The sequence below is a fragment of the Triticum aestivum genome, chromosome 2B (genome assembly GCF_018294505.1).
Source record: "Triticum aestivum cultivar Chinese Spring chromosome 2B, IWGSC CS RefSeq v2.1, whole genome shotgun sequence".
Taxonomy (NCBI): domain Eukaryota; kingdom Viridiplantae; phylum Streptophyta; class Magnoliopsida; order Poales; family Poaceae; genus Triticum; species Triticum aestivum.
The window spans coordinates 705,580,404-705,652,492 of NC_057798.1; the positions used below are offsets into that span (position 1 = coordinate 705,580,404).

Genomic DNA, 72,089 nt, shown 5'->3' on the forward strand with positions numbered 1-72,089 from the left:
AATATGTATTCGTAAAATTTTAAGAAAAATGTTCATGCCTTTTGTAAAATATATTTGATTTAAAAAATCTACAATGTTAGAAAATGTTTTGTACTATACGAAAACATTTCAAACGTATTTTAGTATTTTTAAATTTTATTTGAAACAATTTCAAACATATATTTGAAAAAACTTATACATGTACACAATGTTTAAAACATGTATTTGAATTTTTTGAACTTTTATAAAGAAACTACACATGTGTTAAAAAAAGAGAGAAAAAAAATAAAGAAAACACAGTAGAAAAAAACGTATGAAAGATTCTTGTTTTTTTAGGCAAGCATGGATGGTTCTAAGGCCGGTCTGTGTCGATCTGTTGAACTTTTACAAAATCGGTTTTAATTGGCTAGTCCACTAAGACCTAACAGCCCCAAGTGCTAGAGGCGAGGCGAGGCTAGATCTTGCATTAAGCGGGATATTGGGTTGACGTTTATACAGAGCTTCTTTTTTTGAGCTAATGTTTATACAGAGCTAGTTTTTTTTTTCCTTTGAGGTGGAGTAGCAAAAGAGCCCGTGCGTTGCAACGGGTCCGATGGACCGCACTGTCTCCCTGGATTCGGCCCAGTGCCCCCTAAGCATTACAACGTACGCACAAAATTAGGGACAATTTCTGTTGAGGTCAGCCATAGGCTCAATTTCTGTTCCAGCTTCCTGCCAAGCAAATAAATCACCAATGCTTAATTCTTTTTCTTTTCTTATTATGATGTCATACATCAGGCTGTGTACAGTAGAGTTAAAATAGCAGTTATATACTGCACGAGAACAGCATAAAATTCAAATGATGGGAGAAAAACATCAGGGTGGTAATGAAATAGCTACATGTTTGTACCTTCAACAATTGTATCCCTTCCTCGTAACTGAGCCTCAAGATACTCTCTAGGTACTGCAGGAATAAACACAATGTGAGTCGCCATTTCAGCTACAAAACCCAAATATTGTAACATTACTGGAACCACCAAGCAATAAGAAGCAACAAATATTTTACCTTCACTGGTTCAAATGGATACTGCCTATTAATTGCCTCGAGTTCCATCTTCCAATTTTCATTCAAGTGTCTGAACAATTCTACAAATAATCCATCCACAATATCGCAAATCTGTTTAAAGAAACAAGTTCAGCCATTGTCGTGTTTGTAAATGAAGATTTCCGCAAAAAAAAAGTGTTTGTAAATGAAGAGCACTCTACCAAACCTGCTCACCTCAAAGTAGTGCCTCATAATCTCCATTTCAGCGTCCAAACCAACAAACTCACACAGATGCCTATGTGTGTTGGAATCTTCAGCTCTAAACACATCCCCAACCTCTAAGACATGACGGAACCCACCACAGATAGCCAGCTGCTTGTGCGGCTGAGGGGATTGTGCTAAACAAGCACAGTTTCCATTCTTATATTCAAGATTGAATACTGATGCTCCATCTTCACTTGACCCTGAAATCAGCTTTGGAGTGTGGATCCCAATATCTTTTGAGGACAAATATTCTCTGAATTTCTGTAGTATCCAACAATGGTAAATATTTACTAACCAGCACACAAAAAGAGCATCACATGCTGCAGAAATGCATAAAAAATAAATCCGTGCAGCCTTCATAAAACAGCTTTTGTAAAAGCATATGCATTGGCTTGACAAATACATATTCAACACCGAATGATAAAGTTAAAACTCAATCCAATCATTAGTGTAATCAGATTGCAGGCATAACATTAAGATCACTGGATCGATCAGTGTCTAGAAACAACTTAAAAGACCAGCACGGTGCTGAATAAAGGCTTTTTTTGCTGGTGCGAAATAATTACAGACTGGGGCTAAAGTTTTTTCTCTAGAACACGCACAAGGATGTGTATCATATATTATAGAAGAAGAGGCAAGAGCCTATCCACATCATTACGACCAAATGCAATGACAGTCCAGCACTAAGTGCTGCTATGGTGCCTGCTCATGCACACTCCACCTAAACGACCACCCAAAAGTATCACTGAAATCCCCACGCAGCAGCCCAGCCAATGCCACACTTTGGTCCAACGACTCAAAGGGGTCACCAGATCAGATACGTTTAATTCAGTGTCGAAGTAGAATATTTTATCTAAGCTACACAACATATTACTACATAACATGGTATGTTTAGTTCTGCAAACTCAATTCATGAATATATCACTAATAGAACACAAAGAGAATCAGCGCTGCATGAACTTGGATGAGAGAGGAGCACATGGAGTGGTGGCTCTTGCCGGCGGCGTTTAAAAAATCTACAATGTTAGAAAATGTTTTGTACTATACGAAAACATTTCAAACGTATTTTAGTATTTTTAAAATTTATTTGAAACAATTTCAAACATATATTTGAAAAAACTTATACATGTACACAATGTTTAAAACATGTATTTGAATTTTTTGAACTTGTATAAAGAAACTACACATGTGTTAAAAAAAAGAGAGAAAAAAATAAAGAAAACACAGTAGAAAAAAACGTATGAAAGATTCTTGTTTTTTTAGGCAAGCATGGATGGTTCTAAGGCCGGTCTGTGTCGATCTGTTGAACTTTTACAAAATCGGTTTTAATTGGCTAGTCCACTAAGACCTAACAGCCCCAAGTGCTAGAGGCGAGGCGAGGCTAGATCTTGCATTAAGCGGGATATTGGGTTGACGTTTATACAGAGCTTCTTTTTTTGAGCTAATGTTTATACAGAGCTAGTTTTTTTTCCTTTGAGGTGGATATACAGGGCTAGTCGGTACACAGTTGCTAACCCAGTCCAGGCATGTGCCACTTGGACGGGCTTCTCATGCGAATTGGCCGTGTTTTCGGCCCAGCCGGCGTTTGAAACTGCCCCGCCTGGTCGCCCCTACAGTGTGTCATCCGGAGAGCAGCAGGTATGCTGACATGCCGCCTCTTCGATTTCTGCAGACCGCACGTAGTTGGGTGAAGCTGTCATGCATTTTGGTTTCCTGTGGTGAACTTGACACTGAAGATGGATGGCTCAAAGCAAGCAAGATTCCACCAAAAAATCTGAACACGATTGCAATTTCGATCCATTGGAGAATCTGGAAGAAACGTAACGCTAGGAAGGAAGGATCTAGGACCAACTTCAGAGTAGCGCTGACTGATCATCATCAGAAAGGATGGATATTCAGGCACACTACTACAGTCTACAGTCTACACAACTCTCAGGAGCAGCTATACTGGAAGAGCAGATTCTTGGCTACAGTCTACAGTTTCCACATGGTTTACAAGCTCCACCCATTGGGCCTAACATTGATGAGTTGGGTCGAGTATCCACATTTGTTTACTGAACTTTGTCCGAAAAAAAATAAAAATTGTTTTCTGAACAGCTTCCAGCCTTTGCTCATCACCGAACTGAAACATTCCGTTCCTTTGCTCCTGGAACTGTAATGCTCAGCTCCTGGAACAAAACAATACCTGCTCCTCATCGAACTTAAACATTCCATTCCTTCACTCATCAGACCAGAATGACAACACACCTTCACTTGGTCCTACTCATATATTGCTTTACGCGAATGATTAACAATTCAGGAAAAAGATGCATTCCGAATACACAACTGTTACATTTACATAGCCGAGCGTGTCTCAGGGAGGATTCCACCTCCTCTCCATGGTTTCCTCCATTTACATTTACATTTATATCGCCTGTCTGTCGATCATCAGCGAATTTCCGCCATAAACTGATCCGGCACTGGGGAAGGGTTGCATTTTGCCTTGAGCATTTGCTTCCGCACAACGAAACAGGTCTCCAATCCTGTGTAAAAGACGGTCCACCCCTCACGCGTCGTCGCATTTATTCGTTTCGGCATATCCTTTAAGCGGTTGAGCAGCCCATCCAAATACTCATACTCGGTATTAAGAGCGAGATCTCTTAGAAGTTCCCACTCCTCCAGATCCTACAACATATACACACAAGATGTAAGTGATTAGTGAAGTGACACAAAACCAAATGATATGAACTATGTCAAGAAACAATATACCATCTTTAACACAAAACCAAATGATATGAACTATGTCGCAGCAGCCCATGGTGGATCTGTAGGAGTCAAACTCAATACTGTGGAAGGGATTTTTTTTTTAACTACTGAGGAAGGGCTCAGAAAAGGGGATCTCCTCCACCCTCTCCTATTTAACCTAGTGGTAGGTGTCTTAACTACAGTGCTTTACAAAGACGCTGGTCATGATCTTATTAGAGGGCCTAAGTGGACCATGACCTGTTTTTTGACCAAAGGCCAGAGCGCAGCTTTCATTCATGATCAGAAGTAGAATTCAGTAGACTTGAGGCCATAGGCCCAAGGAAACAGAAACAGCTAGGAAAGAAAACAAAGAAACCCAAAATAAGGGAGCGAGCAACCAGCGAACACAGCCTAACATACTACTCCGCACAGTCTAACCTGTTTTGATCGATGCACCGTCAGAACAAAATCAACAGAAGAATGCTTCTCGTCAAAACCTGTAACTACTTCGAACTTGGAACAGAAAATCATTATTCAGACACATCTCTACAGACTACAGTTGCTCGTTCGCATTAGATGGTCATTATATCTTGCTCTCATTACTTGTCAGAATGTGAAAATTGTCAACAAAATGAGGCGCCAATACAGTAAAGGGGCGATTTTCCTGTCCCACTAGAATAAGATTGGAAACAAAAACAGTTGTTTCACTCTTTCAACTTGTGACAGAAATCAATCTTCAGACATATATCTACAGCTCTCGGTTTTCTGTTCCCCGTTTCAAAGTCTACAATTGCAAAACAAATTTCACATATCTACAGTTCCATTGGTGTTCACCGTTCTAACACAAAACGACTGTAAGCATAACGGGTGGTGTCCGATTTATGCACGTTGAAAACATCGAACGGTTCTTGATTTGCACCATTGTAGTAAGATCGAACAGAAAGTATCATGCATTTGTACAGAAAGCACCATCCTAGTATGACGATCAATTACAGTAAATGTGAGTTATAGATTTGAAGGAAATTACTTACTTTACTAGCATTCTGGGATGCACGAAGGTGCACTCCCAATAAATTACTTACTTTAGGCGCAGTAAATGTATTATCCCTAGCAATGCATTAACAGCAGAACCTTTGGTGTGTAGACATGCATTTAGCTAGATTGATGAGACGGCTGAACTAAATTGCCAAACTTGCTCGGTTCTGTGTACTTGACAGTATTATGATCATGCGATGTTTGAATAGCAAAAAGAAAAGATCTGCATTTAGAGAGGAGTAAAAATTGGGCACACCTGTCCAGGTGCTGGACCTCCATCCGGAGTGAGCACAGGCTCTCTGTCGCCAATAAGCTCCGCGAGGGCGCGAGCTCGGCTGCCGGGTCCGGCCGCAACTCCCCGGCCGCGGCCACCGCAGACTCCCCGACCCCGACCCCGACCCCGACCCCGACTGCCGCTGCCGCCCCGACCACGGCTGCGCTCGCCGTCGTCGCAACCTTCGAGCGGGTCGAAGAAGGCCCGCCGCCTTGGCGGGGGCGGGGCGGGGAGGGTCGCACTGCGCTCGCCGTCGTCACCGTCTTCGGAACCTTCGAACGGGTCGAAGCAGGCCCGCCGCCTTGGTGGGGGCGAGGGAGGGGGGCTGAAGGAGGCTCTCTGGCCAGGTGCTGGACCTCCATCCGGGGTGAGCACATGCTCTCTGTCGCCCAGAAGCTCCGCGAGGGGGCGAGCTCGGCTGCCGGGTCCGGCCGCAACTCCCCGGCCGCGGCCACCGCAGACTCCCCGACCCCGACTGCCGCTGCCGCCCCGACCACGGCTACCGCTACCTCCAGCATCTCGTGGCTGGAGGAACGGCACGGGCTCGAAGGGCCCGGAGGCCCGCCGGGTTGGAGCGGGAGGGATGCGGGTGGTGGCCCTGTCATCGTTGTCGCCGTCTTCGTCGTCGACGACGCCGGTGAGATCAATGTAGGCCCGTCCCTTTCGCGAGGGCGGGGCGGGGAAAGAGGCGCTGCGCTCGCCGTCGTCGCAGTCTTCGCAACTTTCGAACGGGTTGAAGAAGGCCCGCCGCCTTGGCGGGGGCGGGGGCGGGGGCGGAGCGGGGAGGGTGCTGCTGCGCTCATCCTCGTCGCCGTCTTCGCCAACGTCGATCCGCTCGATGAAGGACCGCCGCTTTGGCGGGGGCGGAGCGAACGGCACGCTTCTGGCCGTGGCCAGGTTCTTGTGCTCGGGGAAGGAGAAGAGAACACCGCCGCGCAAGTTGTCGGCGGCGTCGAACGGGCCGCCGGACTGGTTCTTGCGCGGGGAAGGGGTGGGGAAAGCGCCGGTGAGCGCGTTGGCGGCGACGGAGGCGTCGAACGTGCCGCTTCGGGCCCGGTTCTTGGGCGGCTCCAGGGTCGGCGTGTGCGAGGACCGCCGCTTCTTCCAGGGCGGGGTGAGCAGGGGGCGACCCTCGAGGTCGCCGTTGCTGCGCGGTGGCGGCGCGAGGGGCGGGGCGCGGTGGTCGAAGTCCATGGCGCGGCGCGAGGGGAGGCGGGGAGGCGAGCTTGGAGGCGGTTTCAGGGAAGCTTTTGTCAGGGATTTTCTTTCTCGCGAATACGCCTTAGTAGAAAAGAGGCGGACTGTGGGCGAAAGAAAATTTAGTAATTAAATAAAAAGTCAAAAAAATAAAATATTTTTTAAATACGCTGTGCTTGTGAAAAGGTTCCGCAAAAGAAAAACTCCCCTTGACTACTTAAAAAAATCAGCCAAAATAGTGTGAATAGTGATCCTATAATGGCAAATAAATTTTGTTTTTTGCCATGAAATCAATGCTATTTTATTTTTCGTGAAAATTTATACACGCAAAACAAAGTCAAGTTTATTGTAAAACAACTTATGAACTATTTAGACTAAGGTGCGGAATGATGCTAGCTAGTCCATGGGCACATGTCATGACCTCCTCTTTGATAAAGCTTGATGACCCACAAGTATAGGGGATAAATCATAGTCCTTTCGATAAATAAGAGTGTCGAACCCAACGAGGAACAGAATAAATTGATAAGCAGTCTTCAACAAGTTATTCACTGCAAGTGTTGTAAGACAATTGTGACCGATAGTTTGATAGTAATATAATTTGTAGCAAGTAGCAAGTAACCAAAGTAGCAAGGTGTAACAAGGTGGCCCAATCCTTAATATTGCTAAGGATAAAACCGAAGGAATTTCTTATAGCGACTAAAGCATCCTTAATATTGCTAAGGATAAAACCGGAGGAATTTCTTATAATGACTAAAGCATTCTCGAGAGGGGAATACGGGCTTGTTTGTAGAAATATTTTTAGAGACTAGTCCCTGGACTTTAAACATTCGTATCTTTTAACCCGTAACTCCGATTAAGGTGATTCCAACGCTCACGTCTTCGTCTCGTCGAACTCTTTCCGCTTGTATCATTTTTATAATGTTTCCACACAGTGAAAATGACCATTTTGCCCTTGTCCGTAAACAGCCCCCTCCGAGAGAGAACTATTTCCGACATATTTTTCCGCGGTCGTTTCACACTTCTTCCTGGAGTATTTGTCGACCCCCGGGCAAGCCAACCTCTTATCATGAGCCTCGAACTTGCATGTTGACTTTGCTTGCACCTTGTGTGTGTGTGTGTGTAGTTGCAGTTGTTGCTTATCGTTTCATCTGCAGTTATTCCGTTATGCTTACCATGCATGCTTATGTTTTCATGCTATCTTTTGCCATGCTAGTTAGAATGTTGTTATTGATAATGCCATGTCACTACTCTACTTTATTTTCGTGACATCGTTATAAAATGCTATGATGACTGTAATGCACCGTTGGTATGCTAGTACTTAGTACTGCCATGTTCTTTATGTGATAGTTGTTCACTTGAGAAGCTCGATATTTTATCAAAGCATTTGTATGATGTATGCTCATTGTTGCATGCATGTTCGTGATGATGGAGAAGGAAATAAAATGACTTAATAATAACAAACCTCCTCCGTCATCGATGGGATCGAGTCATAGTGCCGCCAAATCGAACTTTTTCAGTGCAGCCACATTTGCTGGTATGGGACGGCCTGAATGCGATCTATTGTCGTGCCTCTGGTCGGTGCCTCCAACTAGGGAAGGTTATGGGCACTCGCTACCCTGATCAGGTAGGCAGACATAAGCCTTGTGTGCCCGTTGTTGAGTTTATGGTACCGGGTCCCCGTGTGGAATCGTTTATGTTTTGGCCACGACGGTGGTCGTTGTGTCTTTGGTAGACACCAGGCCACCCAGGACTAGCCCAGTGGGGAGTGAGTCGGAGTGGCCGGGAGAGTGTCATGACAGTAGGTCGGTTTCGTCGGAATGACGTTGGTCCACCCGAATGGGATGACGAGGCCGTGGGTTCCGTGGTGTGGGTACAATGCGCTACCTCTGCAGAGTGTATTTAATCTATCGATAGTCGCGTCCTCGGTCATGGGCACAAGTTCGTAGTAGGTCACTATGGGCTCTTGGTCGAAATGGAGGATAAACCTGAAATATTTAAGCTGATTAATGTGGTTGTGATCGCTGGAAGGATCACGGTTTAAAGACCAAGTGTTGGTCATGGTTGTGATCGCCGGAAGGATCACGATTTAAAGACCAAGTGTTGGTCGTGGTTGTGATCGCCGGAAGGATCACGATTTAAATACCAAGTGTTGGTCGTGGTTGTGATCGCCGGAAGGATCACGGTTTAATAACAAATATTGGTCGTGGTTGTGATCGCCGGAAAGATCACGAGATTGGTACGTTGGTGATTCAGTAGCGATTACCGTTGGTAAGGGAGTCCTAGGGACTTGGTGCACAAGTTTGGTTGCATTGCATAAGTAGTAAGTTTTTATTTGCATTTAAAGAACCATGGTAGAACATGAGATGATTGCATGAAGGTAGCATGTTATGTCTGCATTGGATATGATTGGTAGCTTATTTTCAGCATAGTTTCATGATGCCATGCCATGCTTTGATTGATATTTTAAATTATGCCATGATTGAGATGATATGCTATGTTTTGCTATTGACATGTTAGAAGCATGCTTTGATATGCCATGTTATTGCCATGTTAGTAGATGCTATGATGTTGTTCATGCTCAGTTGATCTATATCATGCCATGTCTAGTAATTGATATGAGATAGGTTGTTGCATACGCTTGGTTCTTGCTTTGTCATCTGTTTGTTTGGATGCTATGTATTTGGTTGTCTTGCAAGTACATTCAATGTACTGACCTGGCGTGTCATGCCAGTTTTGTAGGTCGTGCTCGAATTGTTCGCTTGCTCCGTCATGCTAGGCCGTAATCTTGCCAGTCCTGTGAGTTGTGAAGCCCAGCCAGAGTGATATGCTTCCAAGACTTCCGCCGCCATTTAAATAGACTTCCGCTGTAATGTAAATAGCCTTAGGGCTGTGCCAGAAGATTATATTCATCACTATGTAATCATTTACATATGTATTTGATGAATATTCTTGTACCTAGAATGCTGTATCATGGACCTGTCGTGCGTCAGGTGTTATCCTGGACTGATGTGCGAAGGCCCCCTGCTCCATGTGGATCGGGGTGCCACATGTTTTGAGGAAGGTATATGGTGGGTGTAATGCACCGGCGAAAGTTGCGTGGTACTAGAGAGGCTAGCAATGGTGGAAGGGTGAGAGTGTGTATAATCCATGGACCCAATATTAGTCATAAAGAACTCACATTCTTATTGCAAAAATTTATTAGACATCGAAACAAAGTACTACAAGCATGCTCCTAGGGGAAGGGTTGGTAGGAGTTAACCATCGTGCGATCCTGACCTCCACACAAAGGATGACAATCAAAAAATAAATCATGCTCCGACTTCATCACATAACGTTTCACCATACGTGCATGCTACAGGAATCACAAACTTTAACACAAGTATTTCCACCAATCCACAATTACTCACTAGCATGACTCTAATATCACCATCTTTATATCGCAAAACTATTGCAAGGAATCAGACATATCATATTCAGTGATCTACAAGTTTTTATGTAGGATTTTATGACTAACCATGTGAATGACCAATTCCTGTCATCCGCATAATTAAATAGATATAAGTGAAGCAAAAGAGTTTAATTCTTTCTACAAAAGATATGCCCATGCTCTAACAAATATAAGTGAAGCAAAAGAAATTTTGTTTTTTGCCCTGAAATCAATGTTGTTTTATTTTTCATGAAAATTTATACACGCAAAAGAAAGTCAAGTTTATTGTAAAACAACTTCTGAACTATTTAGACTAAGGTGCGGAATGATGCTAGCTAGTCCATGGGCACCTGTCGTGACCTCCTCTTTGATAAAGCTTGATGATCCACAAGTATAGGGGATAAATCGCAGTCCTTTCGATAAATAAGAGTGTCGAACCCAACGAGGAACTGAATAAATTGATAAGCAGTCTTCAACAAGTTATTCACTGCAAGTGTTGTAAGACAGTTGTGACAGATAGTTTGATAGTAATATAATTTGTAGCAAGTTGCAAGTAACCAAAGTAGCAAGGTGTAACAAGGTGGCACAATCCTTAATATTGCTAAGGATAAAACCGGAGGAATTTTTATAGTGACTAAAGCATTCTCGAGAACACAGAGTCATCTAGTTACTTTCAGCATGATTCATTGACTCGTGTTCATTGCTTTGATAAGTTGTTACACGGATGGAACGGAGATAAGGTATTGTTCTTACTTGAACAAACATCCTACTTTATGATTATCCCTTCTATGCAAGCATCCACAAATATAAGAGAAGAATTAAGATAAATCTAACCATAGCATTACACAAAAAGATCCAAAGCAACCCCTTGCGAAACAACTCATAAATTGGGGTCTAGGTTTCCTTCACTCCCGCAACCCATCAATTACATACTAATCCGACAACGCCTTCCCCTAGGCCCAAACATGGTGAAGTAGTGTGTAGTCGGCGTTCACATGACACCACTAGAGAAAGAACAACATAACATATCATTGAAACATTGAACTAAAACCAACTTCACATGATTATGTATTCCCCTGTCCTCAAGAACAAACGGAACTACTCACAAAGCATCATTATGTTCATGATGCAGAGGATATAAGTATATAATTAACAATTTGAATATATAATCTTACACCAAGTAAACCAACTAGCATCAAATACAAGGTTTAATCAACACTACTAGCACCCTAGGTATCAATCTAAGATTGGAGTCAAAGACTGAATACAAAATATGAACTAGGGTTTGGAGATGAGATGGTGCTGGCGAAGATGTTGATGTAGATGGGTCCTCCCACAATGAGAGCAGTGTTGGTGATGATGATGGCTTTGATTTCCCCCTCCGGAGGAAAGTTTCCCCAGCGAGGAGCAAAGTGCTCATGTCCAAGTTCCGCTTTGAGACGGCGGCGGCTCGTCCCGATAGTCTTCTCTTGAATTTTTCTAGACCAAAAGGCTTCATATAGCAGAAGATGGGCCACTTTGGGCCTCGATGGAGCCCACAAGCTTAGGTGACGCACCCAGGGGGTTAGGCCTCCCTGACTTGTGGCCCCACCGAGGGTCTTTTCTAGCACTTCTTTATTCCATATTTGTTTATTTCGAAATAATTGTCCATAATTTTTTAGGTCATTTGGAGCTCCAGAGAATAGCTATCTTTGATGTAGCCTTTTTAGGTCAGAATTCCAGCTGGCGGAGGGATCCCTCTTTTTGTGTATCTTGCATTTTAAGAGAGAAAAAACATTAGAATTGCATCAAAAAGTGGAATATAACTTCACAACAATAAAAATAACAGTAGAAAACATGATGCAAAATGGACGTATTAACTCCCCCAAGCTTAGGCTCCGCTTGCCCTCAAGCGAATACCGAACTAGATAATCATGACAACAGGTTTAGAGAGAGAGAGAGAGGTGTCGATAAAAGAAAATACAAACATAGTTGCATCATGCTTATGATTATTATTATTATTATTATTATTATAACAACAATTACTAATCATCAAACTTCTCATGATCAAGTAATAATCTATCCACAAGCTAAAGTAGAAACAATAAACTCTTTTGAAAACTAACAAACTATGTTCTTAGTCATCCAAGTCATTGTACTTTCTGGAAGGGTCTATCTAAGATTTTTATTAGCAAACTCCACATACTCAGCTATCATATAGTCTTCCATGGTTGCTGTCACTCAAAGCATATTTTTATAAAAAATTGTTTTCATCAGACATAGAGGAAAATGGGGATTTAATTTATCACCACCGAACTTACTTACCACAGGAAAATGTCAACAATAATAATTCATGACCACATATATTCAAACTGATATATAAGCATGGATCATCTGTGCGAATCATTATCCCGAATGAATGAAATTTCCTCCGTATATTATAATTACTGCAGGAATATCTCTTTGTAAAATTAGAATTCCTGCATACACTCAGGGGGAGTATATTTCATCCTCGAGAACAGTAACTCTTTATCACTCTCACCATGTTCTTTATCACATATATTTCTCTCTTCGATAATTATTTGTTTTGTCAACAATCGTTCAAAGGGGGGGAGATTATTGGTGCAATAATTTGCTCCCTTGTGTTGAAGATTGTTGACATAAACAGTAAGGGACTAATGTGTTTGCCAGTGCACACAGAGTAACAAGTCCCTGAAGTCATGGGGAGTTCTCTATAAACTTCAAAGAATATGCCTTGCGTAGCAGCGAGCATTATTCATGAAGCTTATGTTGTGAAGAGTGACCCCTAAAATTGTTGACGCAAAGCAGTTTGTTCGGTGGCTTCCGAAGGAAGTGACTGCGGCCGAAGGAAGTTGAAGACGAAGTGAAGAGGTAGCATTGTTTTGTTGTTCTTTTTTTTTCATTGAGTCATAGGACCACCGTACTATTAAGAGGGGTATAGTGATCAAAGCTTGGTTCTCTGATGCTAAACTCAATCATATGAAAGTTGTGAGAGAAATCTCTTTGTGTTACGAGCAAATACTTGCCAGCAAGAGACTGTGGTCTTCTTCGCTGCAAGAGATTTGGTTCGGACCGAAGAGTTAATATTCTTGTTCCCAAGTAATGTTACTATTGCTTCAAAAATCCGACTGTTGCAATCGTGTCGGTTGGCCATTGGCTAGACCGCGTGTCCTACATGGTCATTTCCCATCAAGGACAACTGCGACTATAAATAGCCACCCCGCACCGGCTTGGTCCAGTGGCTGCTCTGTTTGATTCTGATAAGATTGTTGAGCAACCCTCTCTCCAGAGTGATTGGAGTTCAAAATCCACCGAGAGAAAAACCCTAAAGCCAAAGAATTAGATAGTGGTTTAGCATCACTTGAGTCTAGGTCCAGTACGCTCCACCTATTACTCTTGAGAGATGCACACTCTTTAGACGGTTAGGTGTCATTTCCTACGGAGACCACGAGTGATTGTGGTTCTCGAAGAAGAAGCCTGTAAAGGTTCGGAGTTCACCTCAAGTATCTACCACGAGTAATCGACATTGGTGACTGATACGTCCATTCTGCATCATGTTTTTATGTTGATATTTATGGCATTATGGGCTATTATTGCACTTTATGATACAACTCTTATGCCTTTTATCTCTTATTTTGCAACATTCGCATAAAGAGGGAGAATGCCGGCAGCTAGAATTCTGGACCGGAAAGGAGCAAATCTAAGATCCCTATTCTGCCCAACTCCAAATGTCCTGAAACTTTACAGAGAATAATTTTGGAATATATAAAAAATATTGGGCAAAGAAATACCAGGAGGGGACCCACCAGGTGGCCACAAGCCTAGGGGAACACCCTACTCCCCTAGGCACGACCCCTGAGCTTGTGGTCCCCCTGGCCAGCCTCCGGTGCCAATCTTCTGCTATATGAAGGGTTTTGACCTAGAAAAAATAAAGGTAAGACTTTCAGGACGAAGCGCCGCCGTCTCGAGGTGAAACCTGGGCAGAAGCAATCTAGGGCTTCGGTGGAGCGATTCCGCCAGGGAAACTTCCCTATGGGAGGGGGAAATCGAAGCCATTGTCATCACCAACGATCCTCTCATCATGGGAGGACCAATCTTAGTCAACATATTCACTAGCACCATCTCATCTCAAACCCTAGTTCATCTCTTGTATTCAATCTTTTTCTCAAAACTTCAGATTGACACCTGTGGGTTGCTAGTAGTGTTGATTATTCCTTGTAGTTGATGCTAGTTGGTTTATTTGGTGGAAGATCATATGTTCATATCCTTAATGGTATTTAATACCCCTCTGATCTTGAACATGAACATGCTTTGTTAGTAGTTTCTTTTGTTCCTGAGGACATGGGAGAAGTCTTGTTATAAGTAATCATGTGAATTTTGTATTCGTTCGATATTTTGATGAGATGTATGTTGCCTTTTCTCTAGTGGTGTTATGTGAACGTCGACTACGTGACACTTCACCATGATTTGGGCGTAGGGGAAGGCATTGGGAAGTGGCAAGTAGATGATGGGTTGCTAGAGTGACAGAAGCTTAAACCCTAGTTTTTGCGTTGCTTCATAAGGGGCTGATTTAGATCGACATGCTTAATGTTATGGTTAGATTTATCTTAATTCTTCTTTCATAGTTATGGATGCTTGTGAGATGGTTTAATCATAAGTGGGAGGCTTTTCCAAGTAAGGGCAACATCCAAGCACTGGTCCACCTTGATAACCCACAAGTATAGGGGATCACAACAGTTTTCGGGGGTAGAGTATTCAACCCAAATTTATTGATTCGACACAACGAGAGCCAAAGAATATTCACAAGTATTAGTAGTTGAGTTGTCAATTCAACCACACCTGAAAGACTTAATATCTGCAGCAAGGTGATCAGTAGCAAAGTAGTATGGTAGTAACGGTAACAGTAGTAGCAGAAACAATTGCAATTTTGTAGTGATTGTAATAGCAGCAACAACGAAAGTAACTTAGCAACGATCTATATATGAAAAGCGTAGGCATTGGATTAGCAATGGATAATTGCATTGAATAATATTCATCATGTAGCAGTTATAACCTAGAGCGACACAGACCTAGCTCCAATCCATCAATGTAATGTAGGCATGTATTTCGTATATAGTCATACGTGCTTACACTACTGCAGGATGCTGCTAACGCGACACTATGATTAGAGACCCTTCAAGAAACTGTGTGCAATGCAATAATCAGAAATGGTGGTGTAAGAGAACCGTGTGCAAAACGTTTGCGATGACAGATGCATCAAACACGGTTCAGATTTTAGTTGCGTGTGTGATGCATGGCATACGGTTCAGTTCAATGAACTATTTGCGATGAGGACGAACAAAAGAAATGGGCAGCCAGATGAAGGCGTGTGCGATATACAACATACGGTTCACTCATATTAACTATTTGTGATGAGGTGGAACAACAGAAACAGACAGCTAGATAAAGGCGTATGCGATTGAGGGCATACGCTTCAGAAGGATTAACTGTTTGCGATTAGGCAACAGAACAGAAACGGTCAGCCAGATCAAAGGTGTGTGCGATTGATGGCATACACTTCACACGGATGAGCTGTTTGCGATTAGCCACAACAAACAGAAATAGTTAGACAGAACAATGTGTATGCACTAGACGGGCAGACATTCTAATTAAAAGAAGCGTGCGTGATGGTAATAACGAGCGCGCACAATTTTTGGAACAAGACGTGTGCTGGCATTGCCTATTGCGGTGCACCAAACGCCACGTACGCGGCCGAGAAAGCGTGCCCACGTTACGCCATCCGGGAATAGTGCCGCACTTAGAAATTATAGAACCGTCAATAAATTTTGAGCCTACGTCCCGTGACATTCTAAATTGCAAACATGTTCACACCAATCAAAACTAAACGGTTTCCCACTTAGGAGCGTATTAGTACTCGGTCATAAATACTATACTATGCCAAGATGAATGGACATTCCTTCCTCAACTCCTCATCCACAAAAGCAAACAAGTCATTCAACATCGTTCTCTTGCGTCTGCCATGGCCAGATTGAGTTCTCGGTTGAGAGATTACCACCACGGAGAGGCGAGCATGGAAGCGGAAGCACGAGAGATGTCCCGCTTAGCCGCAAAAGCAGCCGACATGTCCCGCCACGCCGTCGATGTAGCAGACTGGTCCGGTCGCGCCGCGGAAGCAGCATAGATGTCCTGCCGCGCCGCGAATGCAGTAGAGATGTCCTCCCGCGCCGCGGCGGCCTGGGAAAATCTCTCGCGGGCAGGCGAGGACTCTTATAGGCGCATGCATGCGATCGTCCATAGCCAGATGTATCAGATCTCCGGTTGGATGAAGCTGCAGGATGAGTTGAATGCCTCGTTTGAACAACTCCGGGCCGACCGCTACCTGCTGAGGGCGAAGATCGCCGGAAGGGCGGAGTAGACCGCTGTCTTGTTGAAGAGGACGGGCGTCATCATCAAGAAATTTATGGACGAGAATGTCATGCTCCGCATCGAGCGCGAAAGGCTAGTGGAGGAATCCGCGGTTGCTTCCGAGCAGCATATTAAGGACATGAAACAGATGAAAGAGATCATCACCGCTCGCAGCGAGAACTAGTCTCCACGACCTGCAGCGCATCAAGAAAGTAGAGATCAGCGAGCCAGATTGTTGTATGCGTCTTCCTTCTTCTTTTACCCTTGTGTATTTTGGGCGTAGCCGCATGTGGCTTTTTTAGTTATCTTTCTAGATATGTAAGACAATTATTATCCACCGTCATCGTCCTTATATTCATCATGCTTGCTATAAGTCGTAGTCGATGCTATATAGGTCCGTCGGATCTTACATCAAGATCCGTGCAAAAATTTCTTTTCGGATTTTCACTTTTCTCTCTTAAATCTCAGTCCAGTGAGACATAGCCACGCCGTGAAACAGGGGCTCGGGCACCATTAATGGAGACGTTGGGAGGGAGGTGCGTGGTGGATAGAGGTTAAAAAGGGCTCTCCTCCCAATGAGCATTTTGATCATTATGCCCAGTTTATATGTCTGTTTCGTGTCGATTTTGATCATTTCGTGATCTATATACTAGTTGGATGAATTTGTATGGATATAGGGTTCGGAATATGAGATACGCGAGTCTGAAGGCCCGGATTTAGGGGCTGCTCGGTCAGTATTTGTGGGCGTACCCGGGCGCGTCCGTGGGCGAGACCTCCTATACGCCGCCCGTGTGCGTCCAAACGTCGCGGCTTCGCTGAAGCGGTGCGCACACGGGCCGGCCCAATTATCACACGGTGAGCAAAAGGTCGGAAAAAAGTAAAAGCCCTCATGCGGTATCGATCTTCAGACCTCACGGTTGATTTTAGCGAGGCTAGCCAGCCGGACTAGCGACCTCGAACGACACAATCACAGCGCCACGCTAAAAGTAGAAAGGACAGCGGCAAATCCTCAAAAACAATCAACATCTTTACAATATACGTTGAACAAATTTTCAAATACGGTGAACCTTTTTGTAAAAATACACTGAACAAATTTAAAATATACAAATGAACATTTTATAGTATACATTGAACAATTTCTTAATATACGATGAACAAAATTTAAATACACAATGAACATTTTATAATATATGTTGAACAATTTAATAATATATAATGAACATTTCTGTAATACATGATGAACATTTTTATAATGCAAGGCGAACTATTTCAGAATATACGATGCACATTTTCTTAATACCATGCAGATTTTTGTAATACGCGGTGAACTTTTTATATAATACGCAATTAAGAGAAGAAGAACAGAAACACAAAATAAAAAAGAAAACATAAAAAGAAAGAAAAATGAAAGGAAAAAAGGAACTAAGAATAAAAAAACCGGAACAAAAGAGTGAAAACTCTGGAAGCCAAAAAAAAACGCGAAGAAACAAGGAAACAGCAGCGAAACCAAAATCCATACGTGGGCCGGCCCAAGTGGTGACTCTCTTCAGCGAAGGCTCGTCCTTTTGACGCCTGCGGGCGTCAAATAGGATCATTTACCAACTCCATGGGCATATATGCTCCGTGGGCATATAGGGTGTCGGATTTGCCAACTCCATGCTCTAAGTAACTTTTATATAGGATCATTTAGGATTATCGCCTTGAATTTGTTTTGAGAAATAGGTGTAAATCCACTTTTTTTTAGGCGACGCGGCAAACCACGGGCCCAAATCAATTCAGCTTGGGTCACTCCAATCCGAGCTCGATTGATTTCGACTCCCACTCGCCGTCATTGACCGGAGCCATTAAGCTTCGGCCTTTATATTGCCCAGACTCCTCGATCAGATTCTCCCCAATTTTGGCGGCGAGGTCGGTTAGTCGAGGCGAACCGCGGGAGATCGACGGCCGGCGAGGAAGTTTCGGCCAAGCGGCGCATCACCAGACGCATGGCGGCCAAGGCAGCTGTGACTGCCGGCGATGGGTGTGTGCTGAAGCGGTGCCAGCAGCAAGGTCAAGATCTGAAGGAGAAGAACGGAACCAAAAGGAAAGCAGAGGAGGCGCCGGAAGGCGAGGAATCTCCACTGAAGATCTGCTCCACCAAAAGGAAAACAGCCGTGATCGACTGCTCTGAGGTTGAGCAGGGAGCAACACCTACGGCGGCGGTGGCCAGGCGTGAGGAGGCTCCGGCGAGAAAGATGACGAGGCTGCCGCAGGAGGAGGTGGATTCCATCCTGACCGAGGAGATGGACGACGAGCGTCTCCCTCCTGAGTACAAGGCTCTGAAGCGCCACAACCCTTCATGCAAGGAGGCACTCAAAGCCTTCGATTTTTCAGACTTGCTTGACTTCTGACTTCAGCCTGTGATGATTGTAGATGGATTGCACTTTCTCCAGTATTATCATCCAGCGACTGTATTATGCAATCAATGTAATAAGAAGTCACTTTGTCGAGTATTCAGTTCTCTTCTTACATTGCCAAAAGGGTGTGTTTGTTTCAAATTCAGATGTGTATCAGGTTCCTGGCTAATGTTGTAAAGACCTGGATGTATCAGGTTCCTGAACCTTTGTATGACTCTGTTCAGCTTTGACACTCATGCTGACAATGAGTAATATTGAGTACTGATTCTTAAATAAAATAAACACTAACATTGCAATGGGTATTTGTTCTTTTAGAGATCAAGGGCAATTCTGAATATAGTTCACCTAGTGAAGAGACCTATCAGGTTCAATCATCTCTTACAAAAAATTTGTTCAGTTCAAAATCAGCAAACAAGGCAATGGCAAAATTACTGAATCATAGGAGTTGTTAGTAGTTTTGCCTTTATACTGCATATTAATCCGTTATTTTGGGTAATTAACTAAACTCCTGTAACTTTACTGAATCATCATAGAAGTTGTCTTTGCCAACCCGAGTATTGCTTTACAACAATTCGATGGCATGTGTATTTGTGTAGCGTTCTGCAGATTCATACAGCTCTGAATGCTCTTCCGTAACTGATTACTCAAAATGATTGTACATTGAAACTGAAGCCTTTGGAAACTGAAACAGAAACCTTACGTGAGAGCAGGCAGAGGCGCAGAGTCAACGGTTATGCTCTTGGACAATATTCTGCAGGTTAAACAACATTCATTAAGCACCCTTGTTTGGTGGTATTTTCTCTGTAGCATCCCACTGTATCTTCAGTAAGCCTGTCCAATTTCAGGAGCTTGTGGGGGACCAAATTCTGCATTAATATTGGATTTACATGCAGCAGGGATGAGGGATTTGTCAGATACTCCCTCCATTCCAAAATAGATGACCCAACTTTGTACTAACTTTCAGAGTAGTTATTACTTTATCATGCTTACTTGGAGCACTAAAATTCATTCAGTGTAAACAAAATTGTTTTGAAAACCACAACTCTTTCTTTTTTACGTAAGATACAAGGGTGTGCCATACATTGTACTCTCTTACCTCCATCTCTCTCAGGATTTACATCTTTACCCATGATACTAGAATGCTCTCTGCTCTGTCTACCTTCATCATTTCTCTAGCATGATGTTAGGTTTTGCTGCTAACATTTGACATCGCCGCTAATCAATTTGGATTCCATATCTTTTTCGAGGTACTCCACTTCTCATGCGGAGACAGTGGCCTATTGTTAACTTGTGTCTTCAAACAATTATTGTTTAGCAAGGACATGTTAACTAGTGTTTTTTTTGGATAAGAAGAGTTTTCAAGAAATTGTGGAGAGCTTTCTAGCTTGCAGTGCCTGGCCTGTTCATACTAACAGTATGATATATGTGATGATTGTAGATCGATCACAGTTTCTTCAGTCTCATCCATTGACTATATTTATTACTGCAGCAAACAAAACCTTGTTGTATCCATCACTTTGTTGTATCCATCAGTTTGCCATGAGCATTCAGCTCTGTTCTTACACATTGGAAAAACGTGTGTTGTATTGCAGAAACTGGAGTTCTCTTGTGGTGCTTGTGCTCTCAATCACCTCATTTATGTGTCTGGTTTGTGAGAGGTGAGAGGGGATGCAAAGTTGCAGACTTTCCACATCCTATTTTTCAAACTCGCCTTCGATGAGTTCCGAGAAAAAAAACTATATACTTTTGTTATGTATACGAAACCTTGCCACCAATGTTCAGCTTCGGTACCTCAATGTGGTTAGGGGCGTACAAATCAAAGTCGCAATGTAATGTTGTTCGGCTCATACGAGCAAAGGGGAATGACAAAGATACTTGGTTTTTAATTTGCCATTTCAAGAAAATGTTTGTGCAAAAACACAAAGAACAAAATGATTAGAGAGAACTGTATGAGGGCAGCTAGGGCAACTCTAGCAGATTTTGAAGCATATAGGCTTAGGTTCTATCGACACAACGCAGATTAAGCAATGAGACTCACAATTAAAATATTGTTATTTACATTGCACAATATTCCTGCCATCCTCGAGAATGTTCGATCACCATAAGTAATACAACCGACTTGTCCTTATCACAATTAAAATTGCGCCACTTGCTGCACTCTTTCACCTTTTACTGTTATTTACATTACCTTACAACTCCACCCTCACAAACAACTACAATGTTACACATTTTAGTACTTACAGCGAATCATTGCTATTTTTGCACTTACGAATTCCTTCTGCTCCTTGTGCAATCAATAATTTACCTATAAAAAATATCTACAATTGACATCCTAGACTTGTGGGATGTCAGACTCTTTTCTTGGGTCGTTGACGGGGATTGTAACACTTTTGGTAAGTTCAAAGTGGTAAGAAAACCAATTTACTCTATGTGCTATTTTATTGTTTTCTACTAGTTTTATCACTATGGCTTCATATATTATTGATACTCTACTTGAAACTTTCCTATCAATTGGTAATAAGGTTTGTGAGGAACCTATTAAAGGAAAAACAAGATGTTTATAGAGTACCTATTGGTTATATCAAACATGTCAAAGCTAACAGCTATGCAGGAAATGAGAAAGATCACCCTGATGATCGTATTCATTCGCTTGATGAAATATGTTCCCTCTTTAAAACTAATGGGTTATCTCATAATGACTTGAAGAAGATATTATTCACTTGCTTAATAGAGGGTGAAACTCTCAAATGAAATCATTATCTTGAAAACATTTATGCCATGAATTGGGAATGGCTAAGTGGTGAAATTTGTAAGAGATTTTATTCGCTCCATAAAATTTGTATTAATAGAAATATATATATATATATATATATATATATATATATATATGTATATATATATATATATATAGTTTTATCAAAGAGCTAGTAACTTTTATGCAAAGCTTCCCACTCATGTTAGTCAAATACTCCCTCCGTCTCAAAATAACTGTCTCAAGCTTAGTACAACTTTGTACTAGAGCTAGTACAAAGTTGAGACACTTATAATGGGACGGAGGGAGTACTTGATAGTTCTTTCTGAGGATGTTTTAATAATAAAACTATTGAGGAAGCTTGGGATCTTCTTAATCTTATTACTTCCAACAACTAAGGATGAGAAATGGATAAAGGTAACATAGTAGGTAAAACTATTGAGTACGAATGCATTAAGACTTTCACTGGAACTCGCGAATTTAGTGATATGAGTACTAATATGGTTTTGATTCTGAAGCACTTGCTAGTCTTTGTAAGTTTTTTGCATCCATATTAACATTCTTAAGTCTAGCTGGGAGAAATATCATGAACCTTCGTGAGTTTTACAATGAAGGTAACAAATCTTCCTTCTCCTAGGAAAAGAACACAATTATATATGTGTTTGCTTTTACTTCTCTCATCATAATCAAGTTGTAGATGTGTGATCCTTAAAAACACATGGCAATGCGAGATGATAATTTATTATTGGACAAACAATTGAGCTAACATAATTCCAAGAACACAATTATTGTTAACAAAGTTTCCTCCTCCCGCTTAGTTCACCTTCATGAAGGAGAGAAGTTGGCGTTTCTTGGTCAACTCCTGCTCATGCAACTCTGCCTTGTATTTTCCATCTTTCCCCTCAAAGTGTGTCACATCAATGATGAGCTCGTAGTTCATGCCAGACATGAGTTGTTGTCTGCCACTCACCACCTTGTTGAACTTGACCAGGCAGTTCACACGCTTGCTGAATTCCAACACCGCCCAATCGCCAAGCTCCTGGATGTGCTTGTCATTTATGTTCTTGATTGGTTCCAATCCATTAGCTCCTGTCGTGTTCCACAATCGGGTTCCCATCGATTCACCACAGCCTGTGGCTGGTACACCGATGGCATACACGATCACAACAACAACAATGAGTAGGAAACTGGTTGTCCTCATGGCGTATAAACTTTGCGATGATGAAAATTTTGGTTTGCTAGTGAGGTTTTGGAGCTTGATATAACGAGTCAGTTTATGTGGGGCTCTGGTGAACTGGCAATGTGAGTGGTTCCACAACAATCGAGATGGGGGTGGTTAAATAGACATCACTATAGGAGGCAAACATTACTTGGATGCATATCCAAACTTGAATTTAAAATGACATTTATGACAACATTTTACTACGTTTATCCAAACATTAATTAGGTGCACATCCGAACATGAATTTAAAACAACATTTTACTGCGAACATTAATTGGGCGCATACCGAAATATAGGCATTTTGAATGAGATTGACCGCAAGATTTTATTGGGTGTGACGGTTAGACAAATATTTGTTGTATCTATTACTACTTTTATTTCAGTATTAATTGATATACACCCAAAAAGGCATCTAGAAGGAGACTACTCAGATCAAAAATTTAATTGGAATGGATAGTATTATCCTGGAATGTTGGAATATTTGGGTCAAAGAAATGGGAAAAATCTTAAAAAGTGAAGTAGGCTAATATGCTCTACCGCTAGAGAATGTGGTAGTAGCCACTTGTCATGTAAGAGTTGTCAGTGAACCTGGACTAGGTGCTATACTACTGTTGACTATGGAGGTAGCTAGTATATACTCCGCCGCCATAATGTGCGGCAGTAATCAAAAGGGTCGGATAGTAAAAAAAATCAAAACCACTGATTTAACCTCTAATGATTTATGACATCCTTGTATCGATGTTTGAGTAGTAACTTGTTCTATGACGTGAGTTAAATAGTATTACACTTCTATTCAAATATTAGTCATGTTGCATCAATTATTACCTTTCTATTCAAATATTAGTCATGATTCAAAATACATCCAAAAAGGCATCCGGAAATATACTAATTAGATACAAAAAAATGGATAGTATTACCTGGGATGTTGGAATATCCAAAGAAATAAAAACATATTGAAAAATGAAGCCCCAACAATCACTGCTTGGAAATTCCTACATTAGGACCTTACTTTGCTAGGTCATCGGCTCAAGAGCAAATATACTGAGAGCTTGCATAGGTGGATCGATTACCATCTTTGATGATGGTGTCTAGAATTGATTTTCACTTTTTTTATCATGATGATCCCTAGAACTGCCATTGGGTGATTTTGTTCTACTTTGTATCTTTCATCCTCTTCCTTATTATGTATATATGATTTTTTTAATTTATAAAGGAAGGTGATGGAACAGTTGTTCTACGATTCATGGCTTAAAATAACAGACTGACAGGTCACCTTGTTCATGCTCTAGCAAATTCAAGGGCCATATTATTTGGCAGCGAGTTGTACCTAGTTAAATTCAAGTATTCGAAATGATGTACTTATAGTAGAAGTAGTAACAAGCAAATTATGTCTTGAAGACCTTATACCATGTAATCGACAACATGACTTTATTTCTCTTGTACATAACACAATACTCAACTATACAACACACATATGTAACAATATTCTGCCAATTCAAATGTATGACCAACAAATATTTCCTGACATCATGCTAAATCTCCAAGGCTTTTGAACATTTCAGCTCATATCCAAAAGGAAATAATGGATCATAGTCAGCACATGCAATATTTATAGGTAGTTGATCATCATATCTAAACCAAGTTACAGGCAACGTGCTCACAAAATCATGGTCTCCAAAGAGGCAATCAGCAACTCCCATGCCCTCACTTCCAGGCAGCCAAGCAGCAACTAGAGCATCTACCTTCTAAACAACTTGTGGCTCAATAACCAAGGGCCTTCCAGAAATAACAATCACTAGGGTAGGGACTTTACTAGCAACACGAGTAATAAGATCAGAACCATTTAATGGAATACTAAGGTCGGTTCTATCACCCCCAAGCTTTCTGCATAGGGAACCTCACCACTACAACAACTACATAAGAAATTTTTCCCGTTTCAATGGTAGCATCTATTGGGCATCCTTCATACATAACTTTGGTTTCCACTTCCATATATAGATTCTTGTATGGCCTCTAATATGCTTGTACCTATTGGTTTTGATAGCTTGATTAACTCCTACATCATAGTGCGGAGTAAACTAGAATGTATTTTTAATAAATAAAATGAAACAATTCCGAAACAACCCCTGCACAGTATGTTCCAACGCAAACAACTTATGTTTCAATTTCTAAACAACAATTTCACATGTGTGTATGCAACATGGTACTTGAAAATGGGTCATAATTTATCCTTAACTACTAATCATCCAACCTAGAATTTCCAAAGAGAACGATTTTTATAATAGGAAACCAATGATTGTAAGTGTCACTCAAACGTAAGGTCGTGTGTAATATATTCTCCTAGATTTAAAATTATTTGCTTACCAGGAGTAATATTTCCACTATCACCATGCCAAGCTATTGTCCACTGATGACCCACAAGCATAGGGGATCAATCGTAGTCCTTTCGATAAGTAAGAGTGTCGTTGAACCCAATGAGGAGCAGAAGGAAATGACACGCAGTTTTCAGCAAGGTAATGTCTACAAGCACTAAAATTGTTGGTAATAAGTAGTTTGGTAGAAGGATAATTTGTAACAAGCAAGTAACGGTAATGGTAAATGAAGTGCAGCAAGATAGCCCAATCCTTTTAAGGCAAAGGATAGGGCAAGACGGTCTCTAATAATAAGCAAAGCGTTCTCGAGGGTGCCTGGGAATTTCACCATATCACTTTCATCATGTTGGCTTGATTCATGTTTGCTACTTTAATAATTTGGTATGTGGGTGGATCGGTGCCTAGGTGTTGTTCTTACTTGAACAAACCTCCTACTTATAATTAACCCCCTCGCAAGCATCTGCAACTACGAGAAAAATATTAAGATAAAATCTAACCATAGCATTAAACTTTTGGATCCAAATCGGCCCCTTACGAAGTAGCGCATAAACTAGGGTTTAAGATTTTGTCACTCTAGCAACTCATCATCTAATAACTACTTTGATACATCTCCATCGTATCTACTTTTCCTAACGCTTTTCCCCTTGTTTTGGACTCTAATTTGCATGATTTTAATGAAACTAACCTGGACAGACGCTGTTTTCAGCAGAACTACCATGGTGTTGTTTTTGTGCAGAAATAAAAGTTCTCAGAATGGAATGAAACTTTGCGAGGATTTTTTATACAATAAAAGATAATTTCTGGAGTCAAGAACCACCGGAGGGGGGGCACCTGGGTGGGCACAACTCACCAGGGCACGCCACCCCCTCCACAAGCGCCCAAGTGGGTTGTCCCCACCTGGTGGCCCCGCAGACCCTGAAACCGACGCTATAAAATTCTATTTTTCCAAAAAAGGGGAGAATGAATTATCGCGTTTCACAAGATGGAGGCGCCACCGTCTCCCGTTCTTCATCGGGAGGCCTGATCCGGAGTCCGTTTGGGACTCCGGAGAGGGGGATCTTCGATCTTCGTCATCACCAACCCTTCTCCATCGCCAATTCCATGATGCTCCCCATCGGGAGTGAGTAATTCCTTCGTAGGCTCGCTGGTCGGTGAGGAGTTGGATGAGATTCATCATGTAATCGAGTTAGTTTTGTTAGGGCTTGATCCCTAGTATCCATTATGTTCTAAGATTGATGTTTCTATGACTTTGCCATGCTTAATGCTTGTCACTTTGGGCCCAGGTGCCATGATTTCATATCGGAACTGTTTATGTTATCACCATTATATATATGTTCTAGATCCGATCTTGCAAGTTATAGACACCTACTACATGTTATGATCTAGCAACCCCGGAATGACAATACTCGGGACCACTTCCGGTGATGGCCGTAGTTTGAGGAGTTCATGTATTCATTGTATGCTAATGCTTTGTTCTGGTTCTCTATTAAAAGGAGGCATTAATATCCCTTAATTTCCAATAGGAACCCGCTTCCACGGGAGGGTAGGACAAAAGATGGCATGCAAGTTCTTTCCATAAGCACGCATGGCTATTTACGGAATACATGCCTACATTACATTTATGAACTGGAGCTAGTACCGTATCGCCCTAGATTATGATTGTCTCATGATGAATATCATCCAATGAATCGCCGATCCAATGCCTACGATTTTCCTACATATTGTTGCTGCTAAGTTATTACTGCTATTGTTACTATTGCACTTGCTACAAAACTACTGCTATCACTGTTACTGTTACTATTGCTATTGCTACTACTATCAAAACTATCATACTAATTTGCTACTGATCACTTTGCTGCAGATAATTAATCTCCAAGTGTGGTTGAATTGACAACTCAGCTGCTAATACTTGCAAATATTCTTTGCTCCCCTTGTGTCGAATCTATAAATTTGGGTTGAATACTCTACCCTCGAAAACTATTGCGATCCCATATACTTGTGGGTTATCATACTCCACAATGCATTACCTTAGGCCCTAATAAGGTGAAGTGTCATGTAGTCGACGTTCACATGACACCACTAAGGGAATCACAACATGCATATCATCAAAATATCAAACACATATCAAGTTCACATGATTACTTGCAACATGACATCTCCCGTGACTTTAAGAACAAAAGTAACTACTCACAAATGATAATCATGTTCAAGATTAGAGGGATATTAAATAGCATAATGGATCTGAACATATAATCTTCCACCAAATAAACCATATAGTAATCAACTACAAGATGTAATCAACACTACTAGCCACCCACAAGCACCAATCTAAGGTTCTGGTACAAAGATTGAACACAAGAGATGAACTAGGGTTTGAGAGGAGATGGTGTTGTTGAAGATGTTGATGGAGATGGCCCTCCCAAATATGGGAGAGTTGTTGGTGATGACGATAGCGATGATTTTCTCCTCCGGGAGGGAAGTTCCCCTGGCGGAATCGCCCCGCCGGAGGGCAAAAGTGCTCCTACCCAAATTTCGCCTTGAGATGGCGGCGCTTCATCCCGAAAGTCCTCCTTTGATTTTTTTTCTAGGTCAAAACGACTTTTATACCAGAAGATGGGCACCAAAGGTGGGCCGAGGAGGGCACAACCCACCAGGACGCGCCTTGATAAGTCTCCAACGTATCTATAATTTATGAAGTATTCATGCTGTTATATTATCATTCTTGGATGTTTTACAATCATTTTATAGGAACTTTGTATCATTTTTTGGGACTAACCTATTGATATAGTGCCCAGTGCCAGTTGCTGTTTTTTGCTTGTTTTTTCCATCGCAGAAAATCAATACCAAATGGAGTCCAAACGCAGCAAAACTTTTTGTAGATTTTTTTGGACCAGAAGACATCCAATGGGCCAAAGAAGTGCCAGAGGGGAGCCCCGAGGGGGGCACAACCCACCATGGCGCGCCCTAGGTGGGTTGTGCCCACCTCGGTGGCCTCCCGCATCGTCTCTTCGCCCTATAAATCGTCAAATATTCCAAAAACCCTCGGGGTAACCCTAGATCGGAAGTTCCGCCACCACAAGCCTCTGTGTCCATGAAAACCAATCTAGGCCCCGTTTCGGCACCCTGCCGGAGGGGAAAATCATCACCGGTGGCCATCTTCATCATCCCGGCGGCTACCATGATGAGGAGGGAGTAGTCCACCCTCGGGGCTAAGGGTTTTTACCAGTATCTATGTGTTTAATCTCTCTCTCTCTCTCTCTCTCTCTCGTGTTCTTGAGATGGCACGATCTTGATGTATCGCGGGCTTTGTTAATATAGTTGGATCATATGGTGTTTCCCCCTCTCTATCTTGTTATGAATTGAGTTTTTCCTTTGAGATTTCATTTTATCGGATTGAATACTTTTATGAATTTGAGAACACTTGATGTATGTCTTGCATATGAATACCCGTGGTGACAATGGGGTATTATCTCGATTCACTTGAGATATGTTTTGGCACTCAAATCGCGGATTCCCTAGGTGACATTGGGGTAATCTATGCATATGGGTTGATGCACGTTCTTGTCTTTTGTTTCTCTGGTAGAAATCTTGGGCACTCTTTGAGGTTATTTGTGTTTGGTTAAGTATTATGGATCTGAATTTGCTTTGGTGTTATTTTAGTATGAACTCTTGATAGATCGATCGAAAAGAATAACTTAGTGTTATTTCAGTACGAACTCTTGATAGATCGATCGGAAAGAATAACTTGGTGTTATTTTAGTACGAACTCTTGGATATATCGATCGGAAAGAATATCTACAAACAATTTCTTCTTATATTCTCCGCTAGATACGAACTTTGGAGTGATTCTTCATCGCATGTTGAGGGATGGTTATATGATCCAATTAGATTAGCATTGTTGAGAGATTGCACTAGCGAAAGTACGGACCCTAGGCGTCATTTTCAAGCATTGCAATACCGTTTGTGCTTCATTTTATCAATTGCTACCTTGTTGTTATTTATTGTTCTTACTACAAAAACCAATATCTACTATCCATATTACACTTGTATCGCCATCTCTTCACCGAACTAGTGCACCTATATAAATTACCATTGTATTTGGTGTGTTGAGGATACAAGAGACTTTTTATTATTTGGTTGCAGGGTTGTTTGAGAGAGACCATCTTCATCCTACACCTCCCGTGGATTGATAAACCTTAAGTCACCCACTTGAGGGAAAATTGCTACTGTGCTACAAAACTATGTGCTTGGAGGCCCAACACGAGTCTATAAGAATAAAGTTGCGTACTAGACATCACGCATGCGCTTCATGGCGCGCCCAGGTGGGTTGTGCCCACCTGGTGGGCCCCCTCTGATAGTTATTTGCTCCAATATTCTTTTATATATTTCAAAACAATTCTCTGTAAATTTTCAGCTCATTTGGAGATGTGCGGAATAGGTGACTCTGACGTAGCTTTTCCAATTCCAGAATTCCATCTGTCGGAATTCTCCCTCTTTGTGTAAACCTTGCATATTATGAGAGAAAATGCATTAGAATTACTCCATAAAGCATTATTATGCATAAAAACATTATAAATAACAGTAGGAAAACATGATGTAAAATGGACGTATCAACTCTCTCAAGTTTATACCTCGCTTTTACTCAAGAGAAAACCGAAATCAAAAAACATGTCCACATACTTAGAGAGAGAGAGGTGTCAATAAAAACAAAATACGTTTGATTAGCTTAACTTTTGTTGCTAATCTAAATGGCCGATACACAATTATCGCTCTAAGAAATAAAATGGCCAATATATACTTATCATCAAAAGCACGTACAAAATGGTCGATAGAGTGTTGACATCGTGCTTAGAACAAACTCCGTGCAAGTTATTTTTTGGCACACAAGTTTTGCCGAAAAACAGGGGGGTATGTGTTGACACCAGATTTTGGTACGGTCAACAACTTAATTAAAGTGGCTTCAAATGAAGAAGTGATGTACATGAAAAAGTTTTGTATTGTCAAGGTGAACATCTTTGAAGTTTGGTCATCACCATCCGATCCCATCTCGAGGGCCGAAACTATGCTCAAAGCACTGAGGTTTTATATCCAGAGCACGGTTCGGCCGACTACGCCTCAAGGGAAGCCTCAAATGAGAAAACTTTCTATATGAATTGTCTTCGTCTCGTCGAAACATTTGATTTTGATATAAAAATCGTCTTAATCCAAGTTCGTATGCAAAAGTTATAGCCATCAGAGTGCAGCTCTACCACGACTCCACGAGGCAAAATATGGCGCGAGGGAGCACACAAACGCCTCATTAATGTCTGATGGGTCGCGCGAGCTGTTTGGCCCTCAAGATGGCTCTGAATCGAAAAACGTTCAACACAAAAGTTGTTTGTCTCGTCGAAATGGTCAAATTTTCTTTTGGGATCATCTTCATCCGAGGTTGTTTGTGGCCTGTAGGATCTAAAAACCGAGCTGTTGTTCCAGACTTACCTAAATCCGAATTCGGTTAATTTTGGAAAGGTTTGGAATCCTTTTTTTTACAGGATGTCTAGCCGTCTCATAAATTGATGAGAGGTGATGCGGTTGAACAACGCACAATCGATCAATTCACCTACCTCTTTTTACCTTTACTTTTATCTTTTCCCTTTGTTCTTCTTCTTCCTCGTTCTTTGTTCATTCTTCTTGTTGCAGGGTGGCGAACCTCGAGGCCCTAGGGGCGGTCAGGCCGACCTAGTGCAGCCCATAGCCGCTGCGCGCCCTGACGGGGTCCCTCCCGAGCGTGTGGGTTTTGGATCTACAAAAGCGCCCGCCGGATTGCTTGCGTACCGCGCTTCCGGACGGGTCTCCTTCAACGTGAGCTGCGGTGCACCATCTTCGGTGTTGGAGGTACACGGTGACGTGTTCGTGTGTCAACACGAAGGTTTGAGCTTGACTCACGGCGACGTAGGGGGCAAAGGTCCAGTGCATGCCGGTGGCATGAACCTCGAGCATTGTTGCCTCGCCGATCTTTCGCACGAGAGCTCCTATACGCCGCCCGTGAGCGTCCGAGCGACGCGGCTTCGCTGAAGCGAAGCGCAAACGGGCTGGCCCAATAAGCACACGTCGAGCAAAAATTCGAAATTGAGGCGCACAAGTTGGGATCGAACTGCCGACCTCATTGTGGATCCAAGGGAGCCAACCAGCCGAGCTAGCTACCTACAACAATAAAATTGCAGTGCTTGTCTTAAAGTATAAAAGGCAGCGGCAAATCATGTTATTTTTTAAAATAAAATATTTTTATAATATGCGTTGAACAAACTTTAAAATATAGAGAACTTTTTTAAAACAAACACTTGAAAATTTTAAAATACACAACTGAACATTTTGTAGTATACGTTGAACAAATTTTTTATATATGATGAACAAATTTTAAATACGCAATGAACTTTTTTAATATATGTTGAACAATTTCATAATATACTATGAACATTTTTGTAACACACGATGAACAATTTTAGAATGCAAGATGCACTATTTCATAATATACGATGAACATTTTCCTAATATCATGAAGATTTTTGTAACATGCAGTGAACTTTTTATATAATGCACAATAAAGAGAAGGAAATAGAAAGAGAAAATAAAAAGGAAACATAAAAGAAAAAAGGAACCAAAAAAGAAAAAGAAAAAACAGGAAGAAAACAACTGAAAACCAGGCAAAACAGCGAAAACACTGGAAGAAAAATCTTAGAAGAAAAACAAAAAACCCCCCGCAAGAAATAGAGAAGGAAGCGGCAGCAATGCATCGAACAGTAAACGCTAATCCCGTACATGGGCCGGCCCAACCGATGGCTCCCTGAGCGAAAGCAGAACATTCTGACGCTAACCAGCGTCAAATAGGGTTTGCCCTTTCGCACAAGCTCCGGGTCCCTGCAGGAAATGAATGGAGCATGTATGTAGGGCGTGGTCAACGTAGTAAACGTACAAAAAGCTACTATATTGCTCAACGTGGTCGATCGGTATGTAATGTGCCTGGAGGCTCCGAGGCCGACGTTGTGGGGGAAGATGGTGGCGCCGATGACGTTGTTGTTGCCGTGGACGGCATCGATGCCGTAGATGATGGGGATGCCGAGGCAGGACGAGAGGGCGAGGCGCTGCATGCCGTCGACCATACCAGCCCAGTCGGACGGGGATGCGCGTTCCCAGGGCAGACTGCCGCCGCCGTTGAGGAGGCTGCCGACGCCGAGCTCCGTGAGGGCGCGGGACGACGCCATAGAGAGCTCGATCTGGGCCATCTGGCATGCCTTCTCCTGCAGCGTCATGCAGACCAGCAGGTCTTGCACGCGCGCCTCCACCGGCGCCGACGCGTCCTTGTACAGCGGACGCTCTTTGCCTAGGCCTTGCACTGCCGCCATGCCGGCCAGTGACGGTGAGCACAAGTCAGAGTATTGCTTTTGTTCCGGCCACCTAGGAATTTCTACAAAAATGTTCACAATATTCAAAAAATGTTCGAGAAGAGCAAGTGGTCGTGCCGGAGTGGCTATGGGGCATGACTGGAAACCATGTGGGCTTTGCCCGCGCAAGTACGGATCTTGCCGACCACGCCCTTTTTTTCTTCTAAAAAAATGTTCGAGAATTTAGAAAAATGTTCCAGAATTATAAAAAATGTTTATGAAATTCAAATATTTTTGTTGTTTCAAGAAGTATTAAGTAACTAAAAAAATGTTTGTCTAGGAGAAAAAAAGCTCATGAATTTCAAAATTTGTTCTCAAATTTCAAAAAATGGTTACGTGTTCCAAAAAATATACGCAATTTCAATAAATATTCGTGAATTTGAAAAATGTTCATGATTTTTAAAAATATCATTAATTAAAGAATGTTCATGTTTTCAAAAAACAATCATGATTTAAGAAAATATTGATGATTTTAAAAATGTTCATGAATTTGCGAAGAAGTTCACTTGTTCCAAAAATGTTAGATATTTTTTATAAAATGTTCTGCAATTAAAACAAAATTCACGAATTTGTAAAAAAAATGTTCACAGATTTGAAAATATTCCTGATTTTGAAAAATGTTCAGGAGTGCAAATAATGTTTTCAATCTGAGAAAATATGTTCGCAAATTTGAAAGACGGACAAAAAAGAAAAATAAAAGGAAGAAATAAAGAAAGAATGAAAACAAAAGAGAAAAAGGAAAGCAGAGCAGTCACGAACAATGAAAAAAAGAAGGAAAAGGACAAAGAAATTAAAAAAACCGGAAGAAAAAACAAAAACAACCGTTTCTTGGAAGATTCTAGAACCTTCACCAAACCTCGGGCCAGCTGGCTTTTTGGCAACCTACGCGTCAAATAGGAGTGGCCTTGAATTTGTTTTGAGAAAAAGATGTAAATTCACTTTTGTTTGGGCAACGCGGCAAACCATAGGACGTGGTGAGCTTCTACAACGTCGTGCGCTTTTTCTACGAGATTGGAGAGGATTTCAGGGAATTCCAGGCCTGGGTCCGCACCGAGTACGCCAAGAATGGCTACGTCGAGGTGGATGATGAGTACCTGCGCCATCAACAGGAGATGGAAGCAATGAACGAAGCAGCACGCAAGGAGGCACTCAAAGCCTTCGATTTTTCAGACTTGCTCGACTTCTGATTTGGTGCAGCATCAGCCTGTGATGATTGTAGATGGAGTTCATTTTCTCCAGTATTATCATCCAATGACTGTATTATGCAACCAATGTAATAAGAACTCACTTTGTCGAGTATTCGATTCTCTTCTTACAAATCAGAAGGCAAAAGGGTGAGATTGTTTCAAATTCAGGAGTTAAGTAGAAACTGAAGCGTATCATGTTAAAAGGGAGGCTAATGACACCATATTATGCGGCCAAATTAGCTTCTCCGGCTAATGTTGTAAAGACCTGGATGTATCAGGTTCCTGAACCTTTGTATGACTGTGTTCAGTTTGACACTCATGCCGACAAGAGTAATACTGATTGCTAATTCTTAAATAAAATAAACACAAACATTGAAATCTTTTAGAGTTCAAGAGCAATTGTGAATATAGTGAAAATAAACTGTTAAGAAGGAGATCAGCAAAGAAGGTAATGGCAAAATTACTGAATCATAGGAGTTGTCAGTAGTTTTGCCTTTATACTCCATATTAATCCGTTATTTTGGGTAATTAACTAAACTCCTGTAACTTTACTGAATCATCATAGAAGTTGTCTTTGCCAACCCGAGTATTGCTTTACAACAATTCGATGGCCTGTGTATTTGTGTAGCGTTCTGCAGATTCATACGGCTCTGAATGCTCTTCTGTAACTGATGACTCAAAATGATTGTACATTGAAACTGAAGCCTTTGGAAACTGAAACAGAAACCTTACGTGAGAGCAGGCAGAGGCGCGGAGTCAATGGTTATGCTCTTGGTCAATATTCTGCAGGTTAAACAACATTCATTAAGCACCCTTGTTTGGTGGTATTTTCTCTGTAGCATCCCACTGTATCTTCAGTAAGCCTGTCCAATTTCAGAAGCTTGGGGGGACCAGATTCTGCATTAATATTGGATTTACATGCAGCAGGGATGAGGGATTTGTCAGATAGTTATTACTTTATCATGCTTACTTGGAGCACTAAAATTCGTTCAGTGTAAGCAAAATTGTTTTGAAAACCAGCTCTTTCTTTTGTACGTAAAATACAAGGGTGTGCCATACATTGTACTCTCTTACCTCCATCTCTCTCAGGATTTACATCTTTACCCATGATACTAGAATGCTCTCTGCTCTGTCTACCTTCATCATTTCTCTAGCATGATGTTAGGTTTTGCTGCTAACATTTGACATCACCGCTAATCAATTTGGATTCCATATCTTTTTCGAGGTACTCCACTTCTCATGCGGAGACAGTGGCCTATTGTTAACTTGTGTCTTCAAACAATTATTGTTTAGCAAGGACATGTTGACTAGTGTTTTTTTGTTTGGATAAAAAGAGTTTTCAAGAAATTGTGAAGAGCTTTCTAGCTTGCAGTGCCTGGCCTGTTCATACTAACATTCATGATATATGTGATGATTGTAGATCGATCACAGTTTCTTCAGTCTCATCCATTGACTATTTATTACTGCAGCAAACAAAACCTTGTTGTATCCATCGCTTTGTTGTATCCATTAGTTTGCCATGAGCATTCAACTCTGTTCTTACACATTGGAAAAACGTGTGTTGTATTGCAGAAACTAGAGTTCTCTTGTGGTGCTTGTGCTCTCAATCACCTCATTTATGTGTCTGGTTTGTGAGAGGTAAGAGGGGATGCAAAGCTGCAGGCTTTCCACATCCGATTTTTCAAACTCTCCTTCGATGAGTTCCGAGAAAAAAACTATATACTTTTGTTACGTATACGAAACCTTGCCACCAATGTTCAGCTTCGGTATCTCAATGTGGTTAGGGGAGTACAAATCAAAGTTGCAATGTAATGTTGTTCGGCTCATACGAGCAAAGGGGAATGACAAAGGTACTTGGTTTTTAATTTGCCATTCAAGAAAATGTTTGTGCAAAAACACAAAGAACCAAATGATTAGAGAGAACTGTATGAGGGAAGCTAGGGCAACTCTAGCAGATTTTGGAGCATATAGGCTTAGGTTCTATCGACACAACGCAGATTAAGCAATGAGAATCACAATTAAATATTGTTATTTACATTGCACAATATTCCTACCATCCTCAAGAATGTTCGATCACCATAAGCAATACAACCGACTTGTCCTTATCATAATTAAAATTGCGCCACTTGCTGCACTCTTTCACCTTTTATTGTTATTTACATTACCTTGCAACTCCACCCTCACAAACAACTACAATGTTACACATTTTAGTACTTATAGCGAATCATTGCACTTACCAATTCCTTCTGCTCCTTGTGCGATCAATAATTTACCTATAAAAAATATCTACAATTGACATCCTAGACTTGTGGGATGTTAGACTCTTTTCTTGGGCCGTTGACGGGGATTGTAACACTTTTGGTAAGTTCAAAGTGGTAAGGAAATCATTTACTCTGTGTGCTATTTTATTGTTTTCTACTAGTTTTATCACTATGGCTTCATATATTATTGATACTCTACTTGAAACTTTCCTATCAATTGGTAATAAGGTTTGTGAGGAACCTATTAAAGGAAAAACAAGATGTTTATAGAGTACCTATTGGTTATATCAAACATGTCAAAGCTAACAGCTATGCAGGAAATGAGAAAGATCACCCTGATGATCGTATTCATTCGCTTGATGAAATATGTTCCCTCTTTAAAACTAATGGGTTATCTCATAATGACTTGAAGAAGATATTATTCACTTGCTTAATAGAGGGTGAAACTCTCAAATGAAATCATTATCTTGAAAACATTTATGCCATGAATTGGGAATGGCTAAGTGGTGAAATTCGTAAGAGATTTTATTCGCTCCATAAAATTTGTATTAATAGAAATATATATATATATATATATATATATATATATATATATATAATTCCAGACTTATGCGGGAGAGGGCATGGCCCAACCTTTTATGAGGTAAAAAAGTTACTAGTAATAGTTTTATCAAAGAGCTAGTAACTTTTATGCAAAGCTTCCCACTCATGATAGACAAATACTCCCTCCGTCTCAAAATAACTGTCTCAAGCTTAGTACAACTTTGTACTAGAGCTAGTACAAAGTTGAGACACTTATAATGGGACGGAGGGAGTACTTGATAGTTCTTTCTGAGGATGTTTTAATAATAAAACTATCGAGGAAGCTTGGGATCTTCTTAATCTTATTACTTCCAACAACTAAGGGTGAGAAATGGATAAAGGTAACATAGTAGGTAAAACTATTGAATACGAATGCATTAAGACTTTCACTGGAACTCGCGAATTTAGTGATATGAGTACTAATATGGTTTTCATTCTGAAGCACTTGCTAGTCTTTGTAAGTTTTTTGCATCCATATTAACATTCTTAAGTCTAGCTAGGAGAAATATCATGAACCTTCCTGAGTTTTACAACGAAGGTAAGAAATCTTCCTTCTCCTAGGAAAAGAACACAATTATGTGTTTGCTTTTACTTCTCTCATCATAATCAAGTTGTAGATGTGTGATCCTTAAAGCACATGGCAATGTGAGATGATAATTTATTATTGGACAAACAATTGAGCTAACATAATTCCAAGAACACAATTATTGTTAACAAAGTTTCCTCCTCCCGCTTAGTTCACCTTCATGAAGGAGAGAAGTTGGCGTTTCTTGGTCAACTCCTGCTCATGCAACTCTGCCTTGTATTTTCCATCTTTCCCCTCAAAGTGTGTCACATCAATGATGTGCTCGTAGTTCATGCCAGACATGAGTTGTTGTCTGCCACTCACCACCTTATTGAACTTGACCAGGCAGTTCACACGCTTGCTGAATTCCAACACCGCCCAATCGCCAAGCTCCTGGATGTGTTTGTCATTTATGTTCTTGATTGGTTCCCATCCATTAGCTCCTGTCGTGTTCCACAATCGGGTTCCCATCGATTCACCACAGCCCGTGGCTGGTACACCGATGGCATACATGATCACAACAACAACGATGAGTAGGAAACTGGTTGTCCTCATGGCGTATAAACTTTGCGATGATGAAAATTTTGGTTTGCTAGTGAGGTTTTGGAGCTTGAGATAACGAGTCAGTTTATGTGGGGCTCTGGTGAACTGGCAATGTGAGTGGTTCCACAACAATCGAGATGGGGGTGGTTAAATAGACATCACTATAGGAGGCAAACATTACTTGGATGCATATCCAAACATGAATTTAAAATGGCATTTATGACAACATTTTACTATGTTTATCCAAACATTACTTAGATGCATATCCAAACATGAATTTAAAACAACATTTTACTGCGAACATTAATTGGACACATACCAAAATATAGGCATTTTGAATGAGATTGACTGCAAGATTTTATTGGGTGTGACGGTTAGACAAATATTCAACAATTAGTCTAATGTTGTATCTATTACTACTTTTGTTTCAGTATTAATTGGTATACACCCAAAAAGGCGTCTAGAAGGAGACTAATCAGATCAGAAATTTAATTGGAATGGATAGTATTATCCTGGAATGTTGGAATATTTGGGTCAAAGAAATGGGAAAAATCTTAAAAAGTGAAGTAGGCTAATATGCTCTACCGCTAGAGAAGGTGGTAGTAGCCACTTGTCATGTAAGAGTTGTCAGTGAACCTGGACTAGGTGCTACACTAGTGCAGAACCGGGCTATAGCCCCGGTTCGTAAGGGGCTTTAGTGCCGGTTCTGTAACCGGCACTAAAGGGTGGGGACTAAAGCCCCCCCCCCACCTTTAGTACCGGTTCGGCTCGAACCGCAGCTAAAGGGCCACCACGTGGCATGAGCCAGGCCCGGGTGTGGGGAGAGCGTTAGTACCGGTTGGTGTTACCAACCGGTACTAAAAAGTTTGAGGGGTTTTGGTTTTATTATTTATTTTTTCTTTAATTTTGTGTTTTCCATTTAATTCTTTTTCGTTTGTTCGTATTTTATGATACTACATATTGTACACGTTATGCATATATATAAATAGAATTTCTCGTAGAACCATTATATATATATATATATATATATAGGGTGGGTCTATTATGATAACACCCCTTAAGACCTTATTCTGCACACCAAAACGCTTATTCTGCTAACACTAGCAACCGAACCACATGCAACGAGCGAACCCCCACCACCTCTCCCGCATACACCCCTCGTCCACAAGTCCACAAGCCGACTGCCCCGGCTCATCTTCTCTGCCCCCAACTCCGAGCCCTGCTCCGCCGTTGTACACCACCCCGTCGCGCCCCTGCAGCTCGCCTCACCCCACACCTCCACCTTCCACCTCCCTCCACCTCCTTCCTCTCCCACCAACCACCTACCCCCGCTACCTCCAGCACGCCACCGCCCACATCGGGCCATCCCCTGCCATCCAACCACTTGATCCGAGATGTGCTGACCCCACGCCACCAGATCCGGGCAGTCCCGTCTCCCGGCGATGCCCTGCGCCGCTGGATCGGCCCCAACAAGCTATGCTCCTCCTCCTCTATGCCCTGCACTGTGCCAACCGCCGACCAAGACACCACCCTGCGAGTTCCTGGTCGTGGAATCCCCTGTCCTGAGCTTGAGCACTACTCCAAGTCCGGCGCGTGGCTGCCGCCATGTAACCGCATCGGCGCCCCACCTCCCCATCCACCCAATCTCATCATTGATCCAGCCAGGCCCGAAGGGAGGAGAGCGGCCGGCTCTCTTCCTCCTTTCCGGCGAGGCCTGGGCGCCCCCTCCTCCGGCGCGGAGCAGCCACACCGAATCCCGACACTCGCCGCCACCACCTTCGCTCTACACCGCGCTTGGATCCGGGCCACCACTGCCGACGCCGCGCCCCTGGCTTCCCCACTTCCCCTCTGAACATGCAGTGCGGGCGACTATGGTGTGTAGTGCAGCCCGCCCGGCGTGCAGCTCGGCCCCCGCCCCTGCGTGCAGCTCGCTCCCCACCCAGGCCTGCGAGCACCCTCGACCTCCGGCAGTGCTCTTCCCATGGCGCACCAGCAGGCTGATTCTACAGCCAGATCCGGCAGTTGCCGTCTCCCTGGTCCTTCTCTTCGTCCTCTCCGGTGGTGGTGGCATGGCAGGGCTCTCCGGCAGCCAGCTCCGGGTCGTTTTGCCATGTTTTGTCCCCTGCCACTCATCCATCCCCCTTCTCTCTGTTTTGCAGGTCCGGCCCCCCGGCGGCATTCCATGTAACCACCACGACGAGCGGCTGAACCCGCACCCCAGATCCATCTCTTTGAGTGCTTAGCGGCGAGCTCCATGGCGCGGGATCCCCATCCCATCGGTTATCTCTTCTCCCTTCCCCTCCGCTCCTCTCCGGCGAGCTCTCACTAATGTGCTGCCTGCTATTCAAATTTTTCCAGGCTTGAAGTTCACTGGGTACAGACAGGATGACCATGACGAGTCGTTTGGGGGAACGCCCACTTGAAGTGTTCAGCCGGCGGAACGCCCGCTCATGATGACAAACACTCGGACAAAGTTTTGCATTTTTGTAGAAGTTCATTTTGCCATGTGCAGCTATTCATGTTTCTCGGGCGTGCAGTACACTGAGTTTTGTAAAAAAATAAGGGACTACTTGCAGAACATGTTGCAAATTCTTGCAGTTTTGGCAATCGATTTTATCTATTGTTCGGTGCAAATTGAGCTCCTGGCTGATCAATTCAGTGCGATGCAGTGCGGTGTGCCTGTTCGCTTAGTTCGACACTCTTCTTGCTTCTTGGGATGTTCTTCTAGTGAACCTCTTGTTTTCTAAAAACTGCCCACTATTGGTAGTAATGTGGTTCACTTCCATGTATGTCGAGGTTTATTTGCACTCGTCTCTGCGGTCCACTCTCGTTTATAAAAAGAAAACAAAAACTTGTTCGAGAAAATGTACGTCCAACAAAAAGAAATCATGAAGTTCACTTGACTTTCTGATGCAGTGCGGTTTTCTATTCGAAGCAGTGCGTTCTTTCATAAAAAATGACGACAAAAACTCACAAAAGCTCACCTGAGAAAATTTACGCCCGACAAGAAAATCATGAAGTTCGCTTGACTCTTTGATGTAGTGCGCTTTTCCGTCTAAAAGCAGTGCGGTTTTCTTCCTCGTCTTCAAAAATTTATGTCCCACAAAAAGGAAACCATGCAGTTCTCTTGCTCGTTTAATGCAGTGCGGCATTTCGTCCGATGCAGTGCGGTTTTCAGTCGGATGAAGTACGCACGTCGATTTGGGTGTCGCGAAAAACAGAGTGTCCGCACTTCGGTAAATTTAAAACTGCTCTTAAACCGTAACGAATTAGAGAGAGTGTTCTACATGAAAAAGTTGCGTCTCGTCGATATCTTTCCAACGGCGTATGATTTGAATTTTTTGACCAGCCGTTCGTAAAAATTTCGCGAAAAACAGCCGCTTCCCTCTCGAATTCAGCCGCACGATTTTCAAAATTAACTAAAAATTGTAAGGAATCTCAAAACCATTTCAACATATGAAAGTTGCGCCTTGTCCGTAGCTTTCCAACGGCGTATCATACGTCTCGTTTCGACAAACGGTTAGAAAACTGGAGCAAAAACAGTACCGAAAATTTTAAAAAATTTGAAAAACAGAGTTCCGCGATTTAGTAAATTTGAAACTGCTCTTAAACCGTAATGAATTAGAGAAAGATTTATATATGAAAAAGATGCGCCTCGATGATATCTATCCAACGGCGTATCATTTGCTTCATTCCGACAAGCGGTTTAGAAAAAAACGTGAAAAAACGCTCGCTGCCACTCGTCATCCGCCGCACTATTTTCAAAACTACTCTTAAACCGTGTGGAATCTCAAAAAGTGTTCAACATGTCGAAGTTGCGCCTAGTCCATAGCTTTTCAACGGTATATTACACGCCTCATTCCAATAAACGGTTAAAAAATTAGAGCAAAAACAGTACCGAAAAAATAACGCGTGCAGTTTTTTCCGACGAGAAGTTCACTAGTCTCTATTGCAGTGCTCGTCGTCAAAATGATGCAGTGCGCTTCTGTTGAGCGTGCAGTGCCGAAGTGGTGTGCAAAATAGTTATTCTGTTAATATTAGCAGAATAGACCGTCTGTATATATATATATATATATATATATATATATATATATATAGTTTTTTCTACATGTAGCCTTTCAGAGCCAGTGGCATTTGCCTTGGTGCCTTCGGAGCACAATGACAATTGGGAGTAATTCATTGGGGCGGTAGCGGGTAGTAGAATTCCCCTTTGGGATCTATGACCTCGTCGAACAAAAATCCCGCTATTTCCTCTTGAAGTGCTCATATGCGCTCCTCTGGTAGGAGCGTCTCCCGCACCGATTCGAACTGTTAAGAAGGAGATCAATATGCATGTGTATTAGTTATGTGACTAGAAATCGATAATGACGTAAAAAATGTCAATAGTGTTCTGTCAAGCGCGCGTACCCATAGCTGTCTCTCAGTTTTGGTCCTTTCGGGCGTCATCATGCGAATGTTCTCGAAAATGCAGTATGCACAATGATCTCTCCCCTGCGCCTGCTTCAGGGCCTTTACGAGAATAGAATTTTATCAGATAATAATTAACCAAGCATGATAATTAATGGTATTGAAACTAGAATTAAAGAGATGCATGGTAGCTAGCTAGCTAGTACTACTTAATTAATTATACCTTGGGTGAAAACCAATACAGCTTTTCTCTCCATTCGCCCGGAACCTCTTTCGAATTCCTAAACTTTTCCCAAGCCCTGTCTGATGATGTTATGTACCTAGGATAGTGTCATGGACCTGTCTAAGCTACCCTACCCAAGGACATCTCTAGAAGAAACTACCTGTCAGTCAACCTAGAGGTGACCCACTCGACGTACTCTAGGACACTCGACGATGAAGATAACCACTCGACCATGAAGCTAACCACTCGACGGTCAGGAGACCTAAAGTCACTCTGCACGCAACGGTCTGTCATTAAGTAGCTTTAATAGTCTTCATAGCACTTTATGTGGGCGTTACCAGTAACCCCCTGTCTTAATGTACTTTAAACCCTGCATAATTGAGGGCCGGAGGAGTCTGACGAACTCTATATAAGCCACCCCCCTCCTTAGTGTAAAGGGTTCACACCCCTGTAATTCATACACATATAATCCAGTCGACCGCCTCCAGGCTCCGAGACGTAGGGCTGTTACTTCCTCCGAGAAGGGCCTGAACTCGTAAATCTCTCGCGTATACAACTACTCCATAGCTAGGATCTTGCCTCTCCATACCTACCCCCTTTCTACTGTCAGACTTAGAACCACGACAGTTGGCGCCCACCTTGGGGCAGGTGTCTTAGCGACTTATTGGAGAAGTTGCAATTTTTCCGGTTTCTTTCATCATGGTTTCAGGCGGAGTTTTGGTCGAGGGCCGCGAGATCCGTCTTGGCGTGCTCACGTTCATCGCCAACGACTCTGCTTGGCTTCAGGAGGCTCCACTCGACATCGACGCGCTCCCGGTCCGCGGAGCGACACACTTTCGCGCGTGTGTCCACGGCATCCTCCTGAGGCAACCGTCGACCCAGTATCGGTCGGTCGTCGTGTCATCCTCCCTCCTTGCTTCCCGCCGGCGCAAGCGCTTCGGTCGGTCGAGGCTTCAGCGGTGGGTGAGGCACGCGGTGGCTCGCCAGTTGACCACCCCCCAAGTTGCGGCTATCGAGCCCGACGAATCTCTCTACGGCCTGTTCGACCTGCGACTGGCTCCGTAGAGACTGCATCCGAGTGCGACATCAGTGATCCAGCGGCGGAGGTTCTGATGGTCAATGGACCGCGCAGTCCCCCCGGCTTCCCCCGTGCTGACGGAGGCGACGGCGGAGGCGACCCAGCGCAGGTCCACGAGGAGTATCAACCCGAGCCACTCACTTCGCTGCAAAGAGAAGATCTTCACCGCCGGAACATGGATGCGCTGCATACTCCTATCATTGGAGAAACCCCCGAGGCTCGCGCCTTGGAGGATGTGCGTTTGGCCAACCTGGCTGAGCGCACTCGACTGGAGAACCTCCAGCAAGCACTCGACGAATGTGCGTGGCAACGGGCCCCGGACTCCAGTCGACGCCAGCTCTTTCCACCACCTATTTAGGTATATCGGACTCCGATCCAAAATTTAGCAGCTGCAACCCGTATAGCAGAGTCAATTCAGCCTTCCCGGTCAGAGGCTGGCAGAGGCTTGATGCAGATCAGAGATTTGCTCCGGGTGGCAGGAGATCAAAATTCAGCCGTATCATAGTCACGGAACAGGATTCACAGCAGATCCGTCGCTGCGAATTCAGTCCAGTCGGCCCATAGCCCAAGATCGCCCCCGCGGCATGAAGGACGTGGAGGTCGACGTGATCAGTACGATGACCGATTCGACCGCGACGATCGGCGTCGAGTGCCCACTCCTCCCCCAAGGGGTGGGTCGTACGCCCCTCGACAGCAAGATGACAGGCGCCAGCACAGTGTTGGAAGAAGGGTTCCAGTCGACCCCAGAGAATCGGGCTTTGATGCGAGATCCATTATTGTTCAGGGTTTGGTCGACCGGAACAGAACTCACCGAGACGGTCATGATAGAGATGCGCCCACCAGCAACAGAGTTCATGTTGCAGGACCAGAGTGTTTTAGCAGAGCCATCAGAGCCGCGGTGATCCCTCCCAACTTCAGGTTGGCGACTAGAGTTAGTAAGTTTACTGGTGAGTCCAAGCCCGATACTTGGCTTGAGGACTACCGAGTGGCTGTGCAGATTGGCGGCGGCAATGATGAGGTGGCCATGAAACATCTACCTCTTATGTTGGAAGGATCGGCCAGAGCATGGTTGAATTAGTTGGCACCAAGCAGCATTTACACTTGGGAAGATCTTGCCCGAGTGTTTGTCAGGACATTTGAAGAAACTTGCAAGCGACCGGCAGGTTTGACAGAGCTGCAGGTTTGCGTGCAAAAGTCGAATGAGACCCTAAGGGACTACATCCAGAGGTGGATCACATTACATCACAAAGTGGAGAATGTATCTGATCACCAAGTAGTCTGTGCCTTCAAGGAAGGCGTTAAGAAGAGGGAGTTAAGTTTGAAGTTCGGTCGGACCGGAGACATGACTCTGAGTCGAATGATGGAAATTGCCACCAAATATGCCAATGGTGAAGAAGAGGACCGACTCCGGAGTGGCAAGTACAAGCCGACTGCTCATGAAACTGGAGGAGGGAACTCCAGTCGGAAGCAGAAGCAGAAAGCCGAGCCAGCTGCTCCTCGAGAAGCCTTGGCCGTGACTCAGGGCAAGTTTAAAGGAAAGCCCAAAGGATCTTGGAACCCCAAGAAGGTGAAGGACAAGGAAGGAAACGACGTGATGGATTTACCATGCCACATCCACACGAAGAAAGACGAGGAGGGTAACTTCATTTACCCGAAACATACCACTCGCCAGTGTTGGCTCTTAATCCAGTAGTTTCAGGGGAAACAACCCAAGGATAAGGAAAAAGAGTCAGACAAGATTGAGGACAAAGAGGACAGTGATGGAGGATACCCCCATGTCAATTCCACCCTGATAATTTTTGTTGATGTTGAGAGCAAAAGTCGATTGAAAGTTATCAACCGTGAGGTAAATATGGTTGCTCCGGCGACACCCAGTTATCTGAAATGGTCCCAGACCGCCATCACGTTCGACCAGTCTGATCATCCGACACACATAGCCACCCCTGGGAGGCAAGCTTTGGTGGTCAACCCAGTCATCGAAGGCACTCGACTGACTAAGGTTCTGATGGATGGCGGCAGCGGCCTGAATATATTGTATGTGGAGACGCTGAAGGGAATGGGCATTCCGATGTCCAGACTCAGTTCCAGCAACATGAGTTTCCATGGATTCATTCCTAGGAAGAAGGTTGAGTCACTTGGCCAAATTGCTCTTGATGTGATTTTCGGCGATTCAAAGCATTTCCGCAAAGAAAAGCTGACATTTGAGGTTGTGGATTTCCAGAGTGCCTATCACGCTATTTTGGGCAGGCCAGCTTATGCACGTTTTATGGCTCGACCATGTTATGTGTACCTCAAATTGAAAATGCCCGGCCCCAAAGGTGTGATCACTGTTACTGGTAATCGCAAGAAGGCGGAAGAGTGCTTTCAGAAGGGCTCAAAGATTGCCGATGCTCAGATGGTAGCAAAAGAGTGGCGGGAACACTAGAAAAATGCAGACCCGAGTGATTTGTTGCGAGCTAAGAAGCCTGCTACAGAGTCGGTGTTTCAATCGTCCGGTGAGACAAAGCTAGTTCACATCCACCCGACCGACCCCAACATTGCCCTGACTCATATCTCCACAACACTCGACTCTAAATAGGAAGAAGCGCTCATCCAGTTCCTCCGTGAGAACTGGGACATCTTCGCATGGAAGCCTGCTGACATGCCGGGTGTTCCCAGGGGGCTGGCTGAGCATCGTCTATGAGTCGACTCAAAAGTAAAACATGTCAAAGAACATATTCGATGGTCTGCCGTCCAGAAGAGAAAGGCCATTGGCGAGGAGGTGGCTCGGCTCCTAGCAGCAGAGTTTATCCGAGAAATTTACCACTCCGAGTGGCTCGCCAATGTTGTCATGGTCCCCAAGAAGGACAAGTCACTTAGCATGTGCATTGATTTCAAACATATCAATCGGGCCTGCCTGAAAGATCATTTTCCTCTCCCCCGCATCGACCAAATAGTCGACTCAACTGCGGGATGTGAGTGCCTGTCTTTTTTAGACGCTTATTCTGGTTACCATCAGATCCGTTTGTATGGACTCGACGAAATCAAAACAGCTTTCATCACTCGATTCGGGTGCTTCTGCTATGTCACCATGCCATTCGGCCTCAAGAATGCTGGAGCCACGTTCATGAGGATGATTCAGAAGTGTTTACTCACTCAAATCAGTCGGAACGTGGAAGCATACATGGATGATATTGTGGTCAAATCACGGAAGGGTTCCGATCTGTTGACTGACCTCGCTGAAACATTTGCCAATCTCAGGAGGTATGATATCAAGCTTAGTCCATCAAAGTGCACATTCGGAGTTCCTGGTGGAAAGTTACTCGGTTTTCTCGTTTCCGAACGAGGAATCGACACCAACCCAGAAAAAGTTGGCACTATACTCCGAATGAAACGCCCTGTGCGTGTGCATGATGTCCAGAAGCTTACTGGTTGCTTGGCCGCGTTAAGTCGATTCATCTCTCGCCTCGGTGAAAAGGCATTGCCTCTTTACCGACTGATGAAGAAGTCAGACAAGTTCGAATGGACTCCAGAAGCTGATGCAGCGTTTGCAGAGCTAAAAGCTCTGCTCTCCACCCAGCCGGTGCTTGCTGCTCCAATCAGCAAAGAGCCTTTGTTGCTTTACATTGCAGCCATAGGACAAGTTGTCAACACAGTACTTACGGTCGAGCGGGAAGAAGAAGGGAAATCCTTCAAAGTTCAATGCCCAGTATATTATCTTTCCGAAGTGTTGACCCCATCGAAGCAAAGATACCCTCATTATCAGAAGCTTGTATATGGGATTTACATGACCACGAAGAAGGTTGCTCATTATTTCTCTGATCATTCCATTACAGTCGTCAGCGACGCCCCATTGTCAGAGATTCTGCACAACAGAGATGCAACTAGTCGAGTGGCAAAATGGGTGATTGAACTCCTTCCCCTTGATATCAAGTTTGAGGCAAAGAAAGCCATTAAGTCGCATGCAGTAGCAGATTTCATCGCCGAGTGGGTTGAACAGCAACTACCGACTCAAGTTCACTCGGAGCATTGGACCATGTTCTTTGACGGTTCTAAGATGTTGAATGTTTCCGGTGCTGGGGTAGTTTTGGTTTCCCCCCGAGGAGATAAGCTCAGATATGTGCTCCAGATCCACTTTGATTCCTCCAACAATGAAGCAGAATATGAAGCACTTTTGTATGGGTTGCGCATGGCCATCTCACTCGGCGTCCGTCGCCTTATGGTTTATGACGACTTAGATTTGGTGGTCAATCAGGTGATGAAGGAGTGGGACGTCAGAAGCCCAGCCATGACTGGTTACTGCAATGCAGTAAGAAAGCTGGAAAAGAAATTCGAGGGGTTAGAGCTTCATCATATACCCCGACTGAAGAATCAAGCAGCCAATGATTTGGCAAAGATAGGTTCCAAGAGAGAAGCCATTCCCAGTGGTGTGTTTTTGGAACATATCCTCGCGCCGTCAGTTAAAGAGGACCCTTTCACCGAAGAAGCCCCCAGCCGAAAAGTACCATGGATCCAACTGAAGTCGAGGTCCCAGCCGTGGTCGACCTGATCATGGAAGTTTTGGTTATCACTCCCGACTAGACAGTGCCTTACATTGCATATATCCTAAGGAAAGAGCTCCCAGAGAATGAAGAAGAGGCTCGACAGATCGTCTGTCAATCCAAGGCCTTTACTGTCATAAAGGGACAGTTGTACAGAGAAAGCGCGACTAGAGACAGTCAGAAATGCATAACGCCGGAAGAGGGTCAAATAATTCTCAACGACATCCACTCGGGGACCTGTGGCCATCATGCATCCTCTCGGACTATTGTGGCTAAAGCATACCGAGCGGGATTTTACTGGCCAAGAGCAAATGAAATGGCAAAGGAGATAGTCGACAAGTGTGAAGGATGTCAGTTTTACTCCAATATGTCACACAAGCCCGCCTCAACCTTGAAGACCATTCCACTCGTCTGGCCTTTCGCTGTATGGGGATTGGATATGGTCGGACCACTGAGAACAGGAAGAAGCGGCTTCACCCATGTGCTAGTGGCAGTTGACAAGTTCACTAAGTGGATTGAAGCTAAACCCATCAAGAATCTTGACGCCGGCACTGCTGTCAGCTTCATCAGGGAGTTGATATTCAGATATGGAGTTCCACATAGCATCATCACTGATAATGGGTCAAACTTCGATTTCGAAGAATTCAGAGCCTTTTGCACATCTCAGGGCACACGAGTCAACTATGCTTCAGTCGCTCACCCCCAGTCGAATGGACAGGCAGAACGAGCAAATGGTTTAATTCTCAAAGGGTTGAAACCCCGACTGATGCGCGATCTCAAGCACATGGCCGGTGCATGGGTCGACGAACTTCCGTCAGTACTTTGGGGATTAAGGACCACACCTAATCGATCGACTAGGAGAACTCCGTTCTTCTTGGTCTATAGAGCCGAAGCTGTCTTGCCAAGTGACCTGCTTCACAACGCACCCGAGTCGAACTCTACACTGAAGATGAAGCAGAGCAAGCCCGACAAGACGCAGTCGACCTCCTAGAAGAAGAAAGAGAGATGGCAATGATCCGATCAACTATTTATCAACAGGACTTATGTCGTTTCCATGCCAGAAACGTCAAGAGTCGAGCCTTCCAAGAAGGAGATTTGGTTCTCCGAGTGGATCAGCAGAAGCCACACAAGCTTGCTCCTACTTGGGAAGGTCCCTTCATCATTACCAAAGTTCTCCACAATGGAGCATACCGCCTTTACAATGTTGGTCACCAGATTGACGAACCCCGGGCCTGGAACGCGGAGCTGCTCCGCCCCTTTTATACTTAAGTGTAGACTCGGATGAGATGTAATAAAAGTACTTCTGTACTTTATTTATCAAAGACAAGAGTGTTATAATTTTCCCAGTGATTGTTGTTACTTTTGTTTACATGAGAAGTCCCCCAGTGGGTGGCTTAGTTGCGAATCCGTTTCGCCTAAGTTTGTAAAAAAATCCTTGCCGAGTGACGAGCCAGTCTCCCACTCGGGGGCTTAGCTACGAATCTGTTTCGCCTAAGTACTTTCAAATCCTACCGAGTGGTGAGCCAGTCTCCCACTCGGGGGCTTAGCTGCGAATCTGTTTTGCCTAAGTACTTTCAAATCCTATCGAGTGGTGAGCCAGCCTCCCACTTGGAGGCTTAGCTACAGTCCAAGTACTCGCCTAAGTTCAAAATTCCTACCGAGTGGTGAGCCAGCCTCCCACTCGGAGGCTTAGCTGCAGTCCAAGTACTCGCCTAAGTTTAAAAATCCTACCGAGTGGTGAGCCAGCCTCCCACTCGGGGGCTTAGCTGCAGCCCAGTGCTCGCCTAAGTTTTTGAAAATCCTACTGAGTGGAGAGCGAACCTCCCACTCTGAGGCTTAGCTGCAGCCCAGTGCTCGCCTAAGTTTTTGAAAATCCTACCGAGTGGAGAGCGAACCTCCCACTCGGGGGCTTAGCTGCAGCCCAGTGCTCGCCTAAGTTTTTGAAAATCCTACCGAGTGGAGTGCAAACCTCCCACTCGGAGGCTTAGCTGCAGCCCAGTGCTCGCCTAAGTTTTTGAAAATCCTATCGAGTGGAGAGCGAACCTCCCACTCGGGGGCTTAGCTGCAGCCCCGTGCTCGCCTAAGTATTTGAAAATCCTACCGAGTGGAGAGCGAACCTCCCACTCGGGGGCTTAGCTGCAGCCCAGTGCTCGCCTAAGTTTTTGAAAATCCTACCGAGTGGAGAGCAAACCTCCCACTCGGGGGCTTAGCTGCAGCCCAGTGCTCGCCTAAGTTTTTGAAAATCCTACCAAGTGGAGAGCAAACCTCCCACTCGGAGGCTTAGCTACAGCCCAACGCTCGCCTAAGTTTGAAATATATTTTGACTCACAAGGATGACGAGGTACAGGTCGAATGATACCTTCTCCTTCTGAGTTCCGCCACAAATACAATGTGCGCTATGTCCTGACCCGCAAGGATGCAGGTCGACTGCAACTTGTACTCCAACCTGCAAGAGTACGTCACCGGCACTAAGATATATCCTGAGTGAAAAGCAGTGTTCACTCGAAAGCAGATGCAAACTTATTCAACGGTAAAACCAAGTTCAGATAGCACCCTACGGGTCCAGAAGTGCTCAGGCGTCAAGCCTGTTAAAGTTTATCGGTTACAAAACCACTCGGCATTCCGAGGCAAATTTAAGGCATAGAAGTTTTTTACTCCTCCGGTGGAGGACTGGAAGGCGCGGCGAACTCATCCAGGTCGATTCCATCAGCAATCCGAGTGGCAGCAGCAATGAATGTCTCCATAAAGGATCGGAAGTCATGCTTTTTAGTATTGGCCACCTTGAGGGACGCCAGCTTTTCCTCTCGTGTGTCTTTGCAGTGAACACGGACTAAAGACAGAGCTACGTCAGCACCGCACCTGGAAGAAGACTTCTTCCACTCTTGCACTCGGCCTGGGACTTCATTCAGTCGAGTCATCAAAGACTCGAGGTCGTTCTGAAGCGTATCCCCTGGCCAGAGTGTCGTGTCGATTCGCGATGTTGCTGCCTTCAACCTGGCCAGATAGTCCACCATGCCAGCGACACGGGACTCTAGTCGAAGCACATTCATGGCAGCCTCATCCTTCACTGGAGAGTTGATGGGGTCCAAGCCTGTCTCCACTCGGCCGGTCTCTTCCTCAAAGTTTTGGCAGAATTCTGAAAGCACAAGTCAAACATAAACCAACTGATCCGCGACAAATCAACGGTGACAAGTCAGTTGAGTGAAAAAAGGTTACCTTCAAGCATGAGAAACAGCTTCTTGGCGAGCCCTCCCAGATAAGCTTCCAGATCATTCTTCTTCCCCACCAGTTCACTCGGCTTGTCACTCAGAGTGATCTTGTCTTTCTTCAGACGGCTGACTTCCTTGTTGGCCGCGTCGAGAGCAGATTTCAGGTTGACATTCTCTTCTTCGAGTTTGTCGACTGAAGCCAGCTTCTCTTCCGCAAGCTTTGTTTTATCCAATGCAGCCTTCTGCACCTCAGCAAGTTCCTGGTCCTTTTTCTTCAGAGCCTCCTTCATTTTTTCTGCAAAATGACAAGGAAGTCAGAATCAATAATGTGCGGAAGGAAGGAAACAGTCGTCAAGTTCTCACCAATCGTACCTTTTGCCTCGTCCTTCGCCTTCTGAAAGTTCTCCTGAACAAGTTTCAAGTCAAGGTCGAGCTGGATATGTTTCTTTTCCAAATCAGTGTAACGGGCCACGAGCTCGCAGGATTTCTACAAAGAGTCAGTCGACAAACATTAAAGAGAGGTTACTTCCGAGTAACTAAGAGAAAAACAATAAACGTTTCTAAGACTACAGTAGAATCAAAAGATTCAACAGTAGTCTCGGGGACTACACCCAGTGGGTACACTCAGCGTTCCCCCACTAGTTCTACCGACTCGATCCGATCAGTCGACCCATAAAAAATGAAAGGAAAGAGGGAGTTCTTGAGACTACAGTCGACTGCCAGTAGTCCACCATAGTCTCGGGGACTACACCCAGTGGGTGCACTCAGCGTGCCCCCACAGGTCCTAATCTTACACTCGACATGGTTCGACCAGACCGAATGAAGAGATGCCAACTACAAAGATTAAAGGCGACTGCCAGCAGTCCACCATAGTCTCGGGGACTACACCCAGTGGGTGCACTCAGCGTGCCCCCACCAGTCCACAAACCCAATCGACACACCCAGTGGGTGTACAGACACAAAGATGGTTGGAAAGGAAATCTTCAGATAACATATCCTAACAGAACAGGCAGTTACCAACTAACCTGGACATTGCTCTGAAGGGCGGAGCTTGCATCGTAAGCTGCTTGACTGGCTTCCCGGATCGCCTTCACCTGCTCCATCATAATCCCCGCCTGGCGTATAGCCTCTTTAGCTGTGCCCGCCTGGTCCTCTGGGACGTGGTGCGGGGAGAAAAGAGATGGCGGTTCAGCAGTCAACGACGAAGGTCGGGCACTCGTCAGCGGCACAACGAAGGTCACAAAATGCCGAGTGATGTGGCCACCTTCTTGAACCAGTACCTCAGGTGCTGACGCAGTCCGAGTGGTCTTGCCAGCCACAACCTGTCTATTCTTCCTCACCCTTAGGGGCACCTCGTCATCGTCATCAGGGAGATCAATGACGTGATGAGGAGCTGCAAGATAAACCCAGAATTGGAAACGAAGATACAATCGACCAAAAACAAAAACTACAAAGAGAACGTACCGGGGTTGGAGGTGACAGCGTCTTCCATTTCTTGGTCACCATCCTTAGCGGAGGTCTCGGAGGTAGCATCGCTGCAGATTTCAGAAACCAGTCGGTTAATCGACGAGTCGGCCGGAAGTTCGCTCGAGCTAAACAAGGAAGCACAAATCCTGCTGATTACCCAGAGATGGTGGGAATGACCATTTACATTTTGGGCATGGCCTTCGGCGGCTTGGATGACTCCGCCCGCGGATGCTTCGGCACTTTTTCAGTCGGCGCCGGTGAGGCCGCCCGAGAGCGCTTTGTCGATGGCACAACGGGCACAGCCGCTTTGCCGTGCTCCCTCGCGGGGTTGTGGGCGAGCTTGGATCGCCTTTCCGTGCGAGGAGGATCGACCTCCATTTCCTCCTCCTCCTCACTGGAGCCGTCTTCAACCTCTTCCCCCTCGCCGTCAGATTGCCACTCCTCTTCCTCACTTTCACCTCCACTCGCCTCTCCTTCCTCAGCTTGTTCCTGCGCCCCGTTAGGCATCGAGTACATTTCAGTCGTGTCCTGGAAGACAACAAACAAGACAAAAGTCAGTCGATTGATCTCAAACAGACAGAATGGAAAAAACAGAATTGCGGCTGGAAATGTCAAATTGGACCTTGTCAACTTCGTATGATTGGTCAAGTGGAACGACCCTCCTGGCTCCTCGGGGGTTGTCCTTGTTCCCCGTAATGCTTCCCATCCACCGCTCCAACGTGGCATCATCGATCTCCTCCGGGTGGATCCGAGTGGTGTCCTCAGTCCTAGAGTACATCCACATAGGATGGTCTCGAAATTGGAGCGGCTGGATGCGCCGCCGCAGGAAGACCTCCAAGAGGTCCATACCAGTCACCCCATCGCAGATGAGCTGCACGACACGCTCGACCAGCACCTTCACCTGCGCCTTCTCCTCCGGGACCACCCTCAAAGAGGTGGGCTTCTGCACTTGTTCCATGGAAAAGGGAGGGAGCCCGGTTGACTGCCCTGGCGTCGGCTGGTCTTTGCAGTAAAACCAAGTCGACTGCCACCCACGGACGGAGTCGGGCAAAACCATGATCGGAAAAGAACTTTTCCCTCTCAACTGGACCCCAAGGCCCCCGCACATATGAATCACATGTGTCCGTTCGTCACTCGGATTTGCCTTCTTCACCGCCTGGGAGCGGCAGGTGAAGATGTGCTTAAAGAGACCCCAGTGAGGTCGGCAGCCCAAGAAGCACTCACACAAAGACACATAGGCGGCGAGGTACACTATGGTGTTGGGCGTGAAATGATGGAGTTGTGCCCCAAAGAAATTCAAAAAACCCCGGAAGAAAGGATGGGGCGGCAAAGAAAACCCACGGTCGACGTGGGTGGCCAGAAGAACGCACTCACCCTCCTGAGGCTGAGGCTCTGACTCCCTCCCCGGGAGCCGCGCCAACCCATGGGGGATCAGCCCACCGTCAACTAGGTCATCGAGATCCACCTGGCTAATTGTTGAACGGATCCAGTCGCCCTGGATCCAGCCCGGCGGCAGGCCGGTCCTCGATGAAGAGCCACTCCGACTGGTTCCCCTCCCCTTCGCCTTCGCCGTCGCTTTCTTCGCCCCTCCAGGGCCGCCGTCCTCTCCTTCACCATCGTCGCCGGTGAAACACGCACGGGGCAGCTACGCGGAGGCAGAGGCAAACGCAGCGGAGAAATCTGGAGAAGAAGGAGGAATGGGGGCGCACTATTGAAAAACCCCGTCCGTCGCTTTATATAAGGCTGCTCCCGAGTGGCTGACACGTAGGCCCGGACGATCCTGTCAAATCCCATAATAGTCGCACGCGCGATACGTGGCGAAAAAGGAGGCGCGGAGATTGAGGCGTCCCTGCCTTATCCCGTCCAATTGCCGCGGCTACGCCCCGTCCCGCGCACTTCCCAAAATTCAAATCCCGCAAAATCCGCGGCTTGCGGAACAGCTCGTCAGGCAGAAGATCCCCTCCACTCCATCGCTCGGAGCTCTCCAGGCGAAAACTTCACTCGACAGATATAAAGAATGGATCAAGGCGACTGAAAAAGAAGTTGATGTTGTCACCTAAAAGTTCATTGATCCAAGATAGGCCATACTCATAGCACGAAATATGGGTCGGAAGAATTCTCAACTCCTTCCCCACTCAAACCTCGATCCATTCGGGGGCTAATGATGATGTTATGTACCTAGGGTAGGGTCATGGACCTGTCTAAGCTACCCTACCCAAGGACATCTCTAGAAGAAACTACCTATCAGTCGACCTAGAGGTGATCCACTCGACGGACTCTAGGACACTCGACGATGAAGATAACCACTCGACCATGAAGCTAACCACTCGACGGCCAGGATACCTAAAGTCACTCTGCACGCAACGGTCTGTCATTAAGTAGCTTTAATAGTCTTCATAGCACTTTATGTGGGCGTTACCAGTAACCCCCTGTCTTAATGTACTTTAAACCCTGCATAACTGAGGGCCGGAGGGGTCTGGCGAACTCTATATAAGCCACCCCCCTCCTCAGTGTAAAGGGTTCGCACCCCTGTAATTCATACACATATAATCCAGTCGACCGCCTCCGGGCTCCGATACGTAGGGCTGTTACTTCCTCCGAGAAGGGCCTGAACTCGTAAATCTCTCACGTATACAACTACTCCATAGCTAGGATCTTGCCTCTCCATACCTACCCCCCTTTCTACTGTCAGACTTAGAACCACGACACTGCCCGCCGGCAAAGAAAATGAATAAACAAGTTATTAAATAGTTGATATCAGGAAATGAGGAACTAATTAAAGAGGCCGACATATAGTTAATAATGATTGAAATCACCTGTTGACTATCCCCTTCACGGTTGTGTACTCTCTCTTCTCTTTAAGTAGTGTGTCCAGTACTTCAATTGTTCCTTCGTCAACTTTAATGATTAACAAGATCCAATGGAAACTGCATGCACACACGTTTGCATGTCTTAATTAAGCAGGCATGTGCATAACACTCATCAACTATCCTAAACCCTATACACTTAATTATTAATATCTAGCTAGCTAGTAACTAAAAACAGAATTTGAAGTACAAGACAGTGTGACTCACGTGTAGTTGTAAGGAAGTAGTATATGTTCATTGGTATTGAGGCGCTTCAAGAACTCTAGCATGTTTCTCTCTACCTCTGTTTGATACCATGCATATCCCCATGTTTCTTCATTAATGGTATTTGGGTCAATGAACCCAATGCCATAGCGTCCAGCTTTTTTCATTTCATACATCTTCATCCTGCATAATATACCACAGAAAAGAATATAGTGAGGATAATTACAGGTAATGATCGATCAATGAGAAGTACAGCTAGCTTGAGACTTGAATTACGGAAAGAAATCACTTATAGACAATACAAACTGATGATGGATTTGTCGAGTGCGTCTTGATGGAATAACTGAAATAGTTCTGAATACTCAATGGATAGAGCTAGCTTATGGAAGCAATACTCTTCCTTGACTTTCACCATGAGGCCCTCTCGATTGCTACTCTTGGTAATTTTCATGTACCAATCATGCAATTGATATATTCTCGTTGGGAGGTTCTTGACCTCCTTAGGCCTTACCAAAGGTTTGCCGCGGGCATATTTCCATTTTATCTCCTCCTCTTTAAGCTTAGGCATGGGCTCAATCTCGAGGAGTTGTTCAACAGTGATGCCGAGCATGTCAGCGTTCCGTCTATGCTCCTCGGTTATTACCAGCTGACCGGCGCTGGTACTCTCGTGTGTTGGTACAACAAGTGGGGGGATCGATTGCGCCGCCTGTTCTCCTAGCTGGGGAACGGTTTTCCCGCATTTTTGGCCAGCTGCTTGGCTCGAGCTCGAGCTCGACCCGGCCTGTTGTCGTGCTCGATGTGCCTTCCTGATTTGGCGCTCATAGTCTGAGTCAACAGGCTTGGGAGCTAGTGGTCGCGCCATACCAATAAAGTGGTCAATCTTCTCCTCGAGCACTTTCTCCCTTGGCGGCGGTGCCGGTTTTGGTGCGAAATGGGCCTCCACTTGGGCCTTCACTATGGCATCATTTTTCTCCTTGGTCATGTCGTAAGGCCTCTACGGAAGAGGCGCGAGGCTTTTTGGACCGTATTGAAATTGCTTGCCTCCGCCTGTACCTCCTGTACTACCTCGACTTGTAGCACTATGCACCATAGCCGTGGTGGCTCTCTTTCGCGATTGCTGAGGCAGCGGAGACGGCTGACGCGGTGTCGGACTTGGAGGAGGAGTGGCACGCGTTGGTGGACTTGGAGGAGGAGTGGCCTCACACGTTGGATGAGTTGAAGGAGGAGGAGTGGCCTCACGTGTTGGCTGAATTGAAGTAGGAGGAGTGGCCTCACGCAATGGCTGAGTTGAAGCAGGAGGAGTGGCCTCCCGCGTTGGCTGAGTTGAAGCAGGAGGAGTGGCCTCACGCGTTGGAGGAGTGTGAGTCGTCTGCTCCTCATCACCTCCTGGAATTTCAAGCTCTAGCTGACGCGGTGTCGGTGGTCTTGGAAAGATGATGCAATCCTTTCTCCATAGGATGATACGATGTATGGCCTCTCCCAGTGTGTGCTCCTCGTCACCTCCAGAAATGTCAAGCTGTAGCCCTGAATAACGGTCCACCACCTCCTCAACCATGACACAAGCATAGCCGGCTGGAATTGTTTGGCAATGGTAGGTTGCTCTGGGGGGATTTGTATAAGCAACGGCGTCCGCTGCCTTCAGGGATATGTTCTTTACTTTGAAGTGTAGCTCATAGTTAGTGTTCTCTTGATGTCATCCACAAGGTATCTATCCAGCAGTGCGTAGCCCGGGGCGGAACCCACGCTGCTTCTCGGCATGGATGGGACGGTGCTATCCAATGCTGGATCATGCGCTAGCTGCGGCCGCTGCTGAGACCCCCTTTCCTGGCTAAGCGAGTCGATCTTCTCCTGCTGCCTCTGGAATTTGAGTGCCAAGTCCGCGTGTGCTGATTCTAGGCCTTGAAGCCATTCTGCTTCTTGCTTCCTCTGCTCGTCCTCCAGCTTCTTCTTCTTCCCTTCCTCCATCTTCCTTCTCACACGGCTTCTGTAGTCGGTGTTCCACTCAGAAAATCCCTCATACCACGGAACAACGCCCTTGCCTCGTGTTCTTCCCGGGTGTTCAGGATTTCCTAGGGCGCGCGTAAGCTCGTCGCTCTCTTTGTTGGGCGTGAACACCTCCGTTCGAGCTTCTTCTATTGCTTCAACTAACTTTTCATCGGCTCCATCAAGACTTGCCTTCTTCAAAACCAAGCCTGTCTTCGGGTCCAATGCCCCCCATGTGCATAGAACCAATTTCTGCACCTGGGGGGCCAGCTCCTAGTAACTAGAGTGACCCCTGCATCCACCATCTCTTGCTCAGACTTATCCGACTTAGGCATTGCCACCGCGTAGCCACCTGGCCCTAGCCTATGGAATTGCTCCTTTTTGGCGGCATTGGCCTTGTTTTTTCTGGACCGTTCCTTAGATAATCCTGATTCCTTGAATTTCACGAAATCGTCCTAGTGTTCTCTTTGGTTCTTGAGTGTTCTCTTGAATTCTGGAGTCTTCTTTCCTGCTTTGATGTAGTCCTTCCATATAGTTTTCTTGTGGTTGTTGAATGCAATTGCCATCTTCCTAAGAGCAGCGTCCTTGACTTTCTCCACATCTGCATCTGTGAAATGAGCTGGTAGGGTGAAATGTTCCATGAGTTCTTCCCAAAGCGCATTTTTTGCTCTGTCATCGACAAAAGTAAGATCTGGACGGGGCTTTGATGGCCTTTTCCATTCTTGAAGGGAGATCGGGAGTTTGTCCTTCACAAGTACTCCGCACTGAGAACGAACTTGTTCGCAATGTTCTTAGGCTCTATTGGTTCGCCATTAGTATTGGTGGCCTCGATGTTGTACTTTACGCCCTCCTTCAACTTTTTTCCCTTGCCTCGCACTCTGCCTGTAGAAGATTTGCTCGATCCGGAGGGCTGAAAAGAAGAAAGGTCGATCTGTTAATATATCTTCAAATCATTTAAAACATGTGATGATCACCAGATGCTTGCTTATATAAATATACCTCGTCGGTCTCTGTTTTATCAAGATCAACATTTTCTTCGCCATCATAATCATTAATTTTGTCGTCATCATAATCATTAATTTCGTCGCCATCATAATCATTAATTTCTTCGCCATCATAATCCATGACTTCATCAATTCGGTCGTCGCGATTGAATATCATATCATCACCCTCCCCGGTATTGTTCAGATATTGGGAGCCGTCATCTTCTTCATTTCGATTATCTGGCGCGCGAGGGGAGCATATGATATCGAACATGGCCTCTTCTCCCTCTCTGCCGGTATTGTCCGCCATAGCTTTTATTTAACAAATCTAGAAGAAATATAAAACAATTTAGTATTCAAATTACAATATGCATGCATGCAATCAATAAGAGGAAATCCTGAATCATAGTACATAATATGCATCATCTCGAATAATATATAATCTCGAATACATCGTCTCGAATATTATATATCTAATACGACATCACTAGCTAGCTAGCTAATAAAGATCGAATACTATAGAATAATCCAGACCACTCGCGGTTCCCGAGGCGCGGGCGGTGGACACCCAAAGAGAAGGAACCATCACAGGATCATAGCTCCGCTCATCTCCCCAAAGACCCTTCCAGGTATTGGAGAACCTGACGTCCATAGCAGCCATGTACCGACGGACGTGCTCATCCTCCTCCCTAACACGGTGATGCACCACCTCCGGCAGGGCCGGCTCCCTCCGCACCGAAAGTGGCCCACGGGAACGCCACCAAAGGAGCTCAGGGTCGACGATGGGACCCGAGTTACTCACCAAGCGGAGAGCCCCTGAAAATAGCACCTCCCAATGCCAGCCCAGCGGAGCCCAGTCCCGGACATGGGTCCTCTGAAGCAGGACGTCGTCGCGAACGGGTCGACGGCGAGGATGCGGGCCGGGCATCGTCGAGAACAAATACTATATGCCGCAAAAGTAACATTTTTTAAATGATTGGATTGTGATTTTTTATATGCAAATTCTAAATTTGTGTAACTAAAATTATAAGAAACTAAAAACTAACATTTCTATAACAATTTGAAATTAATCTAATTCATCTAGCTATAACTAACATTTCTAAAATTTCTAACATTTCTAATATTTCTATATACTATTTGACATTAATCTAATCTAATTAATTAATTCATCTAAAACATGTGTATAAAAACAGAAAAAACTAAAAAAACTAAAAATAGAAAAAACTAAAAACTAAAAACTAAATGTGTGTGTGCGTGTGTGTGTGCGCGCATGTGTGTGTCCACGCACACGAGCGCGCCCTGGCGGCGCGGCGGCTTCGATTGGAGGGAGGAGAGGGGTCGGGGGGAGGGGCTCACAGCGCGGACGGCGAGGCCACGACAACGACGAGGTGCACGACGGACGGCGAGGCAGAGGGGATGGGGACAGGGGCGGCGGCGACGGTGACGGACAGCGACGGGGACGGCAACAGGGGCGATGACGGGGGCGGCGACGAGGGGCGGCGGCGATGGGGCAGATGAGGAGAAGAAGCAGAGGGAACGAACTGACGAATTTTTTTGAAGTGCTCTCTTATATAGAACCTACCTTTAGTACCGGTTGGAGCCACCAACCGGTACTAAAGGTTTGTTTTGGCCAGGCAAAGCGGCGGGAAGCGCACCCCCTTTAGTATCAGGTGGTGGCTACAACCGGTACTAAAGGCCCCTCCCCTTTAGTACTGGTTGGAGCCACGACCCGGTACTAAAGGGGGTGCGCTGGCTCCAGGCGGTGCGCAAGTTTAGTCCCACCTCGCTAGTTGAGGAGCGCCGAGGCCAGTTTATAAGCCCCGGCGCGGGCACTGCATTGAGCTCCTCTCTAAAGCACGCCTTCTAGGCCTACCTGTGCTACTCTGCCCTGTTGGGCCTACTGGGCTAGCGGGCCTGCATCCTGACCCAACTACAGGTTGGGTTTCTAGTCGTATGCAGGCCCCTATGGCCCAGTAGGTGAGCTTTTTTTATTGAGTTTTTGTCTCAACAAAAAATTAGTTTTTTTTCTTTTCTACTTTACTTATTTTCATTTATTTATTTTTGAATATTTTTTCTTTAGGTACAAAATTGCAAACTTTCTGTTAGTGCGAGTAGTTTTCAAATTTGAATAGTTTATTTTTTAATTTAGTGTTTGTCTCAACAAAAAATTAGTTTTCTTTCTTTTCTACTTTATTTATTTTCATTTGTTTATTTCTGAATATTTTTTCTCTAGGTACAAAAAATTACAAACTTTCTGTTAGTGCGAGTAGTTTTGAAATTTGAATAGTTTTAAAAAAATTAGTTTTTGTCTCAACAAAATTTTAGTTTATTTTCTGTTCTACTTTATTTATTTTCATTTATTTATTTCTGAATTTTTTTTCTATAGTTACAAAAAAATACAAACTTTCTGTTAGTGCCAGTAGTTTTCAAATTTGAATAGTTTAAATTTGAATTATTTGACGAACTAATTTGTAGACGAAGTGCATCCAGTTTTTGCACATAAAATTTGATCGCTTTCAAATACCAAAACACATAAGTACCCTAACTATTACAAAGATTCCCTCCGGTTTGTTCGAAGCGGCACTTTCTAGATATATAAGTCTGGAAAGTCACTACAGAAGAAAGTGATGATGGTGAAGCCTATCACATGCCAGTGTGGGATCTTTGGGTGTGAAACTTTTTCTTCGCGTGTGTCCCTTTGCGCCGTAACCATGGACAATCTTCATCATTTAACTGGATGCTCGGATCAATATTCACTTTGAATGGAGCAATTTCATCAAACTTTTCATAATCTTCTGACATGTCTGTCTTGTCATCCACTCCCACGATGTTTCTTTTCCCTGAAAGAACTATGTGGCGCTTTGGCTCACGTATGATAAATTCGCTTCCTTATCTTTTCTTTTTCTTGGCCTGGTAGACATGTCTTTCACATAGAAAACCTGCGCCACATCATTGGCTAGGATGAATGCTTCGTCTGCATACGCAAGATTGTTGAGATCCACTGTTGTCATTCCGTACTGCGGGTCTTCCGTTACCCGGCCTCGTGTCATATTGACCCATTTGCACCGAAACAAAGGGACCTTCAAACCACCTCCATAGTGAAGTTCCCATCTGTCCTCTATGTAACCATAATATGTTTCCTTTCCCGTGTTGGTTGTTGCATCAAAGCAGACGCCACTGTTTTGGTTCGTGCTCTTCTTATCTTGGGCGATCGTGTAAAATGTATTCCCATTTATCTCGTACCCTTTGAAAGTCATTATATTCGAAGATGGTAACTCGAACAGCGAGTACATGTCATCTTCAATATCGCCATCATGCATGGCACGTGTCGGCAACCAACCGGCGAAAGTCCTCGTTTGTTCACGTGTAATCCAGTCATCAGACTGCTCCAGGTGTTTGGAGTAGAAAATTCTTGTGTTCCTCCATATACGGAGACACCAAGGCGGAATTCTGTAGAACTGTGTTGTGTGCTTCAGTGAGAGAATGCCCATCCATACATATTATTTGATCCCCTCCTTGCGTGCCTTTTCCATCCAGTCTGCCCTTTAACCGCGATTCAGGAACACCAATCGGCTTAAGGTTAGGAATAAAGTCAATACAAAACTCAATGACCTCCTCATTTTCATGGCCCTCCGAGATGCTTCCTTCTGGCCTAGCACGGTTATGAACATATTTCTTCAAGACTCCCATGAACCTCTCAAAGGGGAACATATTGTGTAGAAATACAGGACCCAAAACGTTAATCTCTTTGTAAAGCTGAGCTAGGACGTGCGACATGATGGTGAAGAAGGATGGTGGGAACACCAACTCGAAACTGACAAGACATTGCGCCAAATCAGTTTGTAACTTGGTATGATTTCTGGATCGATTACCTTCTAAGAGATTGCATTGAGGAATGCACATAGCTTCACAATGGCTAATCGAACGTTTTCTGGTAGAAGCCCCCTCAATGCAACCGACAACAGTTGCGTCATAATCACGTGGAAGTCATGAGACTTTAGGTTCTAGAACTTTTTCTTTGCCATATTTATTATTCCCTTTATATTCGACGAGAAGCGAGACGGTACCTTCATACTGAGCAGGCATTCAAAGAAGATTTCCTTCTCTTCTTTGGTAAGAGCATAGCTGGCCTGACCCTGATATATGCCATCTTTTCAGTGCATACGTTGTTGGTCCTCCCGTGCCTCTGGTGTATATTTTGTCTTCCCATACACGCCCAAGAAGCCAAGCAGGGTCACGCAAAGATTCTTCGTCACGTGCATCACGTCGATTGCGGAGCGGACCACTAGGTCTTTCCAATATGGCAGGTCCCAAAACATAGATTTCTTCTTCCACATGGGTGCACGTCCGTCAGCGTCCTTCGGAACAGGTTGTCCGTCAGGACCCTTTCCAAAGATTACCTTCAAATCCTTGACCATATCATGTACATCAGCACCAGTATGGTGGCGAGGCTTCGTCCGGTGATCCGCCTCACCTTTGAAATGCTTGCCTTTCTTTCTTACGGGATGCCTGCTTGGCAGAAATCGACGATGTCCCAGGTACACATTCTTCCTACAACTATCCAAATATATACTATCGGTATCATCCAAATAGTGCGTGCATCCGCAGTATCCCTTGTTTGTCTATCCTAAAAGGTTACTGAGAGCAGACCAATCACTGATGGTCACGAACAGCAATGCCTTTAGGTCAAATTCTTCCTATTTGTGCTCATCCCACGCACGTACACCTTTTCCATTCCACAACTATAATAGTTCTTCAACTAATGGCCTTAGGTACACATCGATGTCGTGCCGGGTTGCTTAGGGCCTTGGATGAGCACTGGCATCATAATGAACTTCCGCTTCATGCACAACCAAGGAGGAAGGTTATACAAACATAGAGTCACAAGCCACGTGCTATGGTTGCTGCTCTGCTCCCCAAAAGGATTAATGCCATCTGCTCTTAGACCAAACCATATGTTCCTTGGGTCACCTGCAAACTCCTCCCTGTACTTTCTCTCAATATTTCTCCACTGTGACCCATCAGCGGGTACTCTCAACTTTCCGTCTTTCTTACGGTCTTCTCCGTGCCATCGAATCGCCTTCGCATGCTCTTTGTTTTGGAACAACATTTCAACCGTGGTATTGTAGGAGCATACCACATCACCTTTGCAGGAATCTTCTTCCTGAGGCGCTCGCCCTCGACATCACCAGGGTCATCGCAGCTGATCTTATAGCGCAATGCACCACATACCGGGCACGCGTTCAAATCCTCGTACTCATCGCGGTAGAGGATGCAGTCATTAGGGCATGCATGTATCTTCTGCACCTCTAAACCTAGAGGGCAGACAGCCTTCTTCGCTTCATACGTACTCTCGGGCAATTCGTTGTCCTTTGGAACCATATTCTTTATCATTACCAGCAACTTTCCAAATCCCTTGTCAGATAGATCATTCTCTGCCTTCCATTGCAGCAATTATAGTGTGGTGCCCAGCTTTTTCTCGGGTATAACAATTTCCTGTGATCCTCTAACATGCGCTGCAACTTCTTCTTGTCCTTTTCACTTGCGCAGTTTCTCTTTGCATCGGCAATGGCCCGACCTAGATCATCAGCGGGCTCATCTGATGCCTCTTCTTCAGCTTCTTCCCGCACGGCCGGCTCAGCTTCCTCCCCCATTGTTGTATCATTGTATTTAGGGAACCCATGGCTAGGATAGCTATCGCCATCCTCTTCTTCTTCATTGTCTTCCATCATAACCCCTCTTTCTCCATGCTTGGTCCAAACATTATAGTGGGGCATGAAACCGGACTCAAACAGGTGGACGTGAATGGTTCTTGAGTTAGAGTAATTGTGACCATTCTTACAGCCAGCACATGGACAAGGCATAAAACCATCCGCCCGCTTGTTTGCCTGAGCCACAATTAGAAAAGTATGCACGCCATCAATGAACTGGGGAGAGCATCGGTCATCGTACATCCATTGCCGGCGCATCTTCATTACACACCACCGAATAGACCAAATTAATACAAGTTCATACATAAAGTTCATATACAACACTTAAATGCAACATACAAATAACTCTCTAGCTAAAGAATTTAAATGCAACAACAAATGCGATCAAGATCGCAACTAAGGTAACAATTGATCCAACAGCATAATGATACCAAGCCACACTATCAATAGCATATTTTCTAATCTTTCTAATCTTCAACCGCATTTTCTCCATCTTGATCTTGTGATCATTGATGACATCGGCAACATGCAACTCCAATTCCATCTTCTCCCCCTCAATTCTTTTCAATTTTTCTTTCAAATACTTGTTTTCTCTTTCAACTAAATTTAACCTCTCGACAATAGGGTCGGTTGGAATTTCTGGTTCACATACCTCCTAGATAAAAATATCTATGTCAACTTCATGGGCACAATTTTTCATAAACACGAAATGCAACAAATAGTTTTAAAAGAGAATATACCACATCCGAATCATAACACGGACGAGGGCCGACGGGGACGGATATCAAAACCATGGCACTATGTATAACAAACAACGTATGGGTAAGATAATTATAAAACTAACTATATATCTAAATCACACAAACATGATTTTTTTATATAAAAAGATAAGAACAAGAGGCTCACCACAAGGTGGTGCCGGCGACGGGTCGGTGCGGACGATCGACGGTAGTTACGACGGAGACGGGAAGGCACTAAGTAAACCACACCTACATATGCAAACTAAGAGTTATTTTAAGCTCAAATTGCATATAAATCAAATATACTACCACATATAATTCCTCCCAAATTACTAAAACCCACAAATTAATCACTATATAAAGCATTGCAAGAGCTAATCTAGCAATGAGAGACGAAAGGACAAAGTTCCTAACCTTTGTGATCACTTGAATGGATGGGGGCCTTCAAATCTTGACAAAATTTGGGCAAAATGTGTGATGAGATCGAGGGGAGAAGAGGAAGAACAGAGAGGCGAGGGGAAAGGGGAAGAACAGAGCGAGCTCGGGTGGATGAAGGCTTTATGTAGGGCGACCTTTTAGTACCGGCCAGTACTAAAGGTGGTGGAGGGGCCCCAGACTGACAACATCCTGCCACCACTCTCTTTAGTACCGGTTCGTGGCACGAACCGGTGCTAAAGGTTCACCATGAACCAGTACTAAAGAGATCCTCCTGGCTAGCTGTTGGAACCGACACTAATGGACACATTAGTGCCGGCTCAAATTCAAACCGGCACTAATGTGTCTCACATTTGACCCTTTTTCTACTTATGCTATACTACTGGTGACTATGAAGGTGGCTAGTATATCCGCCACCATAATGTGCGGCAGTAATCAAAACGGTCGGATAGTAAAAAAAATCAAAACCACTGATTTAACCTCTAATGATTTATCACATCCTTGTATCGATGTTGGAGTAGTAACTTGTTCTATGACATGAGTTAAATAGTATTACACTTCTATTCAAATATTAGTCATGTTGCATCAATTATTACCTTCCTATCCAAATATTAGTCATGATTCAAAATACACCCAAAAATGCATCCAGAAATATACTAATTAGATACAAAAAATGGATAGTATTACCTGGGATGTTGGAATATCCAAAGAAATAAAAACATATTGAAATATGAAGCCCCAACCATCACTGTTTGGAAATTCCTCCATTAGGACATTACTTTGCTAGGTCATGGGATCAAGAGCAAATATACTGAGAGCTTGCATAGGTGGATCGATTACCATCTTTGATGATGGTGTCTAGAATTGATTTTCACTTTTTTTATCATGAGGATCCCTAGAACTGCCATTGGATGATTTTCTTGTACTTTCTATCTTTCATCCTCTTCCTTATTGTGTATATATGATTTTTTTAATTTATAAAGAAAGGTCATGGAACCGTTGTTCTATGATTCATGGCTTAAAATAATAGACTAACAGGTCACCTTGTTCATGCTCTAGCAAATTCAAGGGCCATATTATTTGGCAGCGAGTTGTACCTAGTTAAATTCAAGTATTTGAAATGATATACTTATAGTAGAAGTAGTAACAGACAAATTATGTCTTGAAGACCTTATACCATGTACTCGACAACATGACTTTATTTCTCTTGTACATAACACAATACTCAACTATACAACACACACATGTAACAATATTCTGGCAATTCAAATGTATGACCAACAAATATTTCATGACATCATGCTAAATCTCCAAGGCTTTTGAACATTTCAGCCCATATCCAAAAGGAAATAATGGATCATAGTCAACACCTCCAATATTTATAGGTAGTTGATCATCATAACTAAACCAAGTTACAGGCAACGTGCCCAAAAAATCATGGTCTCCAAAGAGGCAATCAGCAACTCCCATGCCCTCACTTCCAGGCAGCCAAGCAGCAACTAGAGCATCTACCTTCTAAACAACTGGTGGCTCAATAACCAAGGTCCTTCCAGAAATAACAATCGCTAGGGTAGGGACTTTACTAGCAACACGAGTAATAAGATCAGAACCATTTAATGGAATACTAAGGTCAGTTCTATCCCCCCCAAGCTTTCTGCATAGGGAACCTCACCAACTACAACAACTACATAAGAAAATTTGCCTGTTTTAATGGTAACATCTAGGCATCCTTCATACATAACTTCGGTTTCCACTTCCATATATAGATTCTTGTATGGCCTCTAATATGCTTGTACCTATTGGTTTTGATAGCTTGATTAACTCCTACATCATAGTGTGGACTAAACTAGAACATAGTTTTAATAAATAAAATGAAACAATTCTGAAACAACCCCTAAACAGTATGTTCCAACGCAAACAACTTATGCTTCAATTTCTAAACAACAATTTCACATCTGTGTATGCAACATGGTACTTGAAAATGGGTCATAATTTATCCTTAACTACTAATCATCCAACCTAGAATTTCCAAAGAGAATGATTTTTATAATAGGAAACAAATAATTGGAAGTGTCACTCAAATGTAAGGTCGTTTGTAATATATTCTCCTGGAGTTAAAATTATTTGCTTACCAGGAGTAATATTTCCACTATCACGGTGCCAAGCTATTGTCCACTGATGACCCACAAGCATAGGGGATCAATCGTAGTCCTTTCGATAAGTAAGAGTGTCGTCGAACCCAATGAGGAGCAGAAGGAAATGACAAGCAGTTTTCAGCAAGGTAATGTCTACAAGCACTAAAATTATTGGTAATAAGTAGTTTGGTAGCAAGATAATTTGTAAGAAGCAAGTAACGGTAATGGTAAATAAAGTGCAGCAAGATAGCCCAATCCTTTTGAGGCAAAGGATAGGATAAGACGGTCTCTAATAATAAGCAAAGCGTTCTCGAGGGTGCCTGGGAATTTCACCATATCACTTTCATCATGTTGGCTTGATTCATGTTCGCCACTTTGATAATTTGGTATGTGGGTGGATCGATGCCTAGGTGTTGTTCTTACTTGAACAAACCTCCTACTTATGATTAACCCCCTCGCAAGCATCCTCAACTATGAGAAAAATAAGATAAAACATAACCGTAGCATTAAACTTTTGGATCCAAATCGGCCCCTTACGAAGTAGCGCATAAACTAGGGTTTAAGCTTTTGTCACTCTAGCAACTCATCATCTAATAACTACGCTGGTACATGTCCATTGCATCTACTTTTCCTAATGCTTTTCCCCTTGTTTTGGACTCTAATTTGCATGATTTTAATAAAACTAACCTGGACTGACGCTGTTTTCAACAGAACTACTATAGTGTTGTTTTTGTGTAGAAATAAAAGTTCTCGGAATGGAACGAAACTTTACGAGGATTTTTTGTACAATAAAAGATAATTTCTGGAGCCAAGAACCACCGAAGGGGGGCACCTGGGTGGGCACAACTCACCAGGGCACGCCACCCCCTCCACAAGCACCTAGGTGGGTTGTCCCCACCTGGTGGCCCCGCAGACCCTGAAACCGACGCTATAAAATTCTATTTTTCCAAAAAAGGGGGGAATGAATTATCGCATTTCACAAGACGGAGCCGCCACCGTCTCCTGTTCTTCATCGAGAGGCCTGATCTGGAGTCCGTTTGGGGCTCCAGAGAGGGGGATCTTCGATCTTCATCGCCAACCCTTCTCCATTGCCAATTCCATGATGCTCCCCACCGGGAGTGAGTAATTCCTTCGTAGTCTCGCTGGTCGGTGAGGAGTTGGATGAGATTCATCATGTAATCGAGTTAGTTTTGTTAGGGCTTGATCCCTAGTATCCATTATGTTCTAAGATTGATGTTGTTATGACTTTGACATGCTTAATGCTTGTCACTTTGGGCCCAGGTGCCATGATTTCAGATCGGAACTGTTTATGTTATCACCATTATATATATGTTCTAGATCGGATCTTGCAAGTTATAGTCACCTACTACATGTTATGATCTGGCAACCCCAGAGTGACAATAGTCGGGACCACTTTCGATGATGACCGTAGTTTGAGGAGTTCATGTATTCACTGTATGCTAATGCTTTGTTCCGATTCTCTATTAAAAGGAGGCATTAATATCCCTTATTTTCCAATAGGACCCCGCTTCCATGGGAGGGTAGGACAAAAGATGGCATGCAAGTTCTTTCCATAAGCAAACATGACTATTTACGGACTACATGCCTACATTATATTTATGAACTGGAGCTAGTGCCGTATCGCCCTAGATTATGATTGTCTCATGATGAATATCATCCAACAAATTGCCGATCCAATGCCTACAATTTTCCTACATATTGTTTCTGCTAAGTTACTACCGCTATTGTTACTGTTGCACTTGCTACAAAACTACTTCTATCACTATTACTGTTACTATTGTTGTTGCTACTACTATCAAAACTATCATACTACTTTGCTACTAATCACTTTGCTGCAGATAATTAATCTCTAGGTGTGGTTGAATTGACTACTCAGCTGCTAATACTTGCAAATATTCTTTCGCTCCCCTTGTGTCGAATCTATAAATTTGGGTTGAATACTCTACTCTCGAAAACTATTGCGATCCCATATATTTGTGGGTTATCATACTCCACAATGCATTCCCTTAGGCCCTAATAAGGTGAAGTGTCATGTAGACGACGTTCACATGACACCACTAAGGGAATCACAACATGCATATCATCAAAATATCGAACACATATCAAGTTCACATGATTACTTGCAACATGACTTCTCCCGTGACTTTAAGAACAAAAGTAACTACTCAAATATATATATGTAGATCAACATATATATATCAATAAATTAGATCCAATGGACATATGCGAGCCGCCCCCGCCGTGTTGAGCTGTCGGGGTTATATTGAGTCTCCGGTCTGCCTGAGCCACCTCTGTCGCAATAAACGAATCATCTGTCGTCTAAACAAATCAGGTGATACCCATCCAACTTTATTTTATTATCACATGTTGTTTTTGTCAAAGAACAAGTTTATCTTTGCCTTGGTCTGCAATATTGTTTATGCAGGGCAATTATTTATGACAAAAAGTGATATTATACCGCGGAGATGAAGGCACGCCAACATCTTTTGGCACAGGTGGTCGTTATTACTCAACGGACTCCCGCACTGGTTTAGAACACCGTGGCCGTCTCTCGCGACCACGCCGGCTTACAACAAGGAGGACAACTTGCCCGTCCGCACTGGCTTATAATGCCATGGCCGGTTCATCTGTCTATGCCACTTTAGATGTTGCGGTCGTCTTTGCCGTCCGTCTCTCACGAACGAGTCTACATCAACACATCGGGTCGCACCTGTCTGCATGAGCTGTTTATTGACTATGAGCAAGTCACTACTTGGGAAGCCCGGTTTTCTTCCAACAAATTGGAGGTAAATTATCATGTGTTATTAGCCGTCGTCTGCACCGGATGGCTCAATGGGCAGACGCACAAGTCGCTGCCACTACGGTTTGGTTAACTTCAAACAGCCAGTTGGAAGGAACCATTGGCCGAGTTGCTGACACGGTTCATAAGGGATCATTTATAACCGCCGTAGTCACCTCGACCTTCTGCGGATTCACATCGCGTTATCAGCGTCAATAATATACACCTTTTGCTATGGTCAAATATGGAGAATCTCAAGCCAACTCTTCGAGTCATCTTGAGACTCGGGGGCTACAATGGTAAGGCTCGGACAAATTAGCCGGTTTCAATGGATTCAAAAACTCCGGGTCATTGGAGGGAAGGTAACCCGGTTCCCGAGGCTACCGCTATATTGGTGAAAAAATTTAAAGGCCATCAGAAAATTTCCGGCTTAAAAAAAGGACTCCGGTTTAAAATCCGGTTCAAGAGACATCTCTCTCCCACAAAGCACTGACACTCTTAATATCTGGTTTTAAAACCGGTTCAAGGGAAATTTATTTACCGGAAGGCTTTGATGCTCTCAAATCCGGTTCAAATCCGGCTCAAGGTAAAGTTATCTCTCCCAAAGTTTTGAAGCTTTCAAATCCGGTTTAAACTTCCGGTTCAAAAAGAATTAATCTCGCGCAAAGTTCGAGTTCTCAGACAAATTAATGGTTACCAAAGAGAACTTGCTGTCATGATGCACGGTTCAAAACATAGGTATCCTGCCTTACGGCTTATCTTATTATGATTACTTGGGGGCTTCCTGCTCATCGGGCATAGCTATCAGTACCCTCTTGATCGGCGCAATGCCAAAACTTATATGGTCACTTGGGGGCTTCCTGTTCAAACATAGGTCGTATTCAAACCAAAGAGAACATAACTGTCGATACCCTTTTGATTACCAAACTGCTGAACCTACTTGGGGGCTTCTTGATCGTATCCGAATCATAGCTCAACCCCTTTGGGAATCGACGTGGATCGTATTCGAATCAGCGTCATTAAACAACTTTTAAAGGTCATTTGGGGGCTTCCTATTCAAACATAGGTCGTATTCGAACCAAAGAGAACATAGCTGTCGATACCCACTTCGATCGGCAACGCCAACGCCACTGGGGGCTATATGATCGTATTCGAATCTTAGCTTAACCCCTTTGGAACGGTTTACTGATCATATTCGAATAAGAAGCCTCAAATTTTTTATCTGTTTTTATACAATCGTAAGTATTTGAGTTGTCACAAATATCATATGTGCCGGCTCTTACAGAATCAACTTCACTGTCCGGGTCACATAAACCGGCGGTATCATTCAAAGGATCATAGGGGTCTTGTAATCTACTTGTGTGCAGGATAAGACTACATTTGGGTGGTTACCCGCCCTGGCTCTTGACGTTAAGTCGCCAGGGCATATGTTGTTTAAACTCTGTGCAAAATTTGCAGAATTATGACTTATATAAATGCTTCAGTCCAAGCTCATCATTGAAATTGGTGTCTCAAAAGGGTTATCAGTTATTGATTTGCTCAAGGGCTATAGGCCACCGGGTTATAAAAAATCCGGCTTACAATGAATGCGCATTAAGTCATCATCGGCCAAAAGCCGCCAGGTATTTAAACTCCGGATTTACTTGTCAACCGATGAGGTATTCAAATCTTTAATAGCCAAAATTGGCTAGATTTTC

The 72,089-nt window shown here is 44.1% G+C and overlaps 2 protein-coding genes and 1 pseudogene across 2 annotated transcripts; all 3 read right to left on the minus strand.

The window, feature by feature from the left end:
• Positions 1-22,202: 22,202 nt before the first annotated feature.
• On the minus strand, positions 22,203-22,771 carry LOC123042210 (putative cysteine proteinase inhibitor 7). The gene has a single exon (XM_044464711.1). It carries the CDS (start codon positions 22,676-22,678, stop codon positions 22,292-22,294), a length of 387 nt encoding a protein of 128 aa, XP_044320646.1. The 5' UTR covers positions 22,679-22,771; the 3' UTR covers positions 22,203-22,291.
• A 1,460-nt stretch (positions 22,772-24,231) lies between these two features.
• LOC123039446 (uncharacterized) lies at positions 24,232-32,453 on the minus strand (annotated as a pseudogene).
• Positions 32,454-37,124: 4,671 nt separating this feature from the next.
• LOC123042211 (putative cysteine proteinase inhibitor 7) lies at positions 37,125-37,730 on the minus strand. The gene has a single exon (XM_044464712.1). The coding sequence runs from the start codon at positions 37,640-37,642 to the stop codon at positions 37,256-37,258; it is 387 nt and encodes a 128-aa protein (XP_044320647.1). The 5' UTR covers positions 37,643-37,730; the 3' UTR covers positions 37,125-37,255.
• Between the last annotated feature and the right edge of the window lie 34,359 nt (positions 37,731-72,089).

Coding starts and splice junctions, on each gene's coding strand:
- LOC123042210 (XM_044464711.1), bottom strand. CDS start 22,678: ATGAGGACAACCAGTTTCCTACTCATTGTTGTTGTTGTGATCGTGTAT.
- LOC123042211 (XM_044464712.1), bottom strand. CDS start 37,642: ATGAGGACAACCAGTTTCCTACTCATCGTTGTTGTTGTGATCATGTAT.